Source organism: Benincasa hispida, chromosome 6 (genome assembly GCF_027475165.1).
Source record: "Benincasa hispida cultivar pf3 chromosome 6, pf3_genome.v1.1, whole genome shotgun sequence".
Taxonomy (NCBI): domain Eukaryota; kingdom Viridiplantae; phylum Streptophyta; class Magnoliopsida; order Cucurbitales; family Cucurbitaceae; genus Benincasa; species Benincasa hispida.
The window spans coordinates 5253851-5325939 of NC_143483.1; the positions used below are offsets into that span (position 1 = coordinate 5253851).

At 32.0% G+C, this 72089-nt stretch overlaps 4 protein-coding genes, 1 long non-coding RNA gene and 1 other non-coding gene across 6 annotated transcripts; 2 read left to right on the forward strand and 4 right to left on the reverse strand.

Annotated features, from left to right (window-relative positions):
• Positions 1-433: 433 nt before the first annotated feature.
• Positions 434-2534, reverse strand: LOC120080603 (uncharacterized). The gene is made up of 3 exons (XR_005482570.2): positions 2244-2534; positions 982-1134; positions 434-715 (listed from the first exon to the last, which is right to left on the reverse strand). It is a non-coding gene; the product is annotated as an uncharacterized LOC120080603 (long non-coding RNA).
• An 18203-nt stretch (positions 2535-20737) lies between these two features.
• LOC120080044 (GDSL-like Lipase/Acylhydrolase superfamily protein) lies at positions 20738-24097 on the reverse strand. Its single transcript, XM_039034584.2, has 5 exons — positions 23785-24097; positions 22707-22831; positions 22357-22605; positions 21963-22224; positions 20738-21147 (listed from the first exon to the last, which is right to left on the reverse strand). Exons 1-5 carry the CDS (start codon positions 24053-24055, stop codon positions 20924-20926), a joined length of 1131 nt encoding a protein of 376 aa, XP_038890512.2. The 5' UTR covers positions 24056-24097; the 3' UTR covers positions 20738-20923.
• A 3069-nt stretch (positions 24098-27166) lies between these two features.
• Positions 27167-33983, reverse strand: LOC120080299 (GDSL esterase/lipase At1g71691-like). The gene is made up of 5 exons (XM_039034928.2): positions 33661-33983; positions 32807-32925; positions 29593-29832; positions 29164-29413; positions 27167-27722 (listed from the first exon to the last, which is right to left on the reverse strand). Exons 1-5 carry the CDS (start codon positions 33941-33943, stop codon positions 27496-27498), a joined length of 1119 nt encoding a protein of 372 aa, XP_038890856.2. The 5' UTR covers positions 33944-33983; the 3' UTR covers positions 27167-27495.
• TRNAC-GCA (transfer RNA cysteine (anticodon GCA)) lies at positions 33256-33327 on the reverse strand. Its single transcript has one exon. It is a non-coding gene; the product is annotated as a tRNA-Cys (tRNA).
• A 19418-nt stretch (positions 33984-53401) lies between the features above and the next one.
• On the forward strand, positions 53402-54982 carry LOC120080096 (putative UPF0481 protein At3g02645). The gene has a single exon (XM_039034652.2). It carries the CDS (start codon positions 53402-53404, stop codon positions 54980-54982), a length of 1581 nt encoding a protein of 526 aa, XP_038890580.2.
• Positions 54983-68863: 13881 nt separating this feature from the next.
• LOC120080302 (putative UPF0481 protein At3g02645) lies at positions 68864-70480 on the forward strand. The gene has a single exon (XM_039034938.2). It carries the CDS (start codon positions 68864-68866, stop codon positions 70478-70480), a length of 1617 nt encoding a protein of 538 aa, XP_038890866.2.
• The last annotated feature ends 1609 nt before the right edge of the window (positions 70481-72089 follow it).

Below are 72089 nucleotides of genomic sequence, written 5' to 3' on the forward strand. Positions count from 1 at the left end.
ATAATTAAATTTACTTTCGTACATCAACTTAAACTTTTAGGTCAATCTTTGATTTAAGATGTATTAAAGCAGGTGATCTAGAGAAGTTGTGCGTTCAAGCTCTGCAATGTTACTTCCTTCTCAATTAAGATTGATTTCCATTTGTTAGGTCTTTTTCATATATCAAGCTGAAACTCACAAGTTTCATTCATAATCATTCCTAGTTCCCTTATCGGGATTGTTGTACTATCGTTTTTTCATTCTTCGAGACTAGTTTATTCATAGATTTAAATTAAAGGATTTCCATTATATATAAACTTGTGTTAAATTTTTGCAAACAAAAATAAAGATGGTCACTTTTTTAAAAAATATATGTTAAGACATTTAACAAAAGCAATAAGAAGAAAAAAAAAAAAAAAAAAAAACAGAGAGAGAAGATGAACAACGTGAAAGATATAATTCGAACATCATTTATTTGATTGGCCTGGTATTACAAGCACTCATTTATTTGATTAATGTATCACACTGTTAACAAAAACAGTTTATAATTAACAAATAATATTACAAAGGCAAAAGCGAGAGTCAACACCATTAGGAATGCATTCACAACCCTTTGGTGGGATATTTCCATATTTTGCCATTGCTTCATGGTAGCATTCTGATATTCCAAATGGCCCTGAACATGTCCCTGTTGAAGCAAATTTCACTGGGCATGTTTTTGATTGATCCTCAAAATCTGCCAATTAAATCAAACTTACATGTTATTAATGAGAGAGATTGTTCTGATAGAAACGTAGAGTATCGAACAATGAATTAATGATGTATTTCACTAACGATGTGTTAGCTACATCTACGAACACGAAGAAAGAAACACATAACATAGAGATGCGTATAGGTAATAGGGTTGAAGCATTTATATATAGCACTTTGTGCTTAGTCATTTGCAGTGTCATAGGACAGATTCAAAGCATTTCATAGAGATTGTGTTATTTAAAAGCTTACCTTGAGAATGAGAATTGGAAACAAGGCAAAGGAGAAGTAAGAGAGGAAGGGAAATGAGCCTGGTGATCTTCTCCATAATAACACACCTTTTTCTGTGCTTTGATGATATTTACTTTTGCTATGATCTTTTCTTTGTGGTTGTGATTATCCAAGCTGTTGATGTTAAATTCGTATATATATTAGTTTCATGAGTTGTTTAAATGGAAACAAATATATGAAAACTTTGAATGACAATATATCGTAATTTTCATATGGGAGATACAGCAAATATGTTTATATTTTTTCATACTGGATCCATATATTTGGGATTTGTTTCCTTTTCTTTCCTTTCTTGTTTAATTTGTCACAATTTGGATAAGATTTATGATTTCTTTTACAACTCTCTGGATAAAATGCGGTTTTAGTTCTTGAGGTTTAAAGTTGATGTTTATTTTAGTCTCTAAAATTTTAAAATAGATATTTTACTCTCCTTAATTTGAAAAAATAGTTCTAAACGGTCCCAACATAATTTTAACCTAACGTTATAATTAATTAATTAAATTAAAATTTTCATATTCAATATCTAAATGGTTCTAAATGGCCATTTTTTGGGTTGAACGCTTGGTGTGCTTGTCTGACTCGCTGAGGCATTTGTGCATATTTTGGAATAAGCTTCAGCATTGATTTCCAAACTGGAACAATATAATATAATCTCGATTTTCGTCTAACTTTTTTTGAAATCTTGCATTCCAGAGATTACAATGTCTTTTATTTAACACCACCGTGATTATGGTTTTCCTTAAAACTTGCCTTTCCGTTTACAACCCCAAAGTAGTGAGTTCGATTTAAGTTTCAAGATTTATGACCGGAGCTTGATTTTAAAGGTTGAAGAAGTTTCTGTTTGGTTTAAATTTGAAACCTTGCACAAGATTAAAGCGGTTTTATTAGGCTTATTAGGCTTTCTCGTGTCCAGGCTAGAGAAGACTGCACATTTGTTGGTTCAAGTCCCAAAATTCTTACTCGTGTAAAAAAGGTAACAAATTGTTGTTGTTTTCATTTACTAAGCTGTTAGTATGAAAAATTATAACACTTTCTTTTTCCATCGTTTTGTAAGCTGCCCACCACCTACATGAAGGAAACCGTGAGGTCCGTAGTGGAAGCGGAATCTGTCCCGATTTTTAGTTTTGCACAAAATTAAATTACAGAACAAAAAAATTATGCATTATCAAAATGTTTTACAGAATGCTTATCACAGAAGAAATTAGGGAAGAATTAAAACTTACCCTTGAATCCAAAAGGTCTTCACGAAATCCTAACTTAGAGAATTGCATCAATCCAAGATTGGCCACTATCACAAGTTAATCTACTGTATTCTCTTAAGGGTGAGAATTATAAGGAAAGTTGTGGGCTTCTCTCACTTTTTAGGAGAGGGAGAGATTTTGAGAGAGAAGAAAAACCTTTTTTCTTCTATATGTTTTCTTAAGAGAAAAAACCACAGAGAACACTTCATTGTCCTCTATCTTGTGAACAAGATGAAGGCCATCGTGAAACTATCTACTTCCTCTCTTAGCCACATGACTGGATCAGAGAAAAATGGTAACTCCCTCCTTAATTGAATTATTTATTAAACTCAAATAATTTAATAAATAAATAAAATAAATATGTATATATATATCGATATATATTTAGATATATGATAACCAACTTATCATATATTATATATAGTTATATGTCATATCGAATATAATACAACCTATACTTTTTATATTGTCTCAAATACAACATATAATTTATAGTTTGAATTTCTCTCAATCAATCATGATATTTAATATAAATCCAATTCATATTAAATTCAATTATATGAATCTCATCCATACAATTAGTATTTGAATCAAATTCAAATATTGAATTCCTCTCAAAATAAATTTTATATTATAATATATCAAATACATTTTATTAATTATATCACATACAATTAATTCCCTCAATTAATTTCAACTATTCAAACTAATCCAAAATTAATTCTCAATAATCTCTATTTAGCTAAAGATGGGACCTTATAGATAGGTGGATTGAAGCTCCAATGGTACTTGAATAATTAATGAAACTCCTTTAATTAAATTATTTGACATCTATTAACTGTCGGTCACTCTACTAAAGACCTAAGCTGCACTCTTTGCACTAGATATATTTTTGTATCCATTGGATATAACCAGTCAACAGTTCGATAACCTTTAATAAATTACTCGTAAGTACAGCCAGACAAAAAATATCTTTTTGCCCCTGTAGTTACATCTAACTCCTTCACATTGTTTAAGCTCCGGAATCACCCTTAAAGGGAGCAATTTATCTACTTACCCCAACATTAGGGAATGTGCGAATTTCATCTCGTGTAACTGTGTTCCCAACTCTTCAATCAGATGAATCCCCAAAATAGTAGGCATATTGAGTCGGCGATCTGACCACTCTCACCCATGCAAATTAAAATATTGTCTTCATAGATAGGAGTTCACAACTCACTCTGGATTCAGGTCATGTCACCTATGGTCATTCTGGTGAATGTAAGTCTCTACAATTAACGGCGTTATATAATGAGGCTAATCATTTCGTGGTCCGATCTTATACAAATTCTTTGTATTGAATACCTCCAATCACATGTCTCTGCATGAATGATCAGGATCAGATCATTTGTAGCACTTTACAACACTTGTAACATCTATAAAGCGGGTCGTATCCGTAGTGTCGCAAGGATAAAATACCCAACCTTATCCATCTACTACATACCATTTAGGTTATCATTTAAACATTATCCACTTGTATATCTCTATATACATGTTTAAATTACATAAAATATCCTAGGATCTTAGTTTATTAGATTAAGTGTATACTCATAAAATAACAATTGTTGTATTAATAACAATTTGTTTATATAAAACAAACTACGAGAATACAAGATAGATTTAGGACACCAATCCCAACAATCTCCCACTTGTCCTACAGCTTAAGAAGCCAAATGTACAATACAAATAAAATACAAAATACAATAAACTAGGTCTACAGGATACCCCAATAACATCTACCCAATACAATAAACTAGGGTACACACTATACCCCAATAACATCTACCAATTGCCTTAGATAATATGTCGCATATCCTATAGACCTAGACTTTCTAAATGACCTTCGAACACTTTAGCGCTAAGAACCTTTGTAAATGGATCAACAACGTTGTGCTCCAAAGAAATCTTCATTAGAATCACGTCACCTCAATGCACAATCCCTCGAATCAAGTGATATTTCTACTCAATGTGTTTGCCTCTTCAATAACTCCTAGGTTTCTTAGAATTTGCCACAACACCACTGCTATCACAATAAAGTGTGATGGGCAAAGACATATTTGGAACAACTTCAAAATGAGTAAGAAACTTCTTAAGCCAAACAACCTCTTTAGCATCATTTCAAGTAATTACATATTCGGCTTCCATTGTGGAGTCTGCGAGATGCATCATTACTTGATGCTTCCCCAAACTATAGCTCCTACATTTAGAGTAAACACTAATCCTGATGTGGATTTCTGAGAATCCCGATCAGTCTGAATGTCAGAGTCTGTGTATCCTGTAAGGATTAAATCCTTATTTCCATACACAAACATATAGTCTCTCGTTCTCCGAAGGTACTTGAGGATTATTTTGACTGCTACCTAGTGATCTAATCTTAGATTGGATTGATATCAAATGAAATCTCTACTGCATAGCAAATGTCAAGTCTCGTACATAACATTGCATACATGAGACTACCAATAGTCGATGCATAGGGAAATCATCTCATTGCCTCAACCTCTTGAGGAGTCTTAAGACATTGTTCCTCTCAAAATAAACTTTATATTATAATTCTTCTCAAAATAAACTTTATATTATAATGTACCAAACACATTATATTAATTATATCACATATAATTAATTTAATTAATTATATAACATATAAATAATTTTCTCAATTTATTTGAACAATCCAAATTAATCCAAAATTAATTCTTAATAATTTCTGTTGAGCTATAGAGAGGACCTTATGGACCTATAGATTGAAGCTTCAATGGTACTTGAATAATTAATTAAACTCCTTTAATTAAATTATTCAACATCCATTAACTGCCGATCACTCTACTAAAGATCGATAGTTGAACTCTTTGCATTACAGATATATTTCTATGTTCGTTGGATATAACAAGTCAATAGTGCGATGACCCTTCAAAAATTGCTTGTAAGTACAACTTGGTCAACATTATCGTTTTGCTCCTGTAGTTACATTTAACTTCTTAAGTACTACTGATCCCTCTAATGAACAATAAGTCATAGTCCAAATATGACCAAATCCCTCTCATGCCAAGAGAAGGTGTAGCCACATTTTTCAAGCTCCGGAATTAGCCCTTAAGGGAGCAAGTAATCTACATACCCCGACATTAGGAAAATGGTGAATTTCGTCTTGTGTAGCTGTGTTTCCAGCTCCCTAACCAGACGAATCCTCAAAATAGTAGAAATGTTGAGTCGGCGATCTGACCATTTTCACCCATGCAAATAAAAGGACAGTCTTCATAGGCAGGAGTTCACAACTCACTCAGGATTTAGGTCATGTCACCTATGGTCATCCTGGTGAAATGTAAGTCTCTTCTATTAACAACATTATATAATTAGACTATTCATTTCGTGGTCTGACCTTATACAAACTCTTTGTATAAGATACCCCTGCTTACATGTCTCTACATGAATGATCAAGATTAGATCATTTGTAGCACTTTACAACACTTGTAACATCTATAAAGTGGACCGTATCCATAGTATCACCACGATAAGGTACCCATCCTTATCGATCTACTACAGACCGTTTAGGTTATCATTTAAACATTTTCCTCTCGTATGTTTCCACATAAATGTTAAAATTACATAAAATGACCTAGGATCTTAGTTTATTGGATTGAATGTATGTTCATAAAATAAAAATTATTTTATTAATAACAATTTGTTTATACAAAATTTATAAACTACAATAATACAAGAGATATTTAGGACACCAATCCCAACAGTCTCCCATTTGTCCTAAAGCTTAGGGAGCCAAAATCTCTTTTGTATTCTCGTAGTGCATAGAGACATTCAAGGTTATCTTGTAGCTTAAACATGTATGTAGAGACATATGGGTGGATCATGTTTAAGTGATAACCTAAATGGTCTATAGTAGATGGATAAGGTTGAATACCTTATCCTTGTGAAACTACGAGTACGTCCCGCTTTATAAATGTTACAATTGTTGTAAAGTGCTACAAATGATCATCTGACCCTGATCATTCGTGTGGAGACATGTGAGCGATGGTATTCTATACAAAGGAGTTAGTAGAAGACCAGACCACGAAATGTTTAATCTCATTATATAATGTCATTCATAAGAAAGACTTACATTTCACTAAGTTGACCATAAGTAACATGACCTGAATCCTGGGTCAGTTGTGAACTCCTACATATGAAGGTGGTCTTTTGATTTGTATGGGTGAGAGTGGCCAGATCGCAGACTTAATACGCCTATTATTTTGAGGATTCGTTTGATTGAGAAGATGGGAACACAGGTACACAAGATAGAATTCACTTATTCCCTAAGATAGGAGAAAGTAGATAAATTTCTCCATTAAGGGCTGATTCTGGGGCTTTAACAATGTAGTGTCACACCCTCTCCTGACCCGAGAGGGGTTTGGTCATAGTTGGACTATGATTTATTGTTCATTAGAGGGATTAGTAGTACTTAAGGAGTTAGATGTAACTATAGAGGAAAAACGGTAATTTTGGCCCAACTGTACTTACGAGTAATTTGTGAAGGGTCATCGTACTATTGATTGGTTATATCCAGTGGACACAGAAATATATCTATAGTGCAGAGAGTGCAATTGTCGTTCTTTAGTGGAATGCTCGACAATTAATGGATGGTGAATACTTTAATTAAAGGAATTTAATTAATTATTCACGTACCGTTGGAGCTAAAAACTACAGGTCCATATGGTTCTCTTTGTTGCTTAACAAGAATTAATGAGAATCAATTTTTAGATTAATTTGGATTGTTCAAATTAATTGAGGGAATTAATTATATATGATATAATTACTACAATATATTTGATACATTATAATATAAAATTTATTTGAGAAAAATTAAATATTTGAATATGACTCAAATATTAATTATGTAAATTGGATTCATATATTTAAATCTAATATAAATGAGATTTATATTAAATATCGTTGTTGAGAGAATTAAACTATAGGTTATATTGTATTAGATACAATATTAAATTATAGGTTATTTGTTATATTTAATATAACATACAGTTTAATATATAATATATGATAAAGTAGTTATCATATAAATATATATTAAAGTTTGTTATTAAAATTAATTTTAATTTTAATTTTAGTATTTTGAAAATAATTTTAGGGAGGGAGTTTTTCCTCTCTACTACGTTAGTGAAAGCAAGTGGATGGTTCAGTTCTTTATCTTCTTCATCCTAAGGCTGGGTTATAGAATAGTTCAGTAATTTTTCAAAGCTCTCCCTATCACTCATCTTTTTCCTCTCTCAATTAATTATTTCCCTCACCAAATAGCTAGAGCCCACAAAACTTCTGGATTTTCACCCAGAGAATAGCTTTCCATCGTGGTGGTATTCCTATCGGTTCAAGGGTTTTCTTTTGAAGTTCGATCTTCAAAAGTAAGGGGTTTTTAAACCCATTTTCATTCTTCTGTAATTTTCTCCAAGCATGTTGTATTTTAGTGAAATGCATATTTTTCTATTTGTTTTTGTAAAACTAAATGTCCTGTAAATTTGGGTTTTTGGGTCTGATCCCGTTTACACTCAAGGACCTTTAATGGTTCTTTCAAGGACAATCCTCAATCAAGACGATGTTGAGGTCATTAACCACGAAAAAAATTTTAATTGAATCTTTCTAAGTTGTATAATTAAAATCGGACAAACAAATAGAGGCAAATGACGGAAAATACAATTTGACATTTTTGCTGAAAAGAAACAAATTGATCTACATTAGATTTTAGCATAACTCTAAAACATCTAATCAATTTCAGCAAAAACTAAATGAACCCTATTTAACATCTAATTTTATCAATGATAATTCAATGATTTAGGACAAAAGCCACCAAAGGGTAGTCACTTGTCCCTTCACATAATTGAGACACTCCCAACCAATTATTACACCACAATAACTCTTACCATTTCTGAAGTTCATCTTGATATCACTACAAGAATTTTAGGCTTTAATGCAGTTGAAAAAAGTGAAATCGGATGTATAATGTCGGTTTAAAACTCCATATTCATTCACAACATCTCCTTCTCCTTATGCGTTTGAACAACAATCCATCTCCAGCTTCTTCTCCATCATTACTCACTTGGTAAATTTCTTACTCTTTCATAAATCTCCCATATTTTCTTTGATTTTCGTTAGTCTACATTTAAACCCTCCTCTATTTTTTTTTTTTTTTCCTTTTAGCTAGGGCTTTATTTTTTTCTCCAAAATTACCTTATAGGATTTTTTGTCTCTTCTTTTCTCCTTGTTCCATTTGAAAGTAAACTTGATTTAAATTCCATAAACCAATATTCAGTGAACTCATCTGAAGAAAGGTCAGAAAATTACATCAGAGAAATCAAGAGAGGAAGAGAGGTAATTCAATTGGTTGGAATTGATTTGCAGAAAAACAATTCTCAATATATCTTTTTTCTTTGTTTCTGACATATGATTTTTGGTTTTCCACACACACATCCCTCAATTTACAGATGGTTGAAACGAAGAAAGAAAAAAACAACATCGAAGTTTATCACAATCCAATTTTGACCTTCCTTCTTTGTTTTCCAATTGATTCTTGGTAAATTGATTCCCTTTTTTTCTGTTCTTCAGATTTCCTTTTTTTTTTTTTTTTTTTTTTTTTGAATGAGATGATATCTAAGAATTTAGGGTTTCCTCGTAATTTATGGGATTTTGCTCAATTTTTAGGATTTGGGTCTTTTTATTAGATTCCTTTTATTATTTTTGGCATTCAATTTCATAACTGATAGCAAAATTGAGTTAATGCCATTTTAGGTTAGGTAAAAAATTCTATTTTCTTGCTTTCCTCTGTGTTTTTGCTTTTGCTCTATTGTAACATTTTCAATTACATTTTTCATTTTTGTTTTTATTTTTATTTTTACTTTTGCAATGTCATTTTATTCTCTATAAGAATGAAGAAAAATTGTATCATAATTGTATCAAGCTGTAGGTTATGCTATATTCAATTCATGATGCAAGGATTTTCTTGATATCCCAAATTTAGTTATATAAACAAAATAATTTCAACTCTCACACATACGTAATAGGAATATTTATTATCTTTTTGTTTGTTGCATTCAATGATCTGTGTTCAAGATGATTATATGGGTACTGTCTTCGTTTTTTGTTGAATAGGGTTGCGAGGTTTAAAAATTGTATATTGTTTGTTGATCCAAGTTGCTTTTAAGAGTAAAGTATTTCACCCAAATATCACTAGTGACGGAAGCCTTTGTCTTGTCATCCTTAAAAAATAGTGGAGCCCCACATTTATGCTTTTTGAAAGTTAAATTTTTGGCCTATCTGTGATTAAAGTTCAATTTCGAGCCTATTGTGTTTGACTAAAGTTTGATTTATATCTCTTTGTATGATTAAATTGTTGTTTTGAGTCTATTGTGTGTTCAAGTTTCATTTAGGTCTATTTTCAAAAGTTAAATAAGTCGGTTAAGTTTAATAATCTTTATTATTTCGAGTGTAAAGTAAGATTACTTTAAGTGTAAGGTAAGATTACTTTGAGTATATGGGAGAATAGGGGAGTGCTCAAATTAGTTTTGCTTGATTTTCTAACTTTTGAATTCAAATATCTAATAATGGGGTAGCAAGATTGGAAAGCCCCATACTCTTCCTTGCAAGGACACTTGAAAGTGGCGCTTTGTCAACATCCATATGGTTCCTACTCCTTATGGTGCTAGTAGTGTCCCTTTAGTTCTTGGTTCAATATTTACACTACCATTAAAAAAAATGTCTAATGTATCTCATTTTTTTTTTCATTATTATTGAACTTGGTTGTTAGTTGTTATCTTTGGGCCTGTTTATAACTTTAAGGCTCAAGCCTTTTTTATTTTGGCTATTGTGCAGTAACTTTTAGTTTCTCTATTCTTTCAAATTATCGTTATTGTGCTTTCATCATCGAACATAAGCTGGCTATTGGCACTCTTAGATAAAACTAAAGAAGTTTTCAGAAACATTATTTTCTTAACTTATCTACATTGATGCCTTTACTTTTATTTTCTTCCTTAGTCTCTAAAAATCACAAAAATTAATGTATATGGACGTCCAAAGTTATCGAATTATGAAGAATGAACATTATTAATTGTGTTACAACATGATTGTTCCAATTTTCTTATTATTGTTCACAAATTTTCCTATCTTCATTGTTGGTTTTGAAACATTAAGAGCTAATTCTTTTTAAATAAGTCTACATGGAGGAGGCTATCGGTTATTGTCGTTGAAATTCAGTTGTTTTGTCCATGAATATTATAGAGTTGGAAAGTTGTTTTGTCCATGAATGATTGTGTTTTTTGGTTGTATTTTTGTTTTGCTTATAGATTATTTGGGTACAAGGATGTGAGTCTATTATTTTTGTTGGAAGGTTTTAAGTGTTGTAGTTTTCTATCGGCGAAGTACTAGAAGCTTGAAAATAGAGCACCTCGTAATCATTAAATGTAGTTTTCTCTATTAATGTACTGGCTCCGGTTCTTCTAGCTCTATTGACCTTTATTGTTTATTGGGGTATTGGAGAGTCTTCTACTGTAAACTCCATCATGACGTCATTGAAGGTATTCTTCTACTCAACCTATTAATTTATTGGAAGATGATAATACGAATTCTCTTTGTTTCTCAATGTATACAATACTTGTTGTAGGAGAAAAGAAAAGGAAAATTTTAAGGAACAGAGAAATTAACTTAATTACAACTTGGTAATATTTTGGTCTTTGCGGATCTTGTTGGTACTTAACAAGGGACTCTAGTGTGGTTACTTTTTATAGTTTTATGTTCTGTCATCGTCTCAACATTTTAGATCTCACTCTAGACAAGGGTAGATTTACTTGGTCGAATATGTGGATTTGTGTTGCTTCTTGTAGGTTAGACAATTTTTTCCAATCCCACAAAAAGTCCCTCATAATTTTTACAGTCTTTTACAAACCGAACACGGAGATCTAAAATATTGAAGTCGACAACAGGATTGGATATACTTGTTCGATGAAGATTGTAGAAGTACAAGGCTGGAAGAAACTTATGGTTCATTCTTTCAAAATTTATATTCAATACTTCTTATAAGAGAAAATACAAGAAAACATTTCGGAAGAAAAGAAAGAAAATTAATTATATTTGGATAGCTCCCCCTTTTCATATTGTTGGCATTGCAGATTTTTCGATTTATGATTTGATTTGATTTGATTGATGGGTTCTATAGACGAAATCACGCATCTTGAGGATTAGAAGGTGGAAAGGTTCAAGAAGAACATTTTGAAGAGGGGTTGTGCCCGAGGCTACTACAAAGAAGGGAAAGGACTACCATGTTGGCCCTATTCTTCTTGGATTCTTCATTTTTGTTGCCATTGTATCATGTGAGTTTTAGATTTTGAATGCTAATTTCCTCATTTCTTCTTTCATATGCTTATGCTTATGTTTTGGCATGCACAACAGAGAACATGTTGAGGTCTGATAATTTATGGATACTATTTATTTGTAGTTTAGATTTGATTCAAGGTGTTTGAGTTAAGGTTTAAGGTTGCTTTGGGTAAGATTACTCATTTTGGATACTTTTTGGGAATTCTGATAGTTCTGTTGAGAACAAGTGGTTGTGCAATATTTTTGGGACTGTGTTTCTTTGAATAGGTTCAAGGTAAATTTTTGGTTTTGTTGTGGTGCCAAAAATTTTCCATTGTCTTCGTATCTCATATCTAGGTAACCAAGCTTCTCTTCTTCAAGATCTTGAAAAAGAAGATTCTCCCATTTATTCAACTATTGAGTTTTCTTGTTTTGCAGGTGCAACAAAGGAGTAAAGATTTGGTACCGCAACCTCTTTATGCTTTTTTTGGGGAACTCTAGATCCAACACATTCACTACAAGAATTTTGCCTTAAATGTACCATTTATGCACATTCCCTATAAACACGGTTAGTTGAATATGAATTATGATCACATTTTCACTTTCAATCCTTTGTCTTAAACCTTTTTTGTTTGTGATCCTTTGAACAACAGTGGTCAAACAAATATGCCTATAACTAGACACTACTGAAGCTGGGAGAGGGTCTGTTCAAGAAGAATTATGAAGGGATCCATACTTACCAAGTGGAGAGGGACAGTAAACTCATAGTGTTTGTATTACTTGTAATGTGTTTTCAAGGCCTGAATTATTGTACGGCCTTTTAAATTATAATTTTATAGCAGAATTTGTGAATTAAATGTAATAGATTTACAATCCATACCTGAATAGTATGTCGTAGCCACAGTGTTCGATGATGATGTGTCATGTTATATTTTTTTACCAAAAAAAATGGATTCAGTAACAGAACTTAAAAAGGGACAATAATTGATAAAACAGACAGACTATGGGCTTCAATGTCAGTTTAAAAGGTTTCATTTGATTCTTGGGCTTCAGTTGCAACCGACATTAAAGGGTTTTAATTTCAGTTGCAAATTTCATTAAAGGGCTTTAATGTCGGTTGCAACCGACATTAAAGCCCTTTAATGTTGGTTGCAAATTTCATTAAAGAGCTTTAATGTCGGTTGCAACCGACATTAAAGGCTGTGTTATTAAAGCCCTTTAATGTCAATTTAAAATCGACATTAAAGACAACTGACATTAAAGGGCTTTAATAACACTGAATATTTGAATAAACTTAGGGCTTCTTTCACTTAGGAAAAATGCGACTAATTATTTTTACTAAGTGATTGTTTAAGTTTGCCCAACAGTAACACTTACATTGGATAGTTAAAAAATTTGGATTAATGTTCATTAAACATTTTAACAAACTTTAGTCAACAGTTGTATACTTGTAGCAAATCTATCTAATTCATCTTCCAAGTCAATTCCTAGGTAGGAGTGTTTCGTTTCTGTCAACTTAAATACCCAACCTAGACAGAACTAGCCTTAGACAAAGGTCTCCTATAGATACGTTAGCTACAATTTTAATCTTTTATAAAAATCAATTTAATCTTATTAAACTGATTAAAAAGATTAAAATAATATCTATTCTTATTAGAATAATTTTGTGATCTTAGGTCTGTGTGAATCATATTTTAAAACTATTTTGAAAAATGATTTGAACCTATGTTTGCATGCAATTCTGAATTACTGATTTTAATATCTAATTTCATTTAATTATAATGATTATAAAATAAATCAAACAAATTAAAACCATTCATTGCATTTGATATCATACTTTGTAAAATTATAACATTTATAAAATTACCTAAAGTAATGACATGTTTCATATAATCTCCATTTCATTACTTAACATACATAACATTTATATATACTAACATAATGAAATAAAATAGCATTCATACATACATCCAACTATATATTATAAATCTTATAATATAAATGATGCATGACAATGTTATTATGCATGTAAGCATATAGTATAACACTTATATTATATGATGCATGAGCATGCTATAAAGTAAATCATGCAACTATATATTATAATATTTATAATATAGATGATGGATGAATAATGCATAACCTATGGTGATATTTTACTATAAGGAATACATTATGACATATATAATTAAAAATATATACATCAAATGCATAATTTAAACAACAATTTATTGACCGGGATTGGACTCCTAAACTATTAATTAAATTAATATAACATTTATATTAATTTAATTAATTAAAAAACTAACTATTACATCAAATAATAGCTTAACCGGTTCAAAATAGGTGAACCATACCTTGAATCGCACAAATTGGACTGCCCAAAACCTGAACCACCTGCGAACCACTCGAACTAAGCGAAGCGGACACAAACCAGCTGAACCACGAATAACTAAACCCCATGCAAATCGAAAATTTTTTTGTCCTAGAGCATTGCAACGCTACAAAAAAATTTATGTCCGCCTTTCACAACGTTACAACGCTACTGTACAGACAGAAAACCTTTGATTCTTCTCTAATTTGGACCTCATTTTCACCAGAAAACATCAAAAACCGCACGTACGATTCAAGGCTATGAATTCACAGTCTTTATAACAAGAAGTATTCCTAAAACAATGGGCCCTTACAAATCAAATTTGTAAAGAAAGCTATAAATCTAAAGCCTAATCCTGAAAACATCCATAAATCGCAAACCACATTCATCCATTCATCATTAACATGAAGAAAAAATAGAATGCAACACCTACCATGAAACTAAAATTCTATTTTGGAAAAAAAAAAAGGAAAAATTGGATACCAAGAACGCTGCTCTGATACCAATTGAAAGAGATCGTGAGATCCGTAGGGAAGCGGGATCGGTCCCAAGTTTCAGTTTTTCACATAACTAAATTACAAAACAGAAAAGTTATGCATTATCAGAATTTTTTACAGCATGCTTATCACAGAAGGAATTAGAGAAGAATTAAAACTTACCATTGAAGACAGAAGGTCTTCACGAAATCCTCCTCGATCTAGTCATTATCATTTGATCTCCAAAAAATTGCAGCAATCAAAGATTGGTCACTACCACAAGTGAACCTCATGTATTCTTCTTAGGGGTGAGAATTACAAAGAGAGTTGTGAGCTTCTCTGACTTTTTGGGAGAGGTAAAGATTTTAAGAGTTTTTTCTTCTGTGTTTTCTTGAGAGAAAAAACCACAAAGAATACTCCGTTGTCATTTATCTCGAAGATGAAGATCATCAAGAAAATTACCTATAGTTTGAATTTTTCTAACCTGTAATTCTATAGTTTGAATTTTTCTCAATCAATCATGATATTTAATATAAAGTCAATCCACATTAAATTCAATTATATGAATGTCATCCATACAATTGGTATCTGAGTCATATTCATATATTTAATTCCTCTCAAAATAAACTTTATATTATAATATATCGAATACATTATATTAATTATATCACATATAATTAATTTAATTAATTATATTATATATAGTTAATTCCTCAATTAATTTGAATAATTCAAATTAATCCATAATTAATTCTCAATAATCTCTGTTGAGCTACAGAGGGGATCTTATGGACCTGTAGATTGAAGCTCCAATGGTACTTGAATAATTAATTAAACTCATCTAATTAAATTATTCAACATCCATTAACGTCACTCTACTAAAGACCAACGATTGCACTCTTTGTACTACAGATATATTTCTTTGTCAATTGGATATAACCAGTAAACAATGCGATGACCCTTTCACAAATTGCTCATGAGTACAACTGGGCCAAAATTATTGTTTTACTCCTGTAGTTATATCTAATTCCTTGAGTACTACTAATTCATCTAATGAATAATAAGTCATAGTTCAACTGTGACCAAATCCCTCTCGGGTCAAGAGAGGGTGTGGCCACATTGTTCAACCTTCAAAATCAACTCTTAAGAGAGCAATTTATCTACTTACCCTAACATCAAGAAATGAGTGAATTACGTCATGTGTTGTTGTGTTTCAAGTTCCCCAATCAGACGAATGATAATTTTAGAAGGTTAATAGACCTTTTAAAAAATGATAATTTTCAAAGATTAGTAAACCTTCGAAAAAGCTTTTTTCGACGGGATCTATTTTGACAATTTTCAAAAGTTGAGTTAACCTTTGAAAAAAGATGTATCGAAAGTCTATTAAATATTTTTTCGAAAGTTGTGCCCTTCAAAAATGGTCAACTTTCTTGTAATGACCCCTAGATAGAAAATTTTTATAATTTTAACAAAAATGAGATATAGTCTGACATTGATATAAAACGAAAATTTAGATCAGCATGTTATTTTAGGTTATAGGCATACAATTCTATGTTTCAATTTTTATTTGAAATTCTCAAGAATTTGTATAATTCCTATGATAGTTTTAAAACATTTATGAAAGTTCAATGGTAATATTGGAACTTTTGAAAGTATAAGGGTATTTCATAAACAGAGAGTAAAATTTAAGGGTATTTATTATAATTTAGCTATTTATTAACTTGTAAGGCCTATTTGCTCAGTAATCAAATAAAATCAATATGTTACCTCACCCTTGTTAGCAAATAATAGTTCACTCGTCATTCTGTTATGTTAAAGTTTAATTGAAGATCATTTAGAATCATTTTGTAAACTTTGGAGAATTAAGGTGTCTATTCTGAAATTTTAGATACCAAATATACATCTATTCAAATCTTAAAGGCTACTAAAAGTGCATGTATTTTGTCAACCAAAAAAAAAAAAAAGAAAAGAAAGAAAAAAAAAAGAAAAAGAAAAAGAGAGAGAGAATGAGGGAGGACGAAGAAAGAAAGAAGATAGATGAGAGAAGATTTAAAAATAGTATTTTTTTTTTCTTCTAATTCATCTTTGTCACTTAAGCATATAGTCAATTTTTTTTTGTTTAAATTTAATTATTTTTTATTTGGGACCTTTTAAACATATTCTTGAAACTTATGAAATAAATTGACCATTTAAAAATATGGGGAACTAAACAAATCTATTTTTCAAAACTTAAGGACCAAAAAACTATTTTTCCCATAATTTTAATTTGATCATTCATTATAAACATATAATCGTTATTGCTTATTAATAATTAGTTAACTATTTGTTGTGATTAATTTCTTTTACTTCATACATTATTAGCACATCATATTTATAAAACTTTTTTTAATATTCTTTATGAATATTATTTATTAACATATCATATTTTTATCTCATTTTTTCATTTTTTCCATAAAAAAATAATTTTTAAAAACTTTTTATGGTTTTTAGAATTTGGCTAAGAATTCAACTCTTGTACTTAAGAAAGATGCAAACATGGTAAGAAAATGAGAGAAAATAGACTTAATTCTCAAAGATAAAAAACAAAATATAGTTATCAAATAGCGCCTTAATGTTGTCATGTTGATGGTGTGATTGAAATAAAAATAAAATTAAATAATACAAAATTAACATTTTGAGAGTTGAAAAGTATAGGAATCAAAATAATCATTTCGTTTTTTGAATAATATACTAGAGATACGAGGGATCAATAGACGCTCTAAGATATGATTTCAACTAGATTGGCACATCCTTAACATTATCATCACAAAGTAGATCAGAAGTATGTATTAATTTAAAAACTAATAAAACCATTTCATTTGAAAGATAGTTAAAATTGAAATTACAAGGACCAAATTGACTTTTTAAAAGGTGTATAGATACCAAAATAGTACATAAAACGTGAAACATTATATATAGCAATATCTATTTGCCCAAGAAGAGCGTGAAAGAAAAGAGAAAAAATTCAGCAAATTAAAGAACAAAAACACAAGTGATCATGAAGAAGTTTAGTTTGCTTCGTCTTGTATCTGTGCTTCTCTTCTTCATCCTTGTTCCCATTCTTCACTTTAAAGGTAAAACTTCACCGAATTAATTCCTTTCTCTACTCTTACTACTACAACATTTAACAAACAGATTTAAGTTTATTTTCCATCTCTTATTATTCCATTTTAAATAAATAAAATAAACATGTAAGATATGTTATTAGTATCCAAATTTATGACAGTCATTATGAATGAATATTACTTTAAATTCTTGGCATGAATCTCCCAGTATGATCTTTTACTGAAAACAAACTAAAGTTTGTGCTTGTAGTCGAATATAATACTGCTGCAACTTTTCCCCCTATATTTATTATGAATTCTTGGATCATCTACATCTTTATTAAATTAGCTTCTAATTACTATTTTTTCCTCTCTTTTACCGTCTAGAATTAACATTTATTTGATAATAAATTGCTTCTTTAACACCATAAGTTATAAATTTTCTCCAACATCAAATGGTGTAAACCTACTTTTAGTCACATTATAGAAGTCCCTTCGAATAACATCTTATTGCACATTGAAAGATATATGAGTGATGGTAGCTTAGAGAGATTTGACGGTTTAAATTGGACAATATAGTTACAAGAAAATTTTTAGTACTATAAAAAAATTTCAAAGTAATATTTAATAATAATGTAGCATCCAAAAAATAAATTAATAAATCATTCAACCACAATAGTTAAATTATCAGAACTAGAAGCACTAAAATATTTTTCTTTTTCATTTTTTCTTAATTTGTTTTAGTACATATTTGCTTTGAATTTGACAAGTGAAAAGTGGAGATTAAGAATGGTGTTGCATGTAAGGGAGAGAAGTTTTCCATGTTAGAGAGAGAAGAGAGACCATTGAAGGAGTTAAGTCATCTTGCATGTAAGACAGAGAGGAAGATCGGTAACGCTGGCCTAGGCATGTTAGACAGAGAGTAAGAATTTTGTGCTTCATGATTACCTAGAAAAGTGATTTTTAGCTATATCTCCTAGTTTTTTAATCTAGTTTCTGATTCATATTATACATATATATATTGTTCCGTTTGATAATTATATTATTATTTTTTAAAAAAATTAAGTCTATTTTATCCAAATTTTTATAATGATGTATATTTTTTTAAATATAATGGTTAAATTCTTAACTAAATTCTAAAAACAAATACAACTTTTTGAAAGCTACATTTTTTTTAATTCTCAACTTTTTACTTGATTTTTTAAATTATTGGTGAAAAGTATATAACAAATTAAGAAATTTGGGGATAGAAGTAGTGTCTATAGACTTAATTTTTTTTTTTTTTTTTTTTAAAAAAGTTACCAAATAGAGAATATATCACAATTTATCCGTAAAAGATTTGCGTTTTGTTTCAATTTTATACATTAGTTTCAAGAATTACATTTTTAAACCTCAATTTTTCATTAAGTACTCGTTTCCTACCTTAGGTGTGTAATTGTTTATTCATTAATATAATTGATTAAGTTTTACTATTTTTCATTATTATTAAAATCAAAGAAAATTTCTTATAAATATAAAAAAATCTCAAAAATATTTATACTTTATAGCAAAAAGTTCCAAAAGTGTTTTGTACTTTTGAAACTTTTTGCTATAAAGTGTAAATATTTTTAAATAATTTTTTATATTAAAAAATGTCCAAAATTAAATTTAAAATTTCTTTTTATAATTATTTTAAATTAATTGATACATTAACATCAATGATTAAAAATGAATATTTAGTAAAGAATCGAGATTAAAAACGTAAATATTGTAATCTAGAAACAAAATTGAACAAAACTCAAGTCTAGCATAGGGTAAAATAAAATTTATGGACTAAATTGAAACGAAATCGAAATTTAAGGGCCAAAATGGTATTCTTTTTCTGTTTTTCTTTTTCTCATAAATTATCCCAAAGCCAAAAACTCTATAAATTTCATCCGTGATGTTAATAACCATACTCAAATTCTTTTATAATAATAATGTTGCACATATATATCCCTGTGTTCTGCAGTCTTACATGGTATTGCTCCATATGTGATCATTGGAAAAGCAGCAGTTCCTCATGTCAAATCTCCCATTGCTGCAATTCTTCATGATCTTATGCCCAAATTTATAAGCCCCTTTGCTGTTGCAGCTATGTCCAGCCGTTATTTCTAGTTCTACTTTAAACAAATAAAGTTGTAAGAAAGAAGATACATCATATTGTTTCTTCTTTGAACAAGGATGAGACTACTACTTGTAATGGCCAAGAAGAAAAATAACCATATGGGTGATGATAATGATAATAATTTATAGTTTACTAGTTTAAATACTTTTTTTTACCTTCTCAGCCTATGAAATTGCAATTACTTTTTCATAGCATGAATTCTATTTAAAAGCTTTAATCTCCAATATTTGTTATCCACTCGGAGTTAAAATAAATCAACTTTAAAGTTTAATTATCTATATAAAATAAGGTAGAAATAGTTGTGGTACTTAGCTAAATTAATGGCTCAATCTTATTGGACAGTATTTGAACTCGATCACCATATTAGAACTTGGTAAAATTGGAAAAATGGAAGGGACCTCACACCCTTATAAAATAGATATGGGTTCCATGGAATCTCATATTATCAATATAGTATTAGAGCCCATAAAGTCCGAACCAATACTCGATCTAATAAAAAGAAATTACTCGATCGAATAAAAAGAAATTGTGCTCCGATTAAGAATAGTCAACCCAAAAGAGGCACCATCTTGAGGAGGCGTGATCAAGAGACCTCACACCCCTTATAAGATAAATGGGTGTTAATTCTGTTTTCGATTGGTTTTGAGATGGAACGATGATCTGGATAAGGTAGGATTAAAGTAGAACGGCGCAGTCGGAACATCAATAGTGGATATAGACGTCACTTAGTAGGGCGATGCGGATATTAGGATACGTATACACAAAGAATGGAACATGTATGAACCCCTTAATTAACCTAAAAAGAAGATCTAAAATGCTAATTTACACAGCTTGGTGACATCTCGGGAATGTATATATGATTAGATGCATATGTAATTTATAGGATTAATTAACAAACTCGTATATTATCTCAGGGAAAGCAAACTTAATCGAGTTATTCAAATTTAACCCATGGGCCAAATCATAATGTTTTTCCTCTCCCACCTTTTTCTTTCACATATATAAAAAAGACAATGGTGTTAAACACAAAAGTTCCAATCTTTTTATTACACTTGAAATCAGTCATGGCTTACACAAAGAAAACAAGGCTTGAAAGAAGAAACTGGAGATGGATGACATACAAATAGAAAGCAACAAGAAGTAATGAAAGAGAATACAATTAAATCCCACACATCTGACATAGGTCGTTTGTAATTAAGGTAACTTTACAACATTGCTAATTGTTGTATGTTAATGGGATATGCATAGGCTCTTGAAGGGGAAGTGAATGCCATCTTGGCCAACACTACATTTGCATCCTCTGTGGGATGAAATGCATCCCAAAACAAGTAGCCTCTTCGATCTTCGCATGGTTGCTGAAGAGGTAAACATGTTATTTGCCCATTGTTTTTCCCCACTCCACAACATCCCTTGTCTACAACTGTGAACCCTGTTCATTCATACACACACTTCATCTTCCATTCATGTTTAAATTAGCTTAAATATACAATATACATATATAACAAGTCCCTAATACTTTATATAATTTTCACTTTTGTTCTTCATCTTTCCAAATTTTCAAGGTTAAATTATCAAAAGTACCGTACCCTTAAACTATAGGGTTGGCTTCAATTACATCCTGAAATTTTAAAAGCTTTATTTAACCTTGGAGTTTTGAAGTTTGTTTCAAAAATAATTTTGGTAGGGTTTTTCTAACAAATTCATAGATAGAAAAGTTTGTAAATGGCAGATCTTTGAATTGTATACTTATTATCATCTTCCTCTTTTGTTCTTTCATTTATAATTTTTTTCTCTTGCCCTAACCCCCAATTTTAATTTATGCATGTGTTTATAGATTTGTTTACTTAAACAATACATAAGCATATATATATTTTTTTTTTAAAAAAAAAAAATACTTCTTTCTATCACAAATTTAATAGCAGAAGTCCTCGAGGGTTGTTTTGAAAAAACTTCGAACATATAAAAGGGTTAAAATAAAATATTACAAAGTTTGGAGGTATAATTATTGAAATTAATTCTAAAAGAAAAATTATTTCAAATGGTAAAACTGTTGAAAATATTTAGAAGATATAGCAAAATTTTAGAAACATGGATGATAGACGTTGATAGACTTCTATCATTGTCTATCATTTTGCTATATTTTGTAAATATTTTAATTTGTTTTTCTATATTTAAAAGCAACCGATTCTAAAATGGGTTTTTAAAATTTCGTGCAAGGGATTTTTTACATTCATTTTACTATACCATAAGTGGAGGCATTTTCAATCAAGTCGATGTTGCTTCGGTAGGTATCAAGGTACACAAACTTAGCTCCGGGAAGAACACGACCACTATTGAAATGGTCGACAAGCTTGCGGAGGCCGGAGTTGAAAAGGGTGATCGCACCATTGATCTCTTCGTTGCAACGACTACTATTGCCTTGATATCTAGCCAGCTCGTAAGGAATGCAACCGATCTGACCAACCCCGGTCACAACTATTTTCCGTGCTCCAAGTTGGTACAATTGCTACAACAAAAATGCAAGTCTTTTTTAAAATCAAACTAAATCCATCGAAATGAAATGAGATGAAATTAAAGGTTTTGGAATATAATTAAGATAGAAAGCAGGGAAGTTGAGTTAATGGAAACAAATAGTTACTCTAAGTTGGCGAGTGTAATCTTGAAGAAGGGCAGAGGCATAAGCTTGAGGTGTGTATTGAGATTTGGTGTTGTAAAAATCAGTCATGAAGTAATTATTGAGATAGTCATTGCTTCCCATTCCTGAATAGAAAATGCATCTGCTTAAATAGCAACTAAGAGCTTCAGTGTCTCCTCTGAAAAACCTACTCATTTCTTCCACTGTTCTCCCAAAATTCTCTACTTGGTTGTTCATAGATAAATGAGCACCCTTCAAATTCAAAACAACCATACCCAAAATGTCAATTTCAAAATAATAATAATGTTTATGTTTAATTTTTGGTAAAATTTTATGATAAATTAAAATTATACCAAATTGTTTCCAGTCTCATCTCTAATTCCTGCTGCACCAGATGCATAGTTGACTCCTCTAAGAAGGGCTCTTCCTCGAGTTCTACTGTATGGAGGAATGAATGTCCGAAACCCCAGTAGCTGAGCTGCAATTATTATATACAATTCAATACTCACTCACTATATTTCATTTTATATCTTCTCAATTATCTTGTATTAAAATCTTTTTATTTCATCTTTAATCTTGAATATAAATGATACAACAAATTCAGACTTCTTCAAAAATTGAGATGTTTAAAATAATTTCAAAGTTAATTCAATATACCCAACATCTAGCCACAAATTTATATTTAATTTAATTTCAATTTTTTATTTAAGCTCAATATTCAAAGGCCCAAATCCAACTCACTAAAAAAATGCAAAAATACTACTGGGTGCATCCTACCCTATAATCTCACACAAGAAGGAAAAGGTGAAAAATATTTTTATTTGTGAGAATAAGTAAGAAAAATTTGTCACATTTGATGAAATTACAAAATAAAATAGCCAAGTTAATTAAGTATAAAATAAGACCGAAACGTTCTCTTTCTTAAGGTATTTGTGGGTTGTTTTCTATCCACAACTTCCCCATTTTATTATCTCAAAATTCAAAACATTTACTTTCTTAGTTTGTGAACTTTCGAAAACATTCGTCAAAATGAGCCTAATTCAATTAGTATGAAATTTTTACTGACTTCGAGATTAGAGGCTCCATTTTCCCATCCCACATTTTGTTGGGAAAAAAATTCAAAAACATTCTTTTCCGTGTGGCCATCAATTCTTATCATAATGAAAGAGTTTTTGACCTATTTCCAAGTCCAAAACCAAACTCACTACTTGTGGTTTAGAATAGAACTCACACGTCCACATCAATAAATCACATAAATCCACAATTAATAAATTATAAAAAAAAAAACATAAAATATGAACTATTGACCAAAAAGTCGAAGTTGAATTCTTCCCTTTATAGGTTATATGATAAAAAAAAAATGACCTCAAATCCAATGTTGTTTCAAAAGACATAGAATATTAAAAAAGAAGAGCTAAGAAACACATTTACCTAAGACATCAACAAAGGTTCGACCATTAGTGAAGCGGCCAGTGGTGCCCTGAGGAAAATCAACTCCATAAGGCCTATAATTGGCTCTCGCAAGCGTAAGCAATCCATTGTTATTGCCATTATCCACTAAAGAATCTCCAAAAATGAAGAAACCAGGAACTCCACTCCCTTGATCCTGTGAAGAACAAGCCTTTGGAGTACTCAAACACAAACAAACCGTCAAAATCACTGAAGCCAAAATCAACGGCTCAGATCTTTTGACCATCCCCATGTTTATTCAAATTTTCAACCTCCCCCACAAAATTTCTCTTCTCAAAATGCTGCATTTATAGGCTTTTATATGACGATTCAGTTCGCCTTGAGCTGGATGCCTAGTGGCATATACTGCATTAATGGAGGTCTCATGGAAGTGGAGAATACTTTATGTGATGGTTGTCGTGTTTCACTCACAAAAAAGTGTTTAGCAGCGGTGGTGGGTTGGAGATCTTGCAGTGTTTCTCGTGATGACTAGCTACTAGCTACTTGGAGGGAAGAGTTTTTCATTCTTCTCATGAACAAATTTTATGGAGAGCAAAAGAGCAAACTGTAGTTTGAAATTATTTGGATTTAAGACTTTATTTCTTGATAAATATTATCGATAAACTATTAATATGTGCATTACTGGTAACTCTTTGTTATTGATGGGCTATTTTTGTCTACTAACAACGATTTATACATGTTTATAATTGATAGAACACATTTTTATGTTTATTATTGAATTGCTATTAGTAATTCATGGTTATTTTCTATCAATTGACTTGTCATTAATAGAAGTTAAAATTGATTTTTTTGGTAGTGACAGGTATTGATAGAAGTTAAAATCGTGCCATATTTGCATTTGTTTTTAGATCGTGCTAGATTTGCTATTATTTTGTATTAGTTCAGATTCCACAATTTGTTTCTTCTTGTTGTATTACGATCTTCAATTCTTGTTGTTCATATCTCATTCTATTAATTAGGAATATTTATATAGCGAGTCTTTTCTTCTCCATATTCATCTAACTATGATGAACTAATTGTGTTTTGTTTTTATATAAAACTTTTTCATTGAAGATCACTCTTAACTTCTTGCTTTGATCATTTTAAAAGTCTTATAACTCATTCTCAGCTCTGTTGTATCCAAGAGAATAATACTTCTTGGATTTGAAATCTAATTTTGTAAACTCCGAACCCTATTTTTCCTATTTAAATATGTTTATTGATGTGATTGTATGATAAATAGGTTAATTTATGAGTTAGTATCAAATTGTAGGAAAATGGGTGAAGAATAAGAAAGTAAAGAAGGAAAAATTAAGTATTGAAGCATGGCTCTCGGGTGAGGTTGAGTTAACCTAGCAAGAGGAAAATTTTGGCTAAGTGTTGCCATAGGAGTTGCCATATGCGTTGGCCTTGGAGGTGAGATCAATATGCGTTGGTCTTGCTCTTTGAGGTTTGGCGAGCTCTTGTGGGGGCCAAGTGTGACCGAGTGTTGTGCGCTAGTCGTTGGAATAGTGAACACCATGGTGGTTGAGATGGACGCATGTGATCCCATGCGTTGACAAGGGTATGCGACAACCAAGAACTTGTTTAGGTTAGTAAAGCATGCGTCAAGAGTGTGATAAGCGTTGGCATGGTGAGGATGTAAGGCAAGGCAACTATCCAAGTGTTACCACAAGGCTAGGCGATGATTCTAGCGCATGCGTTCAAGTGTGAGCGGTGGCCGAGAGCTTGTGTGTTGAGGGTAGTGCGTGATGACAAGGAGCTTTAGAGGTTAGCATGCGTTGTGGGCATGCGATAAGACAAGCTGTGGGTAAATATTTTTCTTTTATGTAAATATTACCTTCTCTATATAAATGTATATATGAAATATTACCTTGATAACTTTTCTTCTATGTGCAAGTTGGTTTGGGTAAATATTATGTTAGTCAAATTCAATGGAAAATATACCTTTCTTTTTATTAAATTGATTTTGGCATGAGATATTATACGATTTTTTATTGACTAATATTATAATTATATACGAAATATTATCTTAATGACTTTTTGTCAATTTGATTGCATGAGATCTTATATGATTTTCTTTGAACAAAATATATATTACTATATATGAAATATTATTATCCTCTAAATGTGTGTGTATATATGTAATAGAAACAGCATTGATACAGTAAAGTGATTAAAAATTACGAAGGGAAGAAAGAGTAAAAGATGAGGCAGCCATGGACAACTGGTTATACAATAAGTTGTTTCAAGCTTTCTAATGACACGTGTCATGAGCTCGATATGATGTGCGAGTGCTTCTGGTGAGGAACAATGCAAGGAAACAAGAAAATTAAATGGAAAAATTAGCAAAAGCTTTGTAAGCGGAAGCAGAAAGGTGGCATGGGTTTCAGGGATTTTAAACTTTAATGGAGTTGGCCAAAGTCTTTAAAGGGAGATGTTATCACAATGAAACCTTTCTCAAGGCAGATCATGGTTATTTGGGGAAGGGAGTTTGTTTTAGACAGGCTTCGGATGGGTTATGGCAAGCAAATTTACATGGCTGAGGGACCCTTGGATACCCACTTCAGGGAACTTTAAACCCTGTTGGGTTCATTACTCATTCAACCTCAAGAGAACCTCAAATTCTATTTCTTCAAAGGGCAACACTGGAACAGGGAGTTGGTTATTGAAGCTTTCGCTCCCCATGATGTTGGTGACATTCTCAAAATCCTTCTAAATGGTTGGCGTTTGGAGGATGAGATAATCTGGGGAGTTGATAGTAAAGGAACATTTTTCTGTTAGGAGTACCCATCTCCTCGGAATGAATTTGCTCAACTTTCAAAGTGTCTCTCATTCTCATTCCAAGGAGAGAGTCGAAGGATTTGTAGAATTCTTTCTGGGGAACAAATGTGCTTACCAAAACTAAAATTGATGGTTGTGTTAGGAAATTTGGATACAAAACTCCAATAAACCCATAAGCTTTCTTCTTTTTTTATTGGCTAAATTGGTGGTGGATTTACAAAGAATCAACAATTCATTTGCATAACTCACGAGAGAATATTATCAATTAGCCTATTGATTAATTTGGATTATAACCCGCTTGAAGTTAACACACTCCTAAATTAATTCGAGTCTAATTTTTCTAGGATTAATTCTCTTATGATCGGAGTTTCTCTTCTCAATTAATTTTGTCATTGTTAGATGATATAATTAAATTTGTTTTCACCCACTAACTTAAACTTTTAAGTTAATCGATGATTTGAGATGGTATCAAAGCAATGGACTAGGGAGGTCCTATGTTCAAGCTCCTATAATTTTGTCCCTTATTCTCTAGAGAGATTGTTGTTTGATCGTTGATGGTTTCTATTTATCTCTGCTTCAAAAAGAAAAAAAAAATTTATATAACTACCCCAAATCAAACACAGAAAGTTTCATAACACATTATATATACATGAACATATTTCTACAAAAAGAAAGAAAATTACAAAACAAAACGAGTGTTCAAAGAACACATGTTTAGATATACACATTTAACACTAAAAAATTAAGAAAAATAAGGGGAAAAAGAAACAGCCAGAAACAAAGCCAGATATATTGCAACCAAACCAACACACAGAAGAGCTAATTAAAATTTAAGCCTCTAATCTCTGTTTCCTCTCCATCTTCCACACACAGACACACATATTTATATATTTATGAAACAGAAGTTAACTAGAGATCAAGAGTGGCAAGTTGTTGTATGTTGAAAGGGTAAGCAACGGATAAGTCACCATTGAAAGCCCTTGTTGCCATGATGATATTCACTCTTTGAGTTGGATGGAATGCATCCCAAAACACATACTGGTCTCGATTTAGACATGGCATTTGGAATGGAAGACATGTTATCTGTCCTCTGTTCCTCCCAATCCCACAGCACCCACGATCCACCACTCTGAATCCTACCAATTAAAAGACACAACTTTTAACATCTCTATAACAATAGTTTTAGTTTAATTTCTATGTCTACGCCCTAAACTTTTAGGTTTTTACCCCTAAAACTTTAAGAAGTGTCAACTGTACGCAATCTATTAGATAAGATTTCAAATTTATCTACCTTCAAACTTTCAATTTTGTATCTAGTAAGTTTGTGAACTTTAAAAAATGTCAAACTACGTAAAAATTTAGGACTCGTTTGATAACTATTTTGAAAATTAAGCCTATAATTCGACACACCTTTCACCTCTAAAATTATTGTTGTGTTATTTAGTTTTTTAATCAATATTTTCAAAAACAAAGTCAAAATTTGAAAATTAAATAAAGTAGCTTTTAGAACTTATTTTCTTTTTTGAAATTTGGAAGTCCCTCGTACTTAAGAAAAGATGCAAAACTATTGTAAAAAAATGAGAAGAAATAAGTTTAATTTTCAAATATTAATTAAAAATCTAAAACGGAATGGCTATCAAAATGAGGTTTTAATAGTAGAAATTAAAAACATCTACATGTACCTATTGTAGTTTTAAAAACTTAATTATTACATTTTAAAGACTTATTGGATACAAACTTTAAAGTTTAGAGATCTATTTGATATTTTTTTTACGTTCAAGAACTAATTTGGAAACATACCTACAAATTTCAACTAAACTTGTAATTTAGCCTTGAAAACTTTTAAAAATCACAAGATCAAGTTTCTAATTAATTAAATCAAGTTTAAAACAAATAAAAAATTCGGGAAAAAAAGAGATCAAATTTAAAGTTAGCAACAATATGTATAGCCACGCAAAAATCAAGTCTTTATTAGGTAACTATTTCGTTTTTTTTTTTTTTCAATTTTTTGAAAGTTAATCCTATTTTCTCTCAATTTTTAGAATGATTTTCTTCTTTCATCATACAAGAGTTGAATTCTCTTAGCAAAATTCCAGAAACAAAAACAAGTTGTAAAAACTTACTTTTTTCAGATTTCAAAATTTGGGCTTTCTGGTTTTTGAAAACATTGGTAAAATGTAGATGAAAAAGCCAAATATATAGAGATAAAATGAATTTATAAGCTTAATTTTCAAAAGGGAAATTATTTCAAAGGGTAAAATGGTTGAAATATTTACAAGATATAGAAAATTTTAGAGATAGACCTTGATAGACCTTGATAAACTTCTATTAGAGTCTATCAATGTCACTTATAGATACGGATAGAAGTCTATCAGTGTCTATCAGCGTTTAAAATTTTGATATATTTTGTAAATATTTTGGTACATTTTTCTATATTTGATAACAACCCTTTTAAAAAACCAAATAGTTATAAAATGCAGCCTTAACCAACAAAATCCAAACAAAAGTGACAAATTGAACAAAGAAAATTAATAAGGGATGGGCAGAAATAAATTAAAGTTATGTGAAAGGCAGTACCATAAGCTGTAGGGTTTGCAAGGATATCTTGGTTCATGCGATCAATATCGAGATAAGTAAATCTTGAACCTGGAAGATTGGCATTAAGGTTTGCAATCATGGATCTAACGTTTACATTGAAATCTCGGGCCAATTGGTTTACTTCTTCTGAGCATCTTCCATCGGAGCTACGAGCTAATACGTTGGGAATGCACCCCATTGTTCCAATCCCCGGGATTATGAACTTCCGACCTCCAAGATTGTAAAGCCTCTACAAGTACCAAAATATTATTTTGACCTAATTTTATGTATGGGGGAGATATATAGTTAAAATAATAATTCAGGTAAGAAAAATACTTTGGTTCTGTTTGGGCTGCAGTTAATCATTGCCCTTTATTAAAATTATAGTGGCTAAAATTTGACATGTAAAAAAGTATAGGTTAGGCTTACGGTGAGTTGTTGTGTGTACTGTTGAGTCAAAAGATCGGCAAATTGGCGGCTATTGTATTGGCTCCTAGTGGGATAATTAGGCATTAAATAGTTGTTAAGGTAGTCGTTACTGCCCATTCCAACGAAGAATATGCAGCGAGCCACCACCGGAGCTACCGTCGCGGCCCCAAGGTTGCCAGTTATTTGATCCAGCGTGTTCTCAAAGTTCCTTATCTGTTGGTTGAAGGGGATACGACCTATCTGCACGTGTGCCATTAATAATATCATCATTGACTGTTTTCAAATATAGAAAAATGCCTCAAAATATTTACAAGTAATAGCAAAATATCACAGTGTATCTGTGATAGATCGCGATAGACTGTGTAGTCTATCGCGATCTATCATGATCTATCGCAGATATACTTTGATATTTTACTATCATTTGTAAATATTTTCAATAGTGTTATCATTTAAAACAATTTTTCATAAAATAATCACTATAAATTCATTTATCACTACTTGCCTTTTCTCAAAAGAAAAATTTTAAAACAAAACAAAACTTGCTTAGATGACAGCAAACTCAACCATAACAGAGCTTATATTATTGGACTTAGAAATCAAAGGTTTGACTTTTCCACGAAATATCATTTTTGCTTTTTTTACCAAATCATTGAAATAACCTTTAAACTTGTCACATTGAATATTAATTTTCATCAAATGAAACTATTGAATTGATTAAATGTTACAATTTCTACTGTCGGTTCAATTTTCAATATTCATCGATGATTAATTTATATTATATTAAAATAGACAATGAGGGAGAATCTTTTCTCTCTATTTTACCCCTCATTTTACCCTCAACCCTGTTTAGGGGCAATGCTTATGTCTTTCTCTCTAACAAACACATCTTTTAAGTATCTCTTCTACAAACTGAACATAATCGTCATGTGCATTTGAAATACATATCTTCCTCTTCTACAAAGGAAATATGCAACGAAACTATCCTATATATTTGAATATAAATAATTCTTCCAATTGAAAATCTACTCAATACTATAGTACACGTTGAGAAAATGTATCATCAACGAAGGTGTGTCATCAATATTTTTTCCTATTTTTTATATTGTTTCTTGGCACATTTCTTGGGACACATCGTCATCTATGTTTTTTCTTCTCTATTTTGCGTATCTCTCTTTAATCATTAATATTTTTTTAAAGAAATTTGACAGTGACATACCCATCATCAAATAAGGCATTTCATCTGTTTTTTATTTATTCGGTAAAAATTGTTTGTCATCTCTTTAAATATTATGATGTGTCTAAGTTTTTTTTTTCACAAGTCATTTCAAAATACAATCAACAATCTTATAATTTTATTTTATTTCATATATACATTTTAGAATGTCTAATAAGTTTGTATTTTGTGTATTATTGTATGTGTCTCACTCTAATTACTAAAGGGTTTTTTTTTTTCTAAAGATTTGACAATGACAAATGTATCATCAAATTAAGGTATTGCATCTATTTTTTTCTCTTTTTTTTAAGTATTGTATGTCATCTCTTTAAATATTATGATATGTCGATTTGTTTCTTGTGACATTTTAAAATATATAATAAACAATTTTAAAAATTTATTTTATTCTCATATACATTTTGAAACGCCCAATAAGTTTTGTTTTTTTTTTTTTTTATATATTTTTATATGTGTCTCTCTTTGTCACAAGGTGTCTTTTTTTCAAGATTTGACGGTGACAAATATATCATTATATAAGATATTTCATTTATTTGTTCTCTATCTTTTTAGTACAATTTTATTATCAAATACAAATTCGTTTTATTTTGATATACGCTTGTTTGTGTTAGAAGTTGGAACACCTAATCTTTCTTTAATAACTATATATATATATATATATATATATATATCTTAAGATTTGATTGAACAACTTATATGATGAAAGGGTTTTATTTTTAGTACTGTATTCATGTTCGAAGAAATTTAGTTGAATATGTTTATTATTTTTACATTTTGACCGTCCACATTAATTCAAAATAAGATGCTATCTATAAAGAAATTTATTTATTTTTAATGTTAATGAAGAAGATTTAAATAAGTTCAGTTGAATATGTTTATCATTTTTACATTTTTAACGTTCAAATCTTGAAGACAAGATTCTATATCTAACCAGCCTTTTCTCTTTAAGAAATTCATTATATTTTTGTATACATCTTTTAATCAGTATGCTTTTTTTTTTTCCAAGATTTGATAGTGAAAAAAATAATCAAATTAAGGTTTATCATTTTTTTCCCTTTTTTCTCCTTTTTATAAAAATCTATTTTATTCCCATAAAAAATGATTATATATTTTTTAGTTTAAGCATTAAGTTTAATTGATTTGTTTATTGTTTTTAATTACTTTTTGGGAATGTTTTCCCTAGAAAAATATTCTAAAACCAAACCGGTTCTAATATATATATACATATTTTTTTTTTCTTAAGCCACTTAATTTATTTTTGTATTGAAATTTCATATGGATATGTTTATTATTTTTACATTTTATGAACGTTTAATCTTCAAAAACAAGTTTATGTATCTAATCAATTCTATTAAGAAGATATTATTATCTATAACCCATTTGAAAATATATGTAAATATAACTCAAAATCTATTTGGGTTCTTCCTCTTGATTTTATGAATATTCAATTTTTTCTTCAAACAAAATAAGATTTTGTATCTAAGCCATTCACTTTTGTTTCATTCTTTAATTTTAAAAATATGTAATATAATTTCTTTAATTTTAAAAATATGTAATATAATTTCTTTAATTTTCAAAATATATAATATTATTTCTTTAATATTTTATTATGTTGCCCCTTTATAAATTTTAATTAATATATAATTTTTATTTCAATTACATCATATGTATTTTATTCTATTTTCAATCCCTTCCATTATTTTAAAATTTTCACTTAAAGAAAGTATATTCATTTACCATAAAAATTTATATTCCAAAGATTTTTAACTATGTCCAATTTATTTTATTTTCATATTAAATTAACCTAAAACAAAATACATATAGTTTTAAGACTATTTATATCAAATGCTTATTACTTAAGCTAAATGAAATATATATTCCCTATTCAAATTCTACCATAAAAATTTAAATTCTAGCAAAATCAAAACACATCAACAAGAAAGATTTTATTTTCCGTCAAAGAATAATGAGTGATAGGCTTACAAAATTTCTTCCAGTGATATCAAGTATTCCAGAGGCTGCAGAGGCATAATTTAATCCACGCATGGCTCCGCTTGCTGGAGCTGTGCTTGGAGGAATTAAAGGAAGTCCTAGCAACTCCGCTGCACAAAAATTATTCTAATATGATCAAAATCTTCAATCAATTATCTAAATTCTTTATATAAACTTTACAACTTAATCAGTGGATCATTTTCTAATTTGTTAATCCCAAACCAATGGATCATTTTCTAATTGGTTAATCCCAAACATCCTTAGTAGAATTCATTGTGTTATTTATGTGCATTTTCATTTTTCAATCATTGAAATTGTTGTTAAATAGTACCTCCAAAAGATTTTGTTGTTAAATATTGTGATACAATAAAGTTAACTTTTACTATTATACTGGGTGGCTATTATTCTTTTATGTTTCAAAAGAAATTAAAATTAATTTTAGGGCCCAACCGGGTTCGAACCGGTGACCTCTTGATCTGCAGTCAAATGCTCTACCACTGAGCTATGGACCCTTTGTTGTTTGGTATTCTACTTAGTAATTTTATCTTATTGTTTCTATGAGAAATAATCTTGATCATTTTATGGACGGTGATTAAGAACACTTAATCTATTTATAGATTACTCATCTCGTTATCTATTGATTTTAAAATTAACCTTAATATTTATCTAATCTAGTGTGCGAGTTCATGAAATTCAAACAGATATTCAATTTTATAAAAAAAATTGGATTCCAATCTAAGAATCTAAAGATACCCGAAGGACGATATTATTCATGTAATACAAGACAATCCGTTAGAGTTAAAATTTTTGTGTAAATATTTTAGTTGGAGAGAAAAAAGACATACCAATTTCATCAACAATAGTGTATCCATTGGAGAAACGCCCAGTTGGGCCATAAGGAAAATCAATACCATAAGGGAAATAGTTAGCTCTTGCAAAGGTAGGAAGATTGTTATTATTCCCATTATCAATAAGAGAGTCTCCAAATATGAACATAGCAGGCACCATCGCCGCCCTCCTTCCACTGTATGTACTATCATTTTGGCCGGAAACTGCCGCCGCCACCGTAATCACCACTACCAAAACACGCAACAACATTGATGATACCCTCAACCTCAACTCAGCCATGGAAAATATTATTATTATTATGATATTTGTTTTTGTTTTATCACTTAACTGAGAAAGACAAAGGAATTGATACTTGTAGGATCAACAAGGCGGTGGCTTTCAGAAGTAATAAATGTCTTCATCTGTCCCTTGCCTATGCATGAAAGTAATTAATTGTTAGTTATCATTTGCGCTTTTTGTTGATCGTCTCCACATCCCAAATCAATTAAATAAAAATAAATAAATAAATAATCGAGGGACTTTATTGCATCATTAGAAATACATAGATTTACTTGTCACTTGATTTTAAAATGAAACTTCATATCATCTAATCGACAATCATTGTTCAAAAACAAAAAGAGCTAGACATGTATGATTGTTGCTCTATTTTTTTTTTACAAGAAACAAATACAAGGATCATGAGGTGCATTTGAATATCCATCGTATTAAATTTTTAGTGATATTTCTACATTTAGATAGATTTTAAGTAAATTGACATTTTCATTATTTTTTGAACATAAGAAAATAAACAACAAATGTGAATTTCATAGAAATATAATAGACATTTTAACTTTTTTGAAAACAACAAAATTTATATTTAACTTTTGTTTTTTTTAAAAAAAAAATTATTTCAAATGGTAAAACGATTTAAAATATTTACAAGATATAATAAAATTTTAAAACTATCAATGATAGACGTTGATAGATATTGATACACTTCTATCAATGTCTATCAATGTCATTAATAGAAGTCTATCAACATCTATCATTGATAGTTCTAAAATTTTACTATATTTTGTAAATATTTTGATTATTTTTTTATATTTAAAAATAACGTTTTTTTTCATAATTTTTTCAAAGTAACCATTAACATCGATATTTTATCGTTTGTATAAAATTCGCATCAATAATATTTTAAACATGCTCATATAACAAAGCAAGATGGTAGACAAATATTATTTGATACAGTAAAATTATTATTTGGTAATTCCTGAGAGATATATATAGAGAGCAATTTCAATTTCATCAGCAATGCATTACGAGTTTCAATTTTTTGCATCAAGTTTTATAACAATATCCATAGAATGAGGTTCAATAATCACCTGATAATACATAAAAATAGGTAGAGAATAATATCTTTTTGGTCTCTATGTTTTGACTCTAGTTCTATTTAATTTTTAGATGTTTTAAAATGCTACATATTTAGTCCTTAAGTTTTGAGTTTTGTCTCAATTTAGTTCCTAAGTTTTAAAATGTTACAATTTTACCATTGAAATTTAAGTTTTGTTTCAATTTGGTCCATAAGTTTCAAAATTTAACATTTTTTTAGCAATTCTCATTAAATACTCGGTTTCAACCATTGACGTTAATTTCTATTAATTAAAAATAGTTATGAAATAAAATTTTAATTTAATTTTAAAAAGTGATAAAATAGTAAAACTTCATTAATTGTAATTCTTTTAAAGATATTTAATTTATTAACATAAATTAACTCTAAAAATAGAAAGTAAGTATTAAGTGAAAAATCAAGGTTAAAAGGTGTAAATCTTAAAACATAAGAATCAAATTGAAGTAAAACTCAAATGTCAAAGGAGTAATATTTTGAAAATTATGGACTAAATTGAAACCGAATTCAATGTTTAAAGACTAAATGGGTAAGATTTTGAAATGTATAGACTAAATAGAAACTAATCCAAAATCTAGGAAAAATATTTTTTTTCCTATATAGATAATTTTTATTTTTTTTAACGTCAAATGTCCACGACCTGCATAATTTAAAAAGCTAAATTCGCATTGTTTTAATTAAAAAAAAAAAAGAAAAAAAAGTTAGAATAATATCATGGTAAAGCAAAAGATGGGAAAATTCATGGCTTCACCTTTTTTAACACATTAAATTTATATTTTACTGATGCAGAATATATATAATTAATAATAAAAAGATGTTCGATTTTTTAAATCTCTGGCTCTTATACATTGGGTTACATCATGATAAATATAATTTTATCCACTGCAGTAAAAATGATACAACAGCATAAAAATTCATATTGTGATATACATTGGGAAACGTGAAGATAGAGTTAAAATTTGGATGAAATGGAAATTTGTGATGCCAAATTGAATAAGTTTGAGGATGTGGCAAATGTTGGTGAAGTTGACAATTGAAATAAGACTTAACATTATTTAGCAGATGCCTTTTCAAGTTCCCAATCCACAAGAAATCAACTGATCGTGTATTAACTGCATTCTTCTTCTACAAGAAAACCTTCGTCTTTGACTCCATCCCTTTGAATAAGAGTAATACTATCTCGTACATTCATTTCTTTACATTTTTTCAATAATAAAAGAAAAAAATATAAAAAAGTTCACTATGAAGTAGTGACTTCTAGTTAGACATGTAGACTAGAGATGTACATGGATTGGATTAAGTTAGATTAAGGATATTTTTTGGATCAACTCAAAAATTCGAGTTGGTTTGATTGGCAACCCAAATGACCAAAATAAAGTTTTCTAACACAACCCAACCCAAGGGTTATAACTTATCTTTTTTATTTTTAATGAAAAATATGTAAATTTATATACAACATATGACTAATAACTAAAATCACATAAAATTAAAATGCTAAATACCAAATATCTATCATATTTATTGTAAACTTTAAACAAAGACAAATATTATAACAATTTTAAAAGAAAAATATTAAAAATTCAAAAATTAATCAATACAAAGAAATCAAACTTTAAACAATATATATATATATATACAAAATTCGGGTTGAATTGGGTCAACCTGATTTTTTTTAGCCAACCCACAACCCAACCTAATCCAATAAAAATAGAAAAATTCAACCCAACCCAACCCTTACATTTTGGGTTGGGTAGTCCGAGTTGTTCGGGTTGTTGGGTTATTTGAACACCCTAATGTAGATAGACTATATGATGATAGATATACTTAGTTATTTTTCTTGGAATAATATTTGTATTGACTAACGTCATTACACAATGTCCTCAGAAGAGAAAAATATCTTTTTGATCATTAGATTTTAGATCTAATTTCTATTTGGTTCTCAGGGTTCAAAATTTATACATTTGGTAATTAAATTTTGAGTTTTGTTTCAATTTAGTCCCTAAGTTTCAAAATGTTATAATTTTAATCTTGACATTGGCCTCTAGATTTTAAGATTTTCCATCTTTAACCTCAAATTTTCATTAAATACCCACTTTCAATCATTGAGGTCAACTTCTATTAATTAATTAAAAATAATCTATGGAGAAAAATTTTTAATTTATTTTTAAAAGTAATAAAAAAATGCAGAAACTTAATTAATTATAATTCTTTTGATGATTTTTAATCTATTAACATAAATTAACATTAAAGATGGAAAATGAGTATTTAGAGAATAATCGAAATTAAAAATATAAATCTTTAAATGTAAGAATTAGATTGAAACAAAACTCAAATGTAAACCAATCTCAAAACTTAAAGAAATAAATATGTAACATTTTAAAATATAGAAACTAAATGGAAATTAAACCGAAAATTAAAGAATCAAAATGGTAATTTTACCAATAATTTAGTTGCAGTCAACTACTTCAATAAAAAGCAATCCGGTTTTGAGCCACCACGTTATACAACTCTCGACCTTGATTAATGAGAGGCTTTAATGGACACCATTGTGCTATGTTTTAAAGGTGAAGAATCTTTCTTCTTCAAGGTGGAAACCACTGAGGTCTGGTTTACTTGTAGCTAGTCGTTTAAAAGTTGAAATGGACTGAAATTGTTAGGATATTTTAATTCATGTTATTTACATAACTGAAACGAGAATGAGTTGAAATCGCGTAATTTAAAGATAAAATTTTCACATATAGAAAAAAGAAAATTTATAATCGATAACAAATCTAAAAAGTAATATTTGAGATATGTCTTCACTATAGAAAAATTGTAGATATGATAAAAATTTTAAATTTTTTTTTTTTATTTATTCCATATTCCAATTTTACTTTTTTAATAAAACCACGTTTTTTTTATATCAATCAACTATTATACTACATATAAAGTATATTAATTTTGTATTTTCTTCATTTGATTTGTATACTTTTTGTATTTTTTTTGTTTGCAGCAATATGAGTTATTATACACTTTAATTTTTATATTTGCTACATTTTTTTTTATCCCTTTTTAGTTTTTTTTTCTTTTTAAATTATATTGTTTTTTCATTTTTTTAGTACAAAGGTACAATAGGTCCGGGAGATTCAACCTAAAACTCATTAACACCTAGTTTATTATACTCATTGTGACAATTTGGCCGTGATTTGAATAACTTGAGAAAAAATGTTTTTCATAAAAATCATTTTTATTATTTTTTTAAAACACTTAAATAACTAGTCATTTTCAATTGTATGTCAATAGTTTATCAAGTGTATTAAATGTTTATCAGTAGTGTAACAGGTGTATCAGTCGTATATTAGTAGTATATCAAGTGTATATCGATATAGTGTATTCACTACTACAAAAACAGTGTTTCTTAACCTTTTTTAAATGTCAAGAATGACTAAGAATTTCGATTTTCTTGACGTTTTAAAGACATCAAGAAAAGTGACACTTGACATTTGAAAAATATCAAGAAACACAGACACTTGACATATTTGAAATGTCAAGAATATGGGCATTCTTGACAAGGAAAAAACAACAAGAAATTTTGTTAACTTGACATTGTATTCCACAAACTTCTTTTCTCCCACACTCCTAATACATATTACATCAAACATAATAGTAGCTCCCCATTCTCTCTTCTTTTGATTGGTGGTTTCATTTGACCTAACAACTACTATTTCTTTGTCACCAAGTTCTAAATCTTCGTCACCCATTGTACTATGTTCCATGTGGTGTATAAATAAAAAACTGACAATCAAATTTAAGCAAACAAAAAATCAAATGTGATTGATAAAAATTATAAATTAAAAGAATAATTATCATGTCACACAATATAGAACCTACCCATAAAATATTATGTAGGTATCCATGTGACTTTACAATTCGATTGTATATATGTTGGCATGTTCTCATCCAAGTCATTATGTACATCAACATTAGACATATCATTGGGTAGTCCTTAATAGTGTAATATCGTATCTCCAAGTTCGTCGTCATTATATCTATCTTCAAAGTCCCTTTATGGTGGGGTAAGCACAATTGACCATCTAACATCACTTGGATCCTCAACATAAAATACTTGTCTCACTTGGGTTGCTAGTATAAAAGAATCAGACTTATGACCTATTCTATTTAAATCAATTAAGACAAAACTGAGCTCATCGATTTTGATACCACTATTGTTCTCAACCCAATCACATCTAAACACAACAACATTAAATGTATGATAATTTAGTTCCCATATCCCTTGTACCACTCTACAAAAAGACATATCTCCAATGATGGGATTTTTATCTTTTGAACTAGAGACTTGCATCGGTTTTGCAACTAACTAACTCTACTCTTTTGTACACTTCGATCTTTATCACAAGATTTTGTGTGATAACGACATCCATTAATTATGTAACTTCTATAGGTAATAATAAAAGGATGAGGACCATGAGAAATCCACCTCAAGTTATCTGAAACTTAAGTATTTCCCATTTCAAGCTTAGTTACAACCTATCATGAGAATTTCCATTCTAACTCAGGAAGGATGAGGACCATACATAATCATATATCTTTGATTTTTAAATATATAGCCTTCCCAAACAGTGGTTTTGGAATTGTACCAAGTTCCTTTTGACCGTGAAACGACTTTTTTTTGTGCCGGTACAGATGATTTTGTGCTAGGAATCTTCGATGTTCAACGTATGCCCTTTTTTTTCCCTCACATTTCAATCTTATAGAAGACATATTGTCTCCACAAATTGGACACACCTTATAACTTTTCGCACAACATTCACTTAGGTTACAATATGCAGTAAAATCGTTGATTTTCCATAACAAAACTGATCGTAAGTTGAATAGTTCTTTTCGATAAGCATCATAACATTCAACACCACTTTCCCATAAAAATTCTAAATCTTCAATTAGTGGTGCTAAGTATGTGCCAATGTTGTCCCCTGGTTGTTTTGGACTCAAAATCAATATTGATAGTAACATGTACTTTATTTTCATACACAACCATGGTGGAAGATTATAAATAACCATCATTACAGGCCAGTAACTATATTTAAAACTCATTTCACCATGTGGATTAACTCCATCGGTTAACAATGCTAAACAAAGTTTCCTAGGTTCAGAACTAAAGTCTAGCCATTTAGAGTCTACTAGCTTCCAAGCCGGAGAGTCTGCTGAATGTCGTAACTTACTATCTACAATTCTTTCATCAACGTGCCAAGTCAAGTTGTTAGCGCAATCAATACTTCTAAAAATCTTTTTGAAACGTGAAATTGATGGAAAGTACCATATCACTTTTGAAGGTATTTGTTTTTTCCCTTAATTTGTATCCTTCCCGTTTTTCCACCTTGATTCACTACATTTAGGACATTCAATTGCATCTGCATATTCTTTTCTATACAACCAACATGAAGGAAATCATATATGAGGATTTTCATGAGCAGCAGAAGGATCGTTCCAAATTCCATTTGAAATTAAGCATAAACAATTACAGTACAAGAAACAAAAACTAATTGGTCATGCACAACTAGAAATTACAGCATGCTTTAAGAGAGTGATAAGGGATAGAATATGCATACCTTTGAAGAAACATTCTTCACAACTCCCTTGATCAATCTCCAAGTGTCCAAGACAGAAATACACAACACTCGAACAACATGACCGGTGCACAGCACGCACACAACGAACGCAACAATCACGAACCCAACGAACGACCTCTAGAACCTCGAAATCAATCGAGTTAAGTGAGGACACCACCATGAAGGTTACCTTGGTATTCTTGGTGTGAGAATCCAGAAGTTGTGGGCTCTATATGGACTTGGTTAAAGGAAGAGATTGGAGGAACAACAATTGTGTAGACGATCAAGCAAGTGGAAGATGGTATGTTGTATATCGTATAGACGATATGCTTGATCGTGTAGAACATGGTAGCCTATCTTATAGACAATGCCATGCGATCGTTTAGCTATGACCAGTTGAGTGAACTATCGTATAGTTAATGTCCACGATCGTTTGGTCTCTCTACTAACTATCGCTTAGTGAAACACTTTCACTTGATAGTTTTTTCGTGAGTGCTTTCCGGATTGAGTAACTCTATAATTTTAGGAAAACCTTTTTTCTTTTATCTCACGATTACAATAAAACCACCAATAACCTCCCACTCAATTGGTTATTAGAGAAAAAGAGATAATTATCAAATAATTAATATTATTATAAATATATATGATAACCAACTTACCATATTATATTTATAATCTATAGTTTTAATATTTCATCTGATGAACATATAAACCATAGTTCTTTTTCTATTTTATGGTACTTAATGTAAATCATATTCACATTAATCCTCCATTTGATGTATCTCATACATCACACCAATTATATCATATATAATTGAATTTTCTCTTATCAATTTGAACATTTCAAATAAACCCCAAAAATTGATTCTCAACTTGAATCCATTGAGCTACTAAGGGGATCGGACCTGTAGCTTGAAGCTCCAACGGTACATGAATAATTGACTAAACTTTTTTGTCACGGGATCCACTATCCGTTAACTATTGGGCACTTAACTACAGACCGACAACTGCACTCTCCTCACTACAGATATATTTTGTGTTTATATCAACCAATCAACAGTGGGATAACCCTTGACAGATCGCTCTTTAGTACAGTTGGGCCAATTTACCGTTTTGCCTCTGTAGTTAAATCTAACTCTTTAAGTATCACTGATCCCTCTAATAAACATAAGTCATAGACCTACTATGACTGAGTCCTTTCTTTCAAAGAGAGGTTGTGGCCACTATGTTTAAGACCTGGAATTCCATCTATCTACTTACCCCTGCTTTGGAAAAGGAGTGAATTTCATCTTGTGTAATTGAGTTCCCAGCTCCCCAATCAAACAAATCCCTAAAAAGGTAGATATGTTGAGTTGACAATCTGGCCACTCTCACCCATACTAATCAAAGGACCACCCTCAAAGGAAAAAGTTTCCAAAACACCCAGGATTAAGGTCATGTCACCTATGGTCGTTTAGGTGAGATGTAAGTCTCAAGTATCAATGGCATTATATAAAGAGACTAATCATCTCGTGGTCCGGTCTTATACAAACTCTTTGTATAGAACACCCCCGCTCGTATGTCTCCACATGAATGGTTAGGATCAGACCATCTGTAATAGTTCACAACACTTGCAAACCTCTACAAAGCAGGTCGTATCCGTAGTGTCACTGGGTAAGGTATCCCTCTTTATCCTTAAACTATAGACCTTTTTAGGTTAACACTTAAGGTATGATCCACTTGTATATCTCATATGCATGCTTAAGTTTACATACAATAACCATGGAATTTTGTTTATTGGATTTGAGTAAATGCAAATAAAATAACTCTTATTTTATTCATAACAATGTGTACAATGTTTATAAATTACAAGACTTCGGGAGAATTAGGAAACCAATCCCAACAATCTCCCACTTTCCTTCCTCAGGAGACTAACGTACAATACATGAAAAATACAAGTACAATATACAATAAACTAGGCCATACTTTATACCCCAGTATTATCTCCTACTTGCCCTAGACAAGATGTCGGATGTTTCGTAGACCCAGACTTTCCAGATGATTCTTGAACACTTTAGCCGTGAGAGCCTTTGTAAACGGATTAACAACATTGTGCTCTGACGCGATCTTCGTGACTATCACATCACCGCAATGCACAATCTCCCTGATCAAATGATATTTCCGTTCTATATGCTTGCCTCTACGATGACTCCAAGGTTCCTTTGAATTTACCACAGCCCCGCTGGTATCACAATAGAGTGTGATCGGTAAAGACATATTTGGAACAACTTCCAAATTTGTAAGGAATTTTCTCAGCCAAATAACCTTCTTAACTGCTTCACAAGTAGCTACGTATTTGGCTTCCATAGTGGAGTCCGCGATGCATCCTTGCTTGGAGCTTCACCATTTTACAGCCCCTTCATTCAAAGTGAACACTAACCCTGATGTCGATTTCCGAGAATCTTTATCAGTCTAAAAGTCAGAGTCTGTGTATCCTGTAAGGATCAAATTCTTATCTCCATACACGAGCATGTAGTCCCTCGTTCTCTGAAGATACTTGAGGATTATTTTGATCGTCGTCCAGTGATCTAATCCTAGATTGGACTGATAACAACTGATAATCCCTGCTGCATAGAAAATATCAGGTCTGGTATATAACATTGCATACATTAAGCTTCCAACAGCTGAAGCATAGGGAATCCGTCTCATCTCCTCAACCTCTTGAGGTGTCTTAGGACATTGATCCTTAGACAAAACGATTCCATGCCTGAAGGGTAATAAACCCCTCTTGGAATCCTTCATCTCGTACCTGATTAACATTTGATCAATGTATGATGCCTGAGACAAGGCTAATCTCTTGTTCTTATGATCCTGAATGATCTAGATCCCTAGAACATACTGTGCCTCTCCAAAATCTTTCATTTGGAATTGGGCAGCTAGCCACTTTTTAATGTCAATCAGAAACCCTACATCATTCCCAATGAGTAGGATATCATCCACATACAGTACCAAGAAAGTTACTGAGCTGTTGATGATTTTCTTGTAAACACAAGGCACATCAACGTTCTGATCAAAGCCAAATAATTTGACCGCAGTTTCAAATCTAATGTTCCACAATCTAGACACTTGTTTCAGCCTATAAATGGACCTATTAAGCTTGCAAACTCTTTGCTCTTAATCTGGAACTATGAACCCTTCTGGTTGAGCCATGTAGATGGTCTCCTCAAGATTACCATTAAAAAAGGCAGTCATGACGTCCATTTGCCATATCTCATAATCATAAAATGTGGCTCAGGAGTATCCTGATAGACTTCAACATGACAGCAAGTGAGAAAGTTTCCTCACAGTCCACTCCCTCAATCTGGGTATAACCCTTTGCCAAGAGTCTAGCCTTAAAGGTTTGCACATTTCCATCTACACCTCGTTTTCGCTTGTAGATCCACTTACATCCTATAGGTTTTACCCCATCAAGCTGATCCACAAGTTCCTAGACTTTATTGAAGTACATAGACTCTATTTCATGGTTTATGGCTTTAATCCATTCATCTTTGTCAACATCCTCCATTGCTTGCTTAAAAGAAAATGGATCCTCAACCCCATCATCAGAACTGATGTTCTGGACTTCAGTCAAATCCATGTATCGATCCGGTAGGTTCATAACCCTGTCACTACGTTGAGGCAGTCTCAACTTGAATCCATTGAGCTACCAAGGGACCTTATAAACCTGTGGCTTGAAGCTCCAATGGTATGCGAATAGCTGATTAAACTCTTTAACCATGAGATCCACCATCCGTTAACTATCAGACACTCCACTAAAGACCGACAACTACACTCTTCTCACCACAGATATATTTCTGTGTCCAAAGGATATAACCAGTCAATAGTACGATAACCCTTCACATATGCTCGTAGTACAACTGGGCCAATTTACTATTTTAATACTGTAGTTAAATCTAACTTCTTAAAGACCACTAATCCCTCTAATAAACAATACAACATAGTCCTACTATGTGTGGACACCACTTGGGCCATGAGAAGGTGTGTGGTGCCACATCGTTCAAGCCTTGAAATCAGTGCTTAAGGGAGCAATCTATCTACTTACCCCTGCTTTAGGGAATGAGTGAATTTCATCTTGTGTAACTGAGTTTCTAGCTCTCAAATCAGAAGAATCCCTAAAATGGTAAGTTTGAGTCGGCACTCTGACCACTCGCACCAATGCAAATCATAGGATCACCCTCAAAGGCAGAAGTTCTCAATTTATTCAGGATTAAGGTCATGTTACCTATGGTCATCCTAGTAAAGTGAAGTTTCTGTCATGAACGACGTTATATAACAAGACTATAACACTTTGGTCCGATCTTATACAAACTCCTTTGTATAGGACACCTCCGCTCGCATGTCTCCACATGAATGATCAGGATCGGACCATCTGTAGCAAGTCACAACACTTGTAACTATTCTACAAAGCGGGCCGGATTTGTAGTGTCATCAAGATAAGGTTTCCCTCCTATATTTATATACTACAGACCATTTTGGTTATCACTATAAGCATTATCCACCTATATGTCTCTACATACATGCTTAAGTTACAACGAAGACTAGGAATCTTAGTTTATTAGTTTGTGGTAAAGCAAATAAAACATCCAATGTTTCATAGACAATAGTGAAGAAAATATCATATATTATTCCATCACAAGTGTTTGTTCAATACAATGTTTACAAACTATAGGACCCAACGAGAGTTTAGGGCATACAAGTTATTTTCCAGTTTTGCTAAATAGATATTAACTCCATCTTTATGAATAAACACTTTATTTAATTCAAAATTAAGAGTATAATTACACTGAACCAAACACTTTACAGAAATTGAGTTCCTCTATAGCTCGGGAACTACATAAAGATCATTCAAAATAATAAACTTCTTCTGTAAAGTCAACTGGATCCTTCCCACTGCCATAGCTGAGACGACATGCCCGGTAACTACTCGTATCATCATCTCTCCAAGTAGAATCATAAATATCATCTAGGTAGAATCATCATTCTCCACTAAATAGGTTTCCAAAACTAGTAAATCATATTTACCTTGTTTTGTCTTGTCCTTAGCCTTCTTCTTCTTCTTGATCCAGTGAAGACAATTCCTCTTCCAGTTTCCATTCTAGTTTCAATGGAAACACTTTCCTTTGTCAACAGGTGCTGGTCGCTTTCCCCGCTGGGCGACAGGCTGTAGGCTAGTATGTGCCTTCCCCTTCCTCTTACCACCCTTCTTCTTTTTCCACTTGGAAGTGTTAGAAGTAGAAGGTGCAGACTTCGTTCCTGAGGTCAAACCTTTATGGAACTTCTTTGATGACAAGATAACATTTTCCTCAACAACCTTCTTCTCCTTATGTTTCAGAAAGGATTGGAATGTCTGCAACTCGTTGAAGAGAGTTGTAAGGGTATAGTCCACTTTGTTCAATATAGCGTTACTAACAAAGTGCAAGAAGCTATCCGACAATGAGTGCATGATGATGCTAACCTAGCTGCCTCCGTCGATGCGTGACCCATTCATCTCTGCCATGTTGAAGTGGACCATCATGTTAAGCACATGTTCACGAACTGAGGTGTCTTCCTCCATTTTAGAGTTGAAAACGCATTTAAGAGCTTCATGCTTGAGCTGTCCAGATGGCTGTCCGAACATTCCCCACAGGGACTCCATGATCTCACACGCTGAGACCATAGGCTCATATTTCTTGGCCAAAACATCGTTAAGACTGACCAAGATATAAGCTCGGGCCTTCTCGTTTGCCCGTGTCCAACGCTCATAAGCCTCTCGAACATTTTGAGTGGCGTTTTGAGGTGGAAAGGAGGACACTCCTCTATAAGGACGAATCGTAAATCATCGATGATTAAAATTGTTGTGATCATGTGTTTCCAATTAGCATAGTTTTCGCTAGTCAGTTTGTCGACGCTTAATAGAGCTAATGTGGCTGTAGCCATAATTACGTTGCTGAATAAACGAATAAACTTAATAAGTCTATGTAATATCACATTTTAACACCAATTTTAGTTTTAGAAAAATAGTTTCTATGTACCCTAAGTGAAAAGACATCTATTTTATAATGATGCCCTAGCGAGGCAGGATAAACGTCACCGATGGGATGATCAGATGCCTCTTCACTGGAATGAGACACTCTCAACCATTAGGCAGAAACAACTCTTGTAATTGACCCTAACAGTCACTATTTTTCGGTTCAGAACTGTTAACCTTTAATAATTCCACTGAAGTGTAACCCCTCATTTTCGGCCCTAAAGTCCCGCCTTAATGTGCCAACCGTAGGGAAAAAGCATATCAGGACAAGAGAATAAAGTGACCTTATCCTATACAAGAGATCAGATAAAGAGTCGTGCAAAACTACCATCCTATAGGGGGACACTCTTAAGGTGCCTCGAGGCGATGCATAGAAACGTTATCCAACCTAATGAGAGAGACCATGGGATATGTTATCACACGTCTCGCTCCTATTTACTTTAAACATTCTTTCCATTCACCTTGATATTGACCTATCCAAACACTATCCTTCAGAAGGACACTCCCAAGGTGCCTCGAGGTCGAGGATAGATCTCACAGTGTGAACATAAAGGGAGAAACTCGAAGAGGTATAAATGAAGTATCATATACCCTAAGTACCTTGACTATTCGATAAAGCATGAGGCACGTGATCGTGCAGCATGCAACGCATAATGCAAGCCTTAAACGATCATCTAACGACAACGATGCAATGAAGCACAATCATTTAAACGATCACTGAGCAAGCACCAAGGTATTGTATACTGGGGCTTGAACATAGTGGCTACAACTTCTCTTTAGAAGAGAGAACTCAGTCATAATAGGACTATGATTTATGTTCATTAGAGTGATCAATGGTATCTAAGAAGTTAGATGTAACTATAGGTGCATAACAGTTATTGGCCCAGCTGTACGTATGAGCGATCTTTAAAGGGTTATCACACTGTTAATTGGTTGATATGGACACATAATATATTTGTAGTAAGGAGAGTTCAACTATCAGCCTTTAGAGTGCTTGACAGTTAATGGATGTGGATCCTGTGACTAAAGAGTTTAGTTAGTTATTCACGTATCGTTGGAGCTTCGAGTTACAAGTCCATAAGGTCCCCTTGGTAGCTCAATGGATTCAAGTTGAGGATTAATTCTTGGTGTTGATTTGAAATGTTCAAATTGACAAGAGGTAATTCGATTATATATGATATGATCATTGTAATGTATGAGATACATCAAGTGGAGGATTAATGAAAATAAGATTTACATTAAGTGCCATGGAATAGAAAAAGAGTTATGGTTTATAGGTTTCATGAGATGAAATATTAAAACTATAGGTTATAAATATAGTATGGTAAGTTGGTTATCATATACATTTATAATAATATTAATTATTGTATAATTATCTATTTTTCTCTAATAATCAATTGAGTGGGAGGTTATTGGTGGTTTCATGGTAACCGTGAGATAAAAGAAAAAATGATTTCCTAAATTTAGTAGTTGTTGTATTGAGATTACTATTCTAAAAAATTACTCACTGTGGTTGTCAAGTAAATTAGATTTGCTAAACGATAGCTGAAGAGATACTAGACGATCGTGGAGTGTTTCTATACGATAGATCACTCAGTTGGCCGATTAGCTAAAAGATTGTGCAGTTTCTGCTAAACGATCGCATATCATTTGTTAAACGATTGGGCATCGTCTATACGATAGACTTTGACATCTCCCACTTGCTTAATCGTTTACATGATTGTTCTTCCTCCGGTCTCTTCCTCTAACTAAGTCTACACAGAGCCCACACTTCTGAATTCTCACACCAAGAATACCAAGGTAGCCATTGTGGTGGTGTCGTATTCAACTCAACATTGTCGAGGTTTTTGGAGGCCATTCGTGGTGTTCGTCGTTTTGGAGATTGTTGTGTTCAAGTTCGCTGTGATCGTGCAGTGTAGTTGTCGTGGTGTACGAACGTTCGAGTGTTGCAGTCATGCGGGTTGTTCGAGCGTTCGTGATCAAGGGTGTTGAAGATGAATCTTCAAAGGTATGTTTGTTCTATCCCTTGATCTTTAGAAAAGCATGCTGTAATTTCGTTTTGTGCATGACCGTATGTTTCATTCTTGATTGTAATTGTTAATGTTCATATATGATTGAAATTTAGAACAATCCTTCCACTACTCATGAAAATCCTCATCTCCGATTTCCTTCAAATATAACATATAATTTAATATATATATATATATAATATGATGAGTTAGTTATTATATTTATATTTATATATATTAAATATCTTTTTTTAATTTTATTTTAAATAAAAATTAACTCCCTCCCTCTCTTTTCTTTGTGAGTGGTTGATATATTTGACTTTTGAAAGATAAGAGATTTGATCCTTCTTCTTTCTTCTTCGATTTTGACAATATGAGAAAGACAGAATTGTTCTAAAAAATTTGAGTTGTTGGTGAACGATTTCAAATTTTTCCCCCTCTCTACCAAAAATTCCCTCATTTCAAAATAGCCAGAGCCCACCACTCCTGGGTTTTTTACCTGAGAATACCGAGGAATCCATTGTGATAGTGTTCGTGTACTTGATCGAGGTTTTCTTGAAAGAAGTCTTCAAGGTGTTTGTGTAGTGTTCAAGGGATTCTTAAAGAATAGTCTTCAAAGGTAAGGGTTTTTGAAACCTTAAGTTTCCTTTCATTAAAGCATGTCGTAATTTATAGAAATGCATATTGTGTTCTTAATTTACGGTAAAACTTACATTCAATGAAAAATAGATTTAGGACGATCTTTCTTCTGCTCAAGGTTCTCTTCTCAAAGAGTTCCTTCAAGTACATCGTCGTGAGTTCCAATTTTAGATACTGAAATTGAACTTCCGACGACTTACCAGTCATCAAGAGCTTGCAGAACTCCCCACGATAAGCCATTGGGAGTTTACAAAACTCCCCACGATGATTATATATGCATCGAGAATGAACAAACTCCTGACGTCGTATATTATACATCGGGTGTTCTTTCAAATTCCTGACGGTTGGTTTTGCGCGTCTGAAGTTTTATTCCCAACGGACTTTTCTCGACCCAACTTTCGACAACCGATACGTCGTAAGGAGTGGATCTCTCGACGCATTTTCTACTATTTTCTAGCGATTTTAGGCATCGAAAAAGGGGTGATTTCTTGTAGTGCATGTATAGACACCGTCGAGAGTTCAAAACTCCCGATGTCGTAGAACAAGCGTCGAGAGTTTATATAAACTCCGACGGTATATGTTGCCACGTCGGAAGATGTTCTCTCAACAGATATATCCCGATGAAACTCCCGACAATTGGTTTGTCATTAGGAGTGGGTCTCCCAATGCATTTTTTACCATTTTTCGATGATTTTGAACGTCGTAAAAAGGGTATTTTCTTGTAGTGACCTTGTACTAACAAGTTACGATATTCTAAGAATAACTTGAATATTATCTAAAATAAAATTGCCACACAAATACGTTGTACTAACAAAGTTAAGATGTTATAGGAACAATTAACTTGGACAAAAAACGACTCTCGAATAATAATTATAATAAATTTGTGTGCAAATATCTTGTATTTTCACTATGTTTAATAGTGTTCCTACTTTTGGCTTTAGTAGTTTTCTTCTTTATGTTCTTAAAAGTTTAGAATCACAGACAAACATAAAGAAGAAAATCAAGATCAAAATGACATTACCCTAACACTATACCATACCTTTTCAGCTTATAGCTAAAATTTTCATCATAAATTGAGACATTGTGAAGAGAAAGGAAGAGGATGAAGCAAAAACAAGAAGCTTAAGGCAGGAAAAAGAAATAGTAGCATAAATTATAGTGATGGTCCCCAAAAGAATCTAATGGCCATATGTCAGTATTTTCAAATAATGGCCAAAGTTCAAAACTAGGGCACTATTTTGGTCATCCACTGCAATTTCTCCTTTATTGTTCAGTTGAACTTGGACTCCAAACACTCCGGTGACTCTAATTATTTAGTCCACCCAACTCATTTTTTAGAACCAAACATCCCATTAAGAGAAAAATATCTTTTTGGTTCTTAGGTTTTGAGTTTAATTTCTATTTAATCGGTATGTTTCAAAATATTATACATTTAGTTTTGAAGTTTTTATTTTGGTTTCAATTTTTAACTAGTAAAATTTTAAAATACCATAATTTTACACTTAAGATCTGAATTTTGTTTAAGTTGGAGGCCCGTATGCCCCCTTAGTAAATAAAAGGGGAAGATATATTTTTGGTCCCTAGCTCTTGAATTTAATTTCTATTTAGTCCTTAGGTCTCAAAATATTACACATTTAGGTCTATTTGGTAATTATTTTATTTTTTTATTTTTATTTTTGAAAAGTAAGCTTATGACCACTACTTTCACCTCCAAATTTCTTTCCTTTGTTATTGATAACTTGTAAAAATACAAGTTATCTTTACTCTTAAGTTAGAACAATTAGGGTTTTTAATGATAAACTCTCCTCATTTTTAATAGAAACGCATGGATTTACTTAAACAATAGCAATTTCATGTAAAAGAAGTTTATCACTAAAAATCGCGGCACTAACGCACTACTTTGCAAGATTTCAACGCAAGAACTGACAATAACGCATTAGACAAGTGCCGCAGGAAACACGCTAACACATGAGCCATGCATCAGAGGGAATTCAATGCATAGAAGATTCATTGCTCCGGGCTGATTGTGTCACATCACCACGGCAAGCATGGGTACCTGCAATAGGCGGCATCTGAAAAGTTTCCAGAGGTCAGGCAGCCGACCAGAACATGGAGTTTAATGCTAACCAGGGCATGGATTTAAATGCAACCCATCCTCCAAGTGGCGAGACCAACGCCTATAAATACTTAAAGACCCTTCAAAATTAAGGGTTCAGAAAATTAGAAGCTCCATACTCTCTGTAAATTTGTACACTTAGTTTTAGTTTGTACAAGTTGTGCCAAGGTGTAAGACGATTGAAGGAGCTGAGAACCACCACCACCGCTAGCCACGAAGTGGAGAAAGTTATTCTTAAGAAAGATACTCTGTCCTTGGCTCTTTAAAGTGATTGTACACAACAAGATTGAGCCAAAGAACTACAAGAGATTGTATTCTTTAGCTTGACTCAGTTTCTCTCTTAATATCATTTTCATTTCATTTTGATTGAATATAGTTCTTTGTAAAGACTCATTGATCCTTTATAAAATTCATATATTTGATCATCACTTTTACTATTGTTTATCTTCTGTTTATGTTGAAAGCATTAGTACTTCATGCATAATTCTGTTCCAACGCCTAAACCAACTTGGTGAAAGTTTCTTTACTTAGTTGTTCGAAAGAATAGCTAAGCCGCATTAAGTAGAATGCCTAATATAGCTAGAGATAGATTTACTGGTGTTTCTTACATTCTAAGTTAGATGCATGCACCGTAGAGATAGGCGTGTATGTTATTCGCATTGAGAAGTGTTGAATGATGTCTAACGCATGAACAGAAAGATAAGCAACCCATCCCATTTCATCCACATTACATCAGTTGTGTGTAATTATCTTTAACCGATGCATCCACCTACTTAAATTCCATTTTCACACGATCCTTCATTTTTCACTCAACTCTTTTGTATTGTCTTGTACAGGCATGGCATGTTAGTATAAATAATACATATTTCACATTTATTTAGGAAAAACCTCCTACTGCAAGTACAACGCATAATCTGTATTAGTGAAACTGAATCCCTGTGATCGACCCTAGACTTGCCAGGAACCAATATTAGATTTATACTTGGGTTTAATCTAGGAAAACTTGAACGTTATTATAAGGAGTTGTGTGCCTTCTATGCATAATACTAACGCCTCAACGTGTTGCATTCATTTAAACGCATCAAGCAGAACGCAACACTTAGACTTCGAACAGTTATCCACTTTCCACCAATGGTTTAAAAAACTAAACTAAATTTTGAGAATAAAAAAAATGTAGCTTCCAAAAAGTTGTATTTGAAATTTGGCTAAGAATTCAACCATTGTTTTTTAAAAAAGATACAAATCATGGTAAGAAATGTAGATGATATAGGCTTAATTTCCAAAAACAAAAAACAAAAAACAAAATTGTTACCAAACGGAGTCTTAGTTTTTATGTTTTGATTTTTGTTTCAATTTAGTCCCTAAGTTTCAAAACGATACAATTTTAACCTTGAGATTTGAATTTTGATTCAATTTGATCCATAAATTGCAAGATATTACATTTTTTATCTTTTTTTTTGTAATTAAATACCCACTTTCAATTCAATGTTTATTATTAATTTAAAATAATTATGCAGTAAAATTTTAAATTTAATATTAGACGTGAGTAAAATTTTAAATTTAATATTAGACGTGATGAAAAGTAGTCAAATGCAATTAATTATAATTCTTAAATTCTTTAAAATTTATTAATGTAGATTAACACTAAATATGAAAATTTGAGATTAACAGGATAATGCCGTAAATCTAAGGACGATGAACTGAGATTACTAAATTTGTAACATTTTAAAACTTAGACATAAAATTTAAAAATGAAAAATATATTTTTCTTACTTAAAAAAAATATTTTTCTCGTAAAAAACAAACACTAAAAAAGCACGTGACAAAATGTTCTGAAAAGAAAAATCTTATCCACTTTATTCATGAATCAAATCAGATATTTGGCGCTGCTTTAGATTCCCCAACACAGCCATACCCCGACCTTCACTCTCTCGGAAATGGCTTCGGTCGACAAATCTCAGTGGGTGCTTCAAATCAACGACCTTATTGACCAAAATGCCCTCCTCCCCGCCTCTCAGACCCCCATTTCCGTCGTCCGGCTGCCAGAATCCGTCCACGACGGCAACCCGGCGGCGTTTCTTCCCCGCCATGTCGCGTTCGTACCGTACCACCATTTCCGTCCAGAGCTTTACAATATGGAGTTGTTCAAACTTGGGAAAGCCAAGAATCTGAATTGGAGTCCCCAACTCCATAAGCTGGCAGATCAGCTTATGCCATTGGAGCTCAAAATCCGAGCCTGTTTCGATCAAACCCTTGAAATTAATGGCGAAACCTTATCATGGGTACTCCTCATTGATGGTTTGTTTCTAATTCATCTACTTCAAAATAAGTATAACAATCATCCCCTTGAGTTTCCTTTAGGGATATATTATGGGAAGTTGTGGTCTGAGTTTGAGATTGTTAGTGATATGGTGAAGCTTGAGAATCAGATTCCATTGTTTGTTCTCAATGAAATTTGCCCCAAAGAGCCCATCAACTTCTTGGCTCCTTTTATGTACCAATTTTCTGCGTCTGTTTCCCCATTTCAATTGCCCATTTTTAACCCTGAATTGGAATGTTTTGGATTCTCCTCTAATTTGCCTGAAATCTTCAATTTGTCTCACCATTTGCTACATTTCCTCTATTCTCTGATTTTACTTATTCCCGATGAGGTAGTTGTGGCTTATTGTCTGCGATTGGATACTTCTTCTGGTGCTGCTGCCGAACTTCTAAGTGAGAGCTTGAACATTTTGGGCTCTGTTATTAACATAGCCTTCATTCAACAAGTCAAAGAGACCTTTGGTTTAATTCAACGCTTGTTTAGGCTTTTGAGTTCTATAACTAAACCAAATTTGGCAGAGAAACACCACCCCCCGCTCCTAATTATCCCTTCTGCATCAGACTTGAAATCTGCTGGAGTCACTTTCAAATCCACCAAAAATGGGATTCTGAAGTGTTTTTTTAATGAGTCAACGCTCACTCTAACATTGCCTTGTATTCATCTTGATGGGTTCTCTCAAGTTTTGCTCAAGAATCTAGTGGCATTTGAAGCAATGACAGAGCTGAATCCGCCTTGTTTGGTCAATTACGTTTCGCTGATGAATGGGTTGTTGAGAAATTCCAAAGACTTGAAGGTTTTGGAGAAAGCAGGGATCGTTCATAACCATTTGAACAGTGAAGAAGAGGCTGTGGAGCTGTTTAATGGGGTTGAGAACTCAACCAGAAGCTTGAAGAAAGAAAGCGTTTTGAAAATCCATCTCAAGAGTGGTCTTAATTTTGAGACTGGAAGTAAGTTCATTCAAGATGTCAAGATGAGCTATGAAATGGGATTGGGCGCCTTGGCTGAGGAGATCAACAAATTCTATGGTAATTGCTGGAGAATGAAGATGAAGAAATTTATGTCTATTGTATTCAAGTGTTTTGCCATTCTTCTTGTTGTCTTCCTCATTGTTCTTGTGATTGCTCGATTTGTTTGCAATTTCCTTAGCTGCCCTTTGGGAATATTTAAAACTAGCATTGCTCTTCATAAGATGTTCTGAGGTTAATTAAGTATCGGTATAATATTAAAATTAACTTCACCTATAAATTGATCTAAGATAGTATTAGGATAGCAAGTTCAAGAAATTTTATGTTCAAATCCAAGTTCAAAAAATTTTATGTTCAAATCCCTGTAATGTTATATCTATAGAATGTTAAAGTATTGTAATATTAAATTTAACTTCACCTATTAGTATGACTACTTGCACTAAGAATATTATTTGGAAATCACGAAGTAGTTGACGAACCTTGTTAGTATAGTTATATTGGCTATTGTTTTTCTCTAGAAAAACCGTTGTACATCATTTTGTTACTCTTGTTAAGGGTGTTACGGTCGTCTCCATTATTTCTATCTGGAGAATATATTTTTCCTTATTTGTTGCAGATTTTCAACAAGGGTCTGTTTTGGTAACCATGAAGATTCTCTGCCTTATGGACTTATTTCCTTTTATCCCTCTTATATATTTGTAATATTCTTGTCTTGTTTAATATTTTTTAGAGAAAAAAACGTGGTCCGTGAGAAGATAAAGAGTCGTGTGTATCCCTCTACGTAAGGGATGTTTCGTATTCACTTGGTGTACGGCTGAAAAGTCATATTCTTTCGATGGTGTGATTTTGCAGAAAAGTTATTGTATTGATTCTTACTTAGAAGAGTCTATTTAGGGGGAGCCTAAAAAGTTATTGTATTGATTCTTACTTAGAAGAGTCTATTTAGGGGAGCCTAAACAAACTTGGTTGAAGGATGTTTCAATTAATAGGTGAAAAGAGTGATGTGACATCAAGATAATGAGCCCCAAGTTTAGAGGGACCTAAACGTTTTGTGCATCGAGAGAGAAAGCTTCAAGTTTAAGAGGAGTCTAAACTCTTCATTAGGAGTAACCTCTTTGGAAATCATATGGTAGTGGAGTTCCATTAGATAAGTACTACTTTGTAATCGTTAAACTCTTATTAGTGAAGTTCTTTTCATCGAGTACTCTACCCCCTGATGTAGGTGTGATTACACCAAGCTAGGTTATCAATTTCCTTGTGTTTGTTCTTTATGTTCTTTTATGTTTGATTTAATATCCGAAAGCCAAAATGATCTTAGTCTAAATTTTGTAAGATCATTTAAACATCAAGATGCTTAACATTTTACTCAGTTTGTAAGCATGATCGCAAAGAACAAGTAAAATATATAAAAACAATGTTGCAAAAGGATTGTGATCGAATATGGTAAGATCGCAGCTAAAATAAATTGAGAATAATAATGAAGTAGAAGAAGGGCGAAAGAAAATACACAGTGATTTTATGTGGAAAACTCCTAGACAAATTATGGAAAAAACTAGAGGCAAAAATAGAAAAATCCCACTATATAAAATATGAGTTATAAACGTTCTATCTTATGAAGAAATAACAAGCTCTCCTGTAAGAATAAACTCTCTCTATTTAGTTCTCTCACACTTTGTTCATGTATTGAAGGATTTGGGATGATCTGGCAGTAGCCCAAATAAACCCAATAACTCAAAATTCACCTTACACAATATGAAGAATCTAAAGTCACAAATTAGCCTTAGACAATATGGACGATTTAATGGGTCACAAATTGATATTGAACTAAATATAAGATTTAATGACCCAAATTGTCTTTCAGATTCCTCTTGAATGATAGAGAAACATTTTGAGGAATAAAGAAGATTATTTAATAAACAAGTAGTCATTTAACAAAAACGGAGTTATCTAAAAAGAAACGATCAAAACGATGTCACACTCCAAAACCTATACAAGTCTTTAACAAGCTATGTCCATTAGGTTCCCATGGGAATTTTTCTCCGTTACTTTTTTTTTTTTTTTTAAAAAAAAATCAATTAATTTAAATCACTAATGTGAACAAATTTTAATTAAATAATTAACTTTATCACTAAATTTTTTACTATTAAATTGTTTATTATGGTTAGTTTTATATGACAATTTGAATTTAAAGATAAATTATTCAAAATTTAGCCTAAAAAAACTAATTAATTTTTAGTAGAAAGAAATAAATGTAAATCAAATTATTCACATATATAACTAAATTTAAATATTAATTTTAAACATATTCATTACCTTTCCCTATAAATAATCAAATTTGAAATTTAAAAGTAATATTTATATAATAACCTGACATTGTTCTACTATGCTCCTTCTTTTCCCCCTCCACAGTCTTTCCACTGCGCAATGTCACAACCTGACATTGCTCCTTACCTGATCCCCCTGAGTTGAGTGGAAGTTTGGTAGAACTTGGTAACGCCCCTTGCGGTCTACTTTTCAGCTCACTCACAATCTGGCCCATTTGCAATTCGAGGTTGCAGATGGACGTAGCCTGACTTTGAAGCACTGTCTCGTTTTTCTCTATATATTGCTTCAATAGGCTCTCTAGAGAAATAGACTGCGATGGTTGTTGTGAGCTACTTGCTTGATTGCTCTATTGACTGTTGTTGCGTTGGAAGAATCCTGGTGGCCCTTCTTTTTGCGCCACAGATTGAAAATTTTATTGTTGATTCTTCCAGGCAAAATTGGGGTGGTTTCTCCACCTGGGGTCGTAAGTGTTTGAAAAGGGATTATTCTTTACAAAATATACATACTGTGGATTTTGCGAGCAATCTTCCATCGTATGTCCATCACTGCAAGTTGCACACCTTGTGGTGTTTTGACTTATTGCGTTGATTTGCCACCTTGCGGTGTTGGGCTGCTAATCGCCATTCCTTGAATCAAATTTATCATTGCGGCCATTTGGTTTTGTAATGAAATAATTGCACCGTTGTTTGCATCAGAATCTTTAAGTCTCAATCTCTGGTCACTCTCCCTCCAGTCTTCATGGTTCTTGGAGATGCGGTCCAGGATATTCTTCACCTCATCGTAAGTTTTGTCAAGCAGACCACCAACAGCTGCCACATTAGCAGCGGTCTGTGAAGCGGGATTCAAACCGTGATAGAAAATTTCCATTTGAAGGCAGTTTGATAACCCATTATGCGGACAATTCTGAACCAGCCTTTTAAACCTCACCCAAGCATCACTGAGCTATTCATCCATATCTTATTCAAAATTTGTAATAAGCTTCCTTCGTCTTGCGTTCTCGGTAGGTGGAAAATACTTTTTCATGAATTTCTCCACTACCTGCTCCCAAGAAGTAATCTCTCCTGGTTCGAGCGAATAAGCCCATTTCCTAGCCTGATCACAGAGAGAAAATGGGAACAACGTTAGTCGAACTTCCTCAGCAGAGATGTTCGGGAACATAAAAGTATTGCAGATTTCAATAAAACTTCGGAGGTGGGCGTGCGGATCCTCGCCACGCCTTCCTCCGAATTGACCTGCAGTCAGGATCATCTGCAGCATCACTAGTTTCATCTCAAATCTACTTTCATCGAGGGCAGGCCTCATGATTCCTGGAGAGAAATCGTAGAGGTTTGGCGATGTATAGTCCCTAATGGGCCTATTACGATCATTTGCCAACAGAATCGGATTCGCCATGACATTATTATCATTTGGTGCTCTACCTCCAGGCTGCTTCGCCATCTCTTCTTTGTCTGATTGTGGTTGCTATTGGCGGTCTCTTAATCTCCTTCGAAATGTTCTCTCAATCTCCGGGTCGTAGTTAGCTAGAGATTGAGAGTTCTGAAAAGAAATCACAAAAATTACCGTTAACAAACTATTTTGTCGAAGTCCCCGGCAACGGTGCCAAAAACTTGATGCTCGTTATTTATGAAGTGGAAATATGGATAATATATGTTGATGGATTGCGTTGTTCATTCAAGTTTCCCAGCGGAATTCAAGTGTAAATTCCTCTGAGTTTCCTGGTAAGTCCAGGGTCGAACACAGGAACTTGTGAAAATAGTTGCGTTGGTGATTTTTATGAAGACTTGCGATAACCAGTTAAATAAATAAATCGTTGGGTTTGTTGTTTGCGTTGATGAAAATAAATAACAAATGCGGTGGAGTTTGAAAAGATTTGGTAAACGGGAAATGCGATGAATATGCGGTGAATGGATTGAGAAAAGTTTCGGCTAACACTCCCTAGAATGCATTCATGCTTTGTGATCATGCAACATGTATACAATAGTAAACCACCTCTCGGCATGAATGCTACGTCTTCTAATACTAGAACGCATGCAATATATATGCAATAAGTCTATAGGGTTTACACATAAACCTCTGTTCCTATTTATGCGATGACGAAATGACATCCACATAAATATGCGACCATATAATATCATACCTATTCCTAGGGTGCATGCGATGCAATGTTGACAAACAGAGCTTATCTCTAAGTCCCTATCTCTTGTTTATGCAAGCCTAATCTTGCTCTTTCGAGTCCAGATTCTAACTTAGCTCTCTCGAGACATTAGATTCTTTCTTTAGACTCTCTCTCGAGTAACTTTAAAGGGTATTTTGCACAGCATAGAACAAGACAATCGCAAGCAATGAACTTTCTAGGTCATGTTAGCTTAGTTCTTCTCAACCCATTCAACTAGTTTACTACTCATGCGTATTAAGAGAGTGAGCAGATGTAAAAATAGAACTTCCATTGAATAGATATGAAGATGAAGTACAAATAACAATGCAAGTATAATAAGAAGCCTGGTAGCAATTTCTTGCTGCCAGGCGTTTACACTGTTTCTTCTTGTACTCTAAAGATAATCTCGCTCTCGCAAGAGTCGGTTCGCTTCCTACTCTTACGCCCCAAGGTTCTCTCTCAAGTTTCCCTGGGCGATCTTTGGTGCCACCACTCTTCTTTTGATCTGCCGTAAGATGGAAAAGAAAACTATGAACAGAAGCAACTAGTTAACTCGTCAACCGATCAACTCCTTTTCTGAAGAATGCACTTGGTATTTATAGGGCATCCATGGTGAAAGGCGGCTTCTCTTTCCTAGTTGTACAGATGGGACAACTTTAATTCCTGATTGACGCGCCGAATAATTATCACCGATAAGGCTGAATGTACTTTGTGATCGTTATCGGCTGTCATCTTAATTTGGATTCGACTATCATCAGCTTTCTGTCCCATCGTTCTTAATTGGCCTTTCGCCCGGATGCGCCCACCATGTTGCGCTGACTAAGTTGCGGTGATCCTTCTCTGGCGAATGTTTGCGAGCAAGATCAACGCAAAGCTTTGCGGTGAAGTTGCGCTCGACCAGTGAATTCCTACGATCACCATCTTTGCATTGCGTTAACGCATATTCTAAACAAAAATATAAAGATCAACTATTCTAATGCGTTGGACGCATGCGACTGCAATATTATAGAATTTATGCTTAATGGACGCAATTTATCATATTTCATCAACGCAATCTAACATTGTTTATAAACTTAGCACTATGATAACGTGCATTTCTGCCCGTTATCACTCATGTCATAATATGTACGAATTAGGATCACATCGTATGTAGCACTTTACAACTCTTTGTAATAACTACAGAGTAGGCCGCATCCAATGATGTTACCAGAATAAGGTACCCAACCTCATTTATGTACCATAGATCATTTTGACTATTTGCTCGAACCCGATCCACTCTTATGTCTCCACATAAAGTTCAAGTACTCATACAATAGTCATGGGTCTTAGTTTATTGGATTTAGACTTTCATACAATTTATGAGATCAATAACAAGTATATTGATAATAGAAAATGTTTATCATTTTACAAACTGCGAGTTTTTAGGACATAAAACCCAACAAGAAGAATTATTAAGAATTCAAATGGACATCCATTGAAGAGTCAGAAGATTCTTCAATCTAATGAATTATCATGTGATGCTTGCTCTCAAGGTAAATTAATAATTAGACCATTGCCAGCTAAAGTGGGAACTGATCACCTGCATTTTTAGAACAAATTTAACCCATTAAGTAGACCATTTAGATATTTTATGGTATTAGTAGATGCATCCAGTAGATGGTCACATGTGTTATTGTTATCAAGTCGAAATCTTGTATTTACAAGATTACTTGCTCAAATAATTATGCTAAGAGCATAATGTCCTGATTATACAATTAAGATCATTTGTCTTGATACTGTTGGTGAATTTACATCCCAAACATTTGATAATTATTGTATGTTAATTGGGATAAGTGTTGAACATCTTGTAGCTCATTTTCATACACAAAATGGTTTAGCAGAATCATTTATGAATCGTCCACAATTATTTGTAAAACCATTACTAATGAGAGCTAAGCTTCCTCATCTGTATAGGGATATGTTATTTTGCATGCATCGTCACTTGTACGTATTAGGCCAGTAGCTTATCATAAATACTCATCATTATAATTAGCTTATGGCCAATGGCTAAATATTTTTCATCTGAGAATTTTTTGATGTGTAGTATATGTTCTAATAGCTCCACCACAACGCACTAAGATGGGTCCTCAAAGGAGGTTAGGAATATATGTTAGATATGATTTTTCATCAATTATTAAATATCTTGAACATCTGACAGGTGATACATTTGATTTGCTGACTGCCATTTTAATGAGACAAAATTTTCAACATTGGGGGGAGAAATTAAATTGAAAAAAGAAATTACATGGAATGCATCGTTATTGTCTCATTTAGATCCCCATACAAATCAATGTAAACTTGAAGTTCAGAAAATAATTCATTTGCAAAATATAGCAAATCAGTTACCAGATGCATTTATAGATGCTAAGAAAGTAACTAAATCACATATACCAGCTGCACATGTTCAATTGAAAATTGATATCCCAACACAGCAAGTTGTCACTAATGAGTTTGAAAAGTGTGGTAGACCAATGGATTCTAAAGATAAAAATCCTCGAAAACAAAAAATAATTAATAATAAAAAAGACTTGGTTGGGGTTGTAAATACCCACAAAGAAATCCTTGACATGACTAGTGAGGAAGGTCAGATGCCTAAAATAATAATGAAATTTCAATAAACTATGTCATGATAGGAAAAAGATGAAACCGGACTCATGTAGTTATTGAAAATATTTTTATGTATAATGTTGCTCTTGATATTATATCTTAAAATGAGGATTCTGAACCAAAATCCGTTGAAGAATGTCAACATAGAAAAGAATGACATCAATGGAAAGAAGCAATCAAGGCAGAATTAACCTCACTTTCAAACGTCAGGTTTATGAACCAGTAGTTCAAACACCAGAAGGTGTCAAATCTGTAGAATACAAATGGGTATTTGTGGTGAAAAGAAATGAAAATAATGAGGCCACAACATATAAAGTAAGACTAGTTGCACAAGATTTTTCACAAGACCTGATATTGATTATGAAGAGACATATTCTCCAATGGTGGATACAATTACACCAAGATATTTAATTGACCTAACTGTGTATGAAAATCTGGGTATGTATTTTATGGATGTAGTCACACCATATTTGTATGGATCTCTTGATAATAATATTTATATAAGAATCCCAAAAGGATTTAAGGTACCTGACACATATAGATCAAATTCCTGGGAATTGTATTCAATAAAGTTACAAAAATCACGATATGGATTGAAAGAATCAGAACAGATGTGGTACAATCGTCTGAGTGGATATTTATTGAAAGAAGAATATCAAAATAATCCAATATACCATTGTATTTTTATAAAGAAATCACGATCAAAATTTTCTATTATAACTATATATGTTGATGACTTAAATATAATTGGAACTCCTGAAGAGCTTTCAAAGGAAATAGAATATCTTAATAAAGAACTTGAGATGAAAAATCTCGGAAAAACAAAATTTTGCCTTGGTTTTCAAATTGAGCGTTTAGCAGATGAGATATTTATTCATCAGTCAACTTATATAGGAAAAATTTTGAAAAGATTTTATATGGACAAAGCACGTCCATTGAACATTCCAATTGAAGTTCGTTCACTAGATGTAAAGAAAGATATATTTTGACCTCAAGATAATAACGAAAAACTTCTTGGTCCTGAAGTACCATATCTTAGTGCAATTGGTGCACTTATGTATCTTGTTAATAATACAAGACTAGATATTGCATTTGCAGTAAACTTATTAGCTAGATATAGTTATTTTCCAACAAAAAGACATTGGAATGAAATTAAGAATATACTTTGTTATCTCCAATGAACGAATGATATGAGTTTGTTTTATTCAAATAAATCAAATTTTGATCAAGTTTTTATGCATATTTTGTATATTTATCTAATCTACATAAAATTAGATCTCAAATCTATTCACATGTGGAGGAACTGCTATATCATGGCGATCAATGAAACATACCATAACGGTCACTTCCTCAAATCATGCTGAAATTCTTGCAGTTCACGAAGCTAGTCGAGAATGTATATGGTTAAGATCATTGACTCAACACATTCGTGAAACATGTAGCTTGTCTTCTAGTAAAAACCTTTCAATGTTATTATACGAAGACAACACAACATTGTATAACCCAAATCAAAAGAAAGGAGATAGAACAAAGTATATTTCACCAAAACTTTTTTACACTTATGATCTCGAAGAAAATGGTGACAACACAGTACAATAAATTTTTTCAAATGATAACCTGGCCGACTTATTTACAAAAGCATTACCTACCGCAACCTTTGAAAAAATGGTATACAAAATTGGAATGCGGCGATTCAGAATCTCAATTAATGTTTCCATGAGGGGGAGAAAATATATTATATTATTTTAGGATTGTTAAATTATATGAATTATTTACTATTTTTCCTTTACTAGGATTTTTTTTCCATTGAGTTTTTCCTATAAAATTTTAACGAGGTATATTATATATATATATATAGACATCTAAGGGGGAATATCATAAATATTATAAAAATAGATGTCCAATGCTTAGTGTCCTAAAAGGCATGTGTCAATATTAATGTTGTCTATGTGCCTTGTAGTTATTCATGTTTGGTGTCCATGTAAGACCACATTCTACTTGTCACTTCGCCTATAAATAATATCATTTGATAAATCATGAAAAACACACATATTGGTGAGAAAATCCACTTCAAAATTTCACTCAAATTTTCATATTATCCAATTTTCATAATTTTAGTTATTTTATTATATTATTAGATTATATTAGATTTATTTATTTATTATTATCTTTACATATTCTTATGTTATATTTTCTCCATATCCGCGTTCCTCTTAGCTTCGTTGTACTCCTCAATTTCACAACAGTAACGACTGTTTTTTTAATAATTTTTAACAATTGTAGTGGTTAGCATATTTATATATAAGTAATATAATTTTTTAAAATTCATTTTCTTTTAAAACAACCATATTAGATAATGAAAGAAGCAAGAGACTGAAGGGAGGGTGACATATTAAAAAAATGGTAAATGAACCTTCCATAGTAAATAAAAAACTAAAAAAAGCACACGACAAAAGAAAAAGGACCTTTAATATTAATATTGTTGTTTTCAAAACTTATTAGAGAAATATTGTTGTTTTGAAACTTATTAGAGAAATATTGTTGTTTTGGGAGTTCGAGGCTAGAGGTCGAACATTGAGAACTCGACGAACAAAGAAAAGCTTGGAAACAATATGTAAGCCGAAACTTCAACCCTCAACAAGGGAAATCTCGCGAATCTCGCTTAGGTTGTCGAAGGTTGAAGTTTCGACACACATCCACCTTCGAGATCGTAGGTTTATTAGTTTTCTTTTTCCCTCATAGAGAAAATAAAGTAATGAGATGGTATACTATATGTATCTGTGTACTCGAGCTACTTCTAACAACCTATGCATTTTGTTATCATTTCGAATTAGATGGAGGCTTGTGGGATTGACGTGAGGGGGTGGTGATGGCTATATTTCTGGGAGCGAACTCCAGGCGAATATGAAGCGCATGGATACAAGTTATGTCTTGGAATGAAAGACAATTCTGAATTAGCTTTGTCTACGAACAAAATTTTGTATATTAGGTTGTCGAAGGTTACACACATGTCGAAACTTCAAAGCGATTAAGGAGATAAGTGGGCTGAAATAGATTAAAGAGAGAGCAAGATTCAGAGCGAGATAGTAGGAGAGAGCGAGATGTTGAACGAGATTTTAAGAGAGAGCGATATTTAAAACGAGAATGTTGGAGAGAGCGAGATTTAGTTTATATTGACTAATCTGACTAACATTGAACTTGGTAAAATGAAATGGTTGAATAATTGAAAAATGAGATTATTCAAGAATACACATTGAATGCTAAGATTACGCATTGAGTTTCTGGTAGTAGATCCATAATAAAAAAAGTGTTTGTGATTGTTCCAGAAGAAATGAAAGCTAGTAATCATTAATGGAAAAATAACAACAATAACAGAGAGAGCGAGATCTTAGGAGAGAGTGAGAGTGAGAGAGCGAGATCTTAGGAGAGAGTGAGAGTGAGAAAGCGAGATCTTAGGAGAGAGCGAGAGTCTTCACTTTATTTGAACTTTTCATATAAATATATATATAAAAAAAAGAGAAAAAAATAGCTAATAATCATATTATAATTGAATAATCATTAGACTATAATTGAATATATTAGATTATTATACTATAATTGAATAATCATTAGACAATAAATTGAATAAATTGAATATATTAGATTATTATACTATAAATTGAATATATTAGATTATTATAATGTAAAACTTTATTGATTACAAAAAAAAAAAAAATTGAATATATAGTAGATTATTATAAAAAAAATTGAATATACAATAAATTATAATAAAAAAATTGAATATACAATAAAATGAATATATAATAAAAAAAAAATTATTTATTATTCAATCCCTAACTATCTGGAACCCGTCTTAGTAACGAAGGACACTTCCTTCGATTATGTCCTAACTGGTTACAAAATCAACATCGTTGTTGAGTGGCTGGTTCTGTCCAATCCATCTCGTTGTGATAACGTGAACTTTTCGGTCTACCAGGTCTTCTCAACAACGATGATCGGGATGTAAGACAGACATATGAGGGTGCATGATCCAGTAATCTTCATGCGGTACAGGTTGAAATTGAGGAGAGTAACATTCAGCATACGTTGATAATTTGTAGTAGTCCTCAATAAAATCTTCGTAGTTCATGTTAAAATGTGAGCAAACGGCCATAAAATGCGAGCATGGAATGTCGAATGCTTGCCACTTCTTATATGAACAATACTGCTCGGTATGATGGCTTGTTCGAGATCACTAAGTGATTTTATTCACTTGATGTTCCTGCCACTGTTAGCTAACCTCTATGATGCGAGGCGGTATTCGTGGGGTGGAGCATGCTTGGCATGATTGTATAGACAACTATGCAAAGCAACAAGACCTGAGGTTCGAGAGATAGCTAGGCCTCTCATACTTTTGCAACTATGGGCTTGGGAGCGATTTCCAACAATGGCTCCACAGCTACATCATGTTAATGACGGTCAGTTAATTGGATGAGCCTACGGTTCTTGGTATGTTGTTTTAATTCAATTTAATTTTTATATCACTAATCTAGTTAATTTATATTCTAAATTGTTAATTTAAAAATTTAGGTGGAGAGACAAATTTTGTGTGACTAGGACAACCACACATATAGTCAACCAGTATAGATACATGTTTGATCTGCTTCAACCTGAACAGGTACATTACACTAAACCTAATTGATTATTTTATTCACATTTTTATTGTATTTGTCTTTAATATTCTCTAATATAATATTTTGTGTTTCAGGTTATTTGGGAGTTGTACAAAATTATTATACATACTTTGCCTAATTTTTGTACGAATGGTCAAAACATATGGCGGATGATGAGTCCTCTCATATGTTTTCACATTGGTGAGTGGTATCTTCCTGACTGGGTGATGAGACAATTCGGTTTTCAGCTGGATGTCCCATCGCCTTGTAATACTTAACCCATACTGCATGATATTGACCTAAGGCTGGAGATTGGTCCAAAAAATTGTACATTTGGTAGTTCGATGGCACTATCGTGCAAGGTTTATTGCAGTGGGAATTTCTCTTGAACAATTTGACACAGATGTCACTCCAAAATATATTCATTGGTATAATAATATCACAATACGTCACTCGTCCGGGAGCAGTTGTGTGTCATCTGGTAAATGAATGAATACTATCTAATTTTTTTTTAATTTAAATTTATTTTAAATGTTGTCTAATTGTTTTATAATTCATAGAGATCGAACAACAGTAGACTCCGTGAGGTTGCAAATGATCCGAACCAAGTTCTTGCTATATGTAGTGACAACTAAAGCTATATGGAGAAAATTCATTATATGTACGATATACCTATTGTTCCTCAACCAGCTCTTAGACGTAGAGGACCTGTTCGGGAAGAGGATGAGTTTGATGAGATTGCACATAATGTTGAAGAGTTTCCCCCTATGACGTAGACGTAGAGTCAAACTGATTATGTTAGTTCGATGATGATGATGCTAATATTTGGTTCAGGACATTATGACTCAGAGGCTGGTCCTTCGTCTTCATACATGCATGAACATGGTTGGGGTCGTGGAGAGAATAATGAATATTTATATTATGAAGCGCCTACAGAGGTACCAGAGCAATATCAAGAAGAACCCGAGCAACCTCAAGTTCGAAGTCAACGACGACAACGACAACCAGCTCGAAATCGACGACGTCCGCCTTGTGGGACACATTTATTTTTGTAATTATTTTTATATAAATGAGATATTTAATTTATATTTTTTTATTTTTATGAGTTATTATTATTTTTTAATTTATTCTTTTTAGAGTTTAAATAAAATAATAAAATATTTTTAGAAATTATTTTTATAAAATGGAAAATTAAAAAAAAGGATTAGAAAGAAAAAGGTGGAATGTGTAAGAATTAAAAAGGAAAAAAAAGGAGAAATTTGTATGGTATTCTCACTCTCTATCAAAATCTCGCTATCTCGCTCTCGCTCAAAATCTCGCTCTTCCTCTCTCTCATAATCTCGCTCGTGAATTTGATTGGGAAGTTCAGTGGCAAAAAGGAGATTCATTAGCTCGTTATTTAGTCAGACTTGCTGAGATGACAGAATCCGTAAAAATTATTCAACAAGCTTTGGAAGGAATTCCAGGGGGACTTTATGAAAATTTAGAAATACGTATCTTTTGATAGAGGAAGGCCTTCGGAATGATAATTAAACAGACTTAATAATAATGTTAGGAAGGGTAAAGTCGAGGGTTCAAAGTTCGACATACAAATGAAAGGAAAGTCGAGGGTTAAAAATTCGACCTTCGACTTATTTTTTTTTTTTTAAAAAAAAATAATATTTTTACAAATAGTTTGAAAACAACAATATTTTTCTAAATAGCTTCAACCTTCGACTTATTTTTTTTAAAAAAAAACAACAATATTTTTACAAATAGTTTGAAAACAACAATATTTTTCTAAATAGTTTCTAAAAGGATAATATTTTTTTAATTTTTCCAAAGAAAAAACACCCAGATGGATTTTGGGTTGTACCCATTTTTTACCGTCTAGACAACGGTAAAAATCTGTCAAGCGCCAGATTTTTTTCACAGTGTAAATAAAATATGACGGACATGAGATTATCTGCCGTCTAAGCTCACCTACCGTGATAATGGTGAAGATTTAATAATAATAATAAAAAATAATAATAAATGGTAACTTGCATGCAGCAGCAACTTTTTTAAAAAATAATTTCAATGGTCGTTGTCATTACTCATTAGCATATTTATTTATAAATAAATATTTTTAAAAAAAATCGTTTTCTTAAAATAAAATAAAATCAAATAAAAACTCATTGAATGATGAAAGAAACAAGAAACCGGAGAGAGAAAGTAAATAAAAAACAAAAAAGAACACGTGACAAAATCCTTTAAAATGGCATAAATCTTCCTTACTCTGTTCGTGAATCATTAATCCAATCTAAAAAAAAACTACCGCTGTTTCAGACTCCCCCACTTCAACCACCCACTCCAGAATGGATTCCTCTGGATTCTCCATTCTCAACGGGACCCTCGACAAATCTCACTGGGTTCTTCAAATCAACGACCTTATTCACCAAAATGCCCTCCCTGCCGCCTCTCATACCCCCATTTCCATCTTCCGGCTACCGGAATCCGTCCACGACGGCGACCAGGCGTCATACCTCCCCTGCCATGTCGCGCTGGGGCCGTACCACCATTTCCGGCCAGAGCTTTCCAAGATGGAGCTGTTCAAACTTGGGAAAGCCAAGAATCTGAATTGGGATCCCCAACTCCATGAGCTCGCAGATCAGCTTAAGCCATTGGAGCTCAAAATCCGAGCTTGTTTTGATCAAGCCCTTGAAATTAGTGGCGAAACCTTATTATGGGTACTCCTCATTGATGGTTTGTTTCTAATTCATCTACTACTTCAAAATAAGTATAGGTGTCGTCCCTTTCAATTCCCTCTACAGATATTTTATGGGAAGTTATCGTCTGAGTTTGAGATTGTTAGTGATATGGTGAAGCTTGAGAATCAGATTCCATTGTTTGTTCTCAATGAAATTTGCCCCAAAGAATCCAACAACTTCTTGGCTCCTCTTTTATACCAATTCTCTGCCTCTGTTTCCCCAATACAATTGCCCTATTTCAACCCTCGATTGGAATGCTTTGGATTCTCCTCTTATTTGCCTGAAATCTTCGATTTGTCTCACCATTTGCTACATTTTCTCTATTATCTGATTTTGCTTATTCCCGAAGAGATAGACGTGTCTAATCATAGGCGAAGAGATAGGGAGAATTCTTCTCCTTCTTCTTCCTCTGTTGAATTTGTGAGTCAGTGCTTCGAAATTTTGGGCTCTGTTATTAACTTAGCCTTCATTCAACAAGTCAAAGAGACCTTTGGTTTAATTCAACGCGTGTATAAACTTCTGGGTTTTATAACTAAATCAAATTTGGTTGAGAAAAAACCTCTTTTGATTATTCCTTCTGCATCAGATTTGAAAACTGCTGGATTCACTTTCAAATCCACCGGAGCTGGTATTCTCAAGTCTCGTTTTGATAAGGAAACCCGCACTTTAACATTGCCTTGTATTCATCTTGATGGATTCTCTCAAGTTTTTCTCAAGAATCTAGTGGCGTTTGAAGCAATGGCAGAGCTGAATCCGCCTTGTTTGACCAAATACACTGCGGTAATGAATGGGCTATTGAGAAATTCCAAAGACTTGAAGATTTTAGAGAAAGCAAAGATTGTTCGTAACCATTTGAACAGTGAAGAAGAGGCTGTGGAGCTGTTTAATGGGGTTGAGAACTCAACTAGCAGCTTGAAGAAAGACAGACTTTTGAAAATCCATCTGAAGGGTGGTTTCGTTTCTGAGTATGGGGGTAAGTTCATTCAAGATGTCAAGAGGAACTATGAACTGGGATTGGGGGCTATGGCTGAGGGGATCAACAAAATCTATGATAATTGCTGGAGAATGAAGATGAAGAAATTTATGTCTCTTGTATTCAAGTGTTTTGCCATTCTTGTCCTTGTTTTCCTCATTGTTCTTGTGATTGCTAGATTTCTTTGCAAGTTTCTCACCTGTCCTGTGGGAATCTTTCAAACTGTCATTGCTCTTCATCAGATGTATTGAGAATAATCATGTTGATCATCTAAGAACATGATGAGAAATTAGTGGAGAATTATGAAAGGCAAGTACCCATAAAACTTCCTAGTTTCTATCTATTTGGTACCAAACTTTAAATGAATTTAAAGAAGTCTAATCAAATCTTCAATATATCTTAGAATTTTTAATTTTGAATCTTATAAGTCCTTCATCATTCACCAATTTATAAGACACAAAATTTATAGTTTAGAGTTTTATTGAACATAAAATTGAATTTTACATTTTATTGATATTTTTTCCAAAAAAAAAAAATATATAACTTATGAACTTAATAGATACTTTTAAAATTCAAGACACAAATTGAAAATTAAGAAACCAATTAAAAGCTTTTTTAATGTTTAATGACTAATTAGACACAAACCCTACCCGATTTTTAATTTAATCTTTGATTACTACTCTATAATAAACTGTTATATATAATACCAATTTGTTTGCTACAAAGACCAAAAAAATTATGACCCCATCTACACAATTTTATATTAGTACTAGTTTTAATCACACGCAGGCTATATTTTATTTTTATTAATGAAATATTTAAATTGTATTAAAAAAATGAGTGAGGATTAAATAATATATATTTTATTTTATTTTTTAAAATAATAAAATATTTATGAAGTCATAATGAGTGATTTTTCAAAATCTTTCGTACCTAATTTTTTTAGACTTATTTTAATATATCTTTTATTTATCCTATTTAGTAGAATATATTTTTTAGGTAAGTTTATTTAAATTAGGATAATTATTTTAAATGATAAAATTGCTGAAAATATTTTTAAATATGGTAAAATGTCACTATCTATCCGTGTCTATCAACGATAGATGGTAGTAATCTATCATTTTCTATCTTGTCTATCATTGATAGACAATGACATTTTGTTATATTTGTAAATATTTTGGTCTATTTTGTTATATTTGAAAACAACTCTGTAAATCATGTTTCTTGAATTTTTTTTTTATTTCTATTTAAGAAAATGAATTAAAAATGGAGCATGTATCAAATTTATACATAATTTTGGAGGTTGTATTAATTAAAAGCTTTGACTAATAATTGTATCAATTTAAAACCTTATCTGATAATTGTGTAATTTAAACATTGAACTTTCATAAGTCTCAATTTACATACTCTTCCAAATTTCATCAATTTACTCACTCTTCCAGATTTCATTCAACCAATATCGTGTTAAATTGATGACTTGATTCAATTAAACTCCTAAAACTTCATAAATCAATAAATTTTATTTCGATTACCTTTGAAAATCATCTAGTGTATCAATTCTTAAATGTGTCTAGACTTCTTCAACTGTCGGTTTTACAAAATGGATCATTAGAATAAATGCATGGACAATCCTTAAAGAAAATTTTGATTAAGAGTATAAATTGATCCATTTTTAAAAGTTTAGAGGGTTAATTAATACTTATAAGAAAAGTTTAGGGGATTAATTAATACTTATAAGTTTAAACGATGTTTTCCCAAATAAAATGTAATGAGATGTGTGAAATGAAAAGTTTAGGATCAATAAATTGATATAATTATTAGTTCAAGATTTAAATTAATATACAAAGTCCCTAAAATTTA

What these genes read in the sequence shown, in the direction of transcription:
- LOC120080044 (XM_039034584.2), bottom strand. Translation starts at nt 24,055, where the DNA reads ATGGGGATGGTCAAAAGATCTGAGCCGTTGATTTTGGCTTCAGTGATT. An exon ending in AACCTTTGTTGATGTCTTAG is followed by an intron (nt 22,832 to 23,784) that starts GTAAATGTGTTT and finishes TAATAATTGCAG; the next exon opens with CTCAGCTACTGGGGTTTCGG. An exon ending in TGAAAATGCCTCCACTTATG is followed by an intron (nt 21,148 to 21,962) that starts GTATAGTAAAAT and finishes ATGAATGAACAG; the next exon opens with GGTTCACAGTTGTAGACAAG.
- LOC120080299 (XM_039034928.2), bottom strand. Translation starts at nt 33,943, where the DNA reads ATGGCTGAGTTGAGGTTGAGGGTATCATCAATGTTGTTGCGTGTTTTG. An exon ending in ATATCACTGGAAGAAATTTT is followed by an intron (nt 29,833 to 32,806) that starts GTAAGCCTATCA and finishes GCACACGTGCAG; the next exon opens with ATAGGTCGTATCCCCTTCAA. An exon ending in TGCAAACCCTACAGCTTATG is followed by an intron (nt 27,723 to 29,163) that starts GTACTGCCTTTC and finishes TTTAATTGGTAG; the next exon opens with GATTCAGAGTGGTGGATCGT.
- LOC120080096 (XM_039034652.2), top strand. Translation starts at nt 53,402, where the DNA reads ATGGCTTCGGTCGACAAATCTCAGTGGGTGCTTCAAATCAACGACCTT.
- LOC120080302 (XM_039034938.2), top strand. Translation starts at nt 68,864, where the DNA reads ATGGATTCCTCTGGATTCTCCATTCTCAACGGGACCCTCGACAAATCT.